This window comes from Corvus moneduloides, chromosome 7 (assembly GCF_009650955.1).
Source record: "Corvus moneduloides isolate bCorMon1 chromosome 7, bCorMon1.pri, whole genome shotgun sequence".
Lineage (NCBI taxonomy): Eukaryota > Metazoa > Chordata > Aves > Passeriformes > Corvidae > Corvus > Corvus moneduloides.
Window position 1 is genome coordinate 34,022,955 of NC_045482.1, and position 60,948 is coordinate 34,083,902.

The 60,948-nt window shown below is 39.6% G+C and overlaps 1 protein-coding gene across 2 annotated transcripts; it reads left to right on the forward strand.

The window, feature by feature from the left end:
- The first annotated feature begins 26,430 nt into the window (after positions 1-26,430).
- SPOPL (speckle type BTB/POZ protein like) lies at positions 26,431-59,848 on the forward strand. Of its 2 annotated transcripts, none has more exons than XR_004241213.1 (11): positions 26,431-26,640; positions 41,502-41,636; positions 41,816-41,937; positions 42,207-42,358; positions 45,945-46,072; positions 50,094-50,271; positions 50,366-50,421; positions 51,956-52,078; positions 53,277-53,419; positions 53,504-53,662; positions 55,603-59,848. XR_004241213.1 is itself a non-coding variant. In XM_032114203.1 (11 exons), exons 2-11 carry the CDS (start codon positions 41,559-41,561, stop codon positions 55,745-55,747), a joined length of 1,179 nt encoding a protein of 392 aa, XP_031970094.1. In that variant the 5' UTR covers positions 26,432-26,640; positions 41,502-41,558; the 3' UTR covers positions 55,748-59,848. The 2 variants fall into 2 exon arrangements, 1 of the variants encoding a protein (XP_031970094.1); XM_032114203.1 differs by having other exon boundaries at positions 26,432-26,640; positions 53,504-53,557.
- Positions 59,849-60,948: the final 1,100 nt, after the last annotated feature.

Sequence of the window (60,948 nt, forward strand, 5' to 3'; positions counted from 1 at the left end):
TGATGAAATAAGAAAGCTTGGTCAACAATAGTATATATTTAGTAAAACCACAACCTGTATATAAGCCACTTTGCAAATCCCATCTCTCAATTTGTTCTCAAATGAAGGCTCACAAATGGAGAGCAGCGCAGATCCACATTCTGTCACAATAATGTTTTTTCCTTCTATTTTCTATTACCACATCTCAAAATCTGTCCTCCCTGCCACTTTCCAAAAATGAAGATTCCTCCTTTTCTCCTGACAGCCTCGGACTTCCTCTTTCCACATAACCCACAGAACTCTCATAGTGAATCAGCAATCCAGTCACGGGAAGCTGGATGTGCCTCACTCTGGAGAGCAGCTGAGATGCAGTGAAATGAGGCATGTTTGCTCCAGCTGAGGATGCCGCCTTATCAGCCCTCACAGCCCCTGCCAGGGGCTGAACTTGGTGATTCATTCCTGTACAGCTGAGCCACCTGCTCTGTTCCCACCTTGTAGTGGTATTTTCTCTCTGGCCTTTGCTGACAAAGGGGCTGCTGGTGCTGGATGTCCAGGGCTGTGGAATCCATGGGAAATCTGCGGAGCAGCCGGTGCTGTCTGAGCGCAGGGAGAGTTTCAACAAGTCCCCACCTGCAAACTCTGCTGAGACACTTACAAGCACAAGGAGGTGAAATGCAACAAGCTGAGGCGTGTGGATGTTGGGGCAAAAGGATGCCCTGACCTGCTGCCCATCCCATTTCAGAGCTGGGGAAGTTGTGCTGTCGGTGGTGCTGGGAAAAGCCTGCCCGTCACATCACCAGATCACACTCACCTCTACTTAAATTCAATTCGCTGCTTCTAGAGCTAAGTAGAAACACAGCCTCCCAGGAATCGCCATTTCTGCTAAAAAGCAAGTCAAAAATCACAAAAGAGTGTAGCTTAGCATACAAAACAAAAAGACAACTGTGCAGACACTGCTTTTTTCTTTTAAAGAGAAACCAATACACAAGTCTAAAAGCAATCACCAAGTTTGTGAAAAAAAGTTTGATGGGGTGCAGAGGACCAAGTGCATTGATGTTAAGGATTTCACAATCCCAGGGAGGCATCCCGCGGAGCACTGTAAATGAACTCCCACTCAATCATTGCAGAGGAGACAACAAAACACTCATTTATAACACTGCACAGCATCTGCAGGTAAAACCAGTCTCTGTGAGGACTCTCAACCAAGAACAGATGAGTTACAGCAGCTCTTTCGAAAGAGCAAGAGTGTTTCTGTTGAAGCCACCCAGTGCAGATGAGGCCCGAGGCAATGGCAGTAACAAAAGAAAAAGTGGTAACCCAAACCAGTCCATAGAAATTGGTCATCTCCAGTGGTTAGTGCCTATTTCAGAGGAAATAGATTGAGAAGCTGATAATTAATATTCACAAACTAAGTGACAAATCATGACTACAGTAATTGCTGCCTTCTGAGTAAAGCTATAGATCTACTAATTTGCCCCTTACACAACAATACATTCCTTTGTTAGAGCCTGCACTGGATGAGTCCTGTCAGGCTTAGTAGAGGACTGCATCACTACTCTAAGAGGGAGACCCATTTGCTTTAAAGTAATCACAATTAACAAACAGTTACTGTGTGCTGAGAACTGATTTCTCACACATCTGCAATGGGAAACAATGAGCCTTCAGCTGCTTCTAGAATCAGAAGGCTAAAACACAGGCAAGCCCGGGATCTGTACCTGGAACAAAAGCTCAAGCAGGGCAAAAGAATTAGAGCAAAGGGAAGTGTGTCATATTCATCAGCTTTACCCTAAATATCTCGTTTTCTCTTAAGGCCTATTCCAGTTCCTAACTTGAGAATTTCATTGACTTCACTTGGGCTGCGTGTCAGTTTTTTTCACTTTTACTGCATGACCCAGATTTTAATTTAACCCATGCTCATTAATCTATTCCAAATACAAGTTAAGCATATGACAAATTATTTCCTCATGTGTATTCTGTTCTAAAGTCGGCCCCAAAACAGCTTAGCAATTCGCATTGTTAGTATGCTTGAAAATTTCTCACTTTTTGTCTTTAGACACTTTTTGCTACTAATAGAATTGTCCCTTCAATAAATACACTTATTTAACTAGAAGAGAGATCACTAATAGAGAAAGAAGTTTTAATCCTACACATATCCACATAACTAAGGAAAAGGAAGTAAGGGCCCAAATATATCAATTTTACTTTGAAGGACTTACTAAAAATCATACACTAAAGAAGCTTATTTTCTTGAAGATGATTTTTTGGTACAGCAATATCTGACATCAGTGTAAGGCCAGCAAAACTTCCTTAGTATGCAGTGAGGTGCCTGGAGTACTGCAGTAATTACACATTTGGCAGGATGCAAACCCCTCTGCATTTGTGAGCAGCCTGTTAGTCAGAGTGCAGAATGTAAGGGGCACAGATCAAAAAGCAGGCTTAAACACCACATGGAAAAAAAAGAAAGCAAGGAAGGAGCGTACATGACTACACCATCAATGGTCGACTGATCCGATCCCTCTGCATGTGGCAGAATAAAATCTGCTGGAGCCAAATCCCTTCCCCAAACTCTCATCATTCTTGAAGCCGTGAATACTCACCAGTGCTAATGTAAATGTTGTCAGGCACCCAACCATCATTTCAAAAAGCACCACTTCTCTCAGAAGTGTGTTCCCCAGGTCTCCCAGCACGCTCTGCACTGTCTGTCTGTTGTTAGACTGCACACTCCTTGGGCCACCAAGTGTCAGTTTTGCTGCCTCTTACAGCACTAAGCACATTACTGAAGCTTAGCATCCATAACTATGAAAAGCAAAGCAAAATCCCACAAGTTAACTTTGATGTGGTTGCAGATCCCAGTCCTGTTCTGACATCAAGAAATTGGACTCAGGAAGGATTTGGGAAGGCTGTTAGAAAACATGGTGAAGACATTTAGAACTCACCTGCTGAGGGACAAATGGGAAACTTGACAAAGTTTACTACAGTTTATTTAACTTTGTGAAACCTCTCCATGGGCACTTATAATCAGTGACTTTAACTTGCCTAGGGAGGGTCTCTCCACATAAATAAGTTGTACACAAACCTGGGCTCCAAGTTTCTGAATTTCTAATGGCTCTACGTCCACTTCCAGGTAATGATGATAGCTGAGTCCACTTTAACATATATACATATACATATATATATATACACACACACAAGCCATGCCCACACAGGGAGTTAGCATGAGGAGAAACAAACAGCATGTCATCAATTCACACTCTGCTGAGCAGCACTCTCAAGTGTCAGATGGCGATGATAACAGTCAGATCTTCAGGGTATGTGTACCTTTGTCATCCAACTTTAATCCAGACATTCTCTGCCACCTCTGAGCCTTCAGATAGCTTTTCTTCCATGTAGCATGGGGAATGTGCAGGCTGGCACAGACTTTTTAATTTCTAGTTTCTATGGGGTGACAGCACTGTACCATCTAAGAAGAGAATTAAAATGCCATCATGCTGGGTGCATGCATAATGCCATAGCAAGAAATTCTGTCTCATCTCCTACCACTGAATATTTATACAGAACAAGTCACTGGATTCCCCAATGAAGTTTGGGGTTCTGTTGTGTTTGTGATTTTTGCATGTCTGTAACAAGTCAATCACAAGCCTAAATTACTTATCTCATTTGGAGATGACAAAACCCCAGGGAACATCTGCTTCTCATGATCCAAAAGCCACATGACAGCACATTTTATCAACACTGGATACGTCTCTTATAAATAGGTTTTAAGGGAAGCCAGGATTTTTGTTTCAAATTTAACTCTTCCTGGAGTATCCTAGTCACACTCCTTCCTGCCTGTATCAATTTCCAGTGCAGTGGGGAATGTTTTTACTACAGTAAAATCTAGGACTTAAAGGAAAACAAACCATACTCTGGAATGTATTGATAGCTGTATGCAAGCAGGAATTAGGACTCTGGAACTGATCACTGGATCAGGAATTCATCCTGGCCTTTCAGAATAGAATGTGATGAACTAGGTCCACCCTGGTTTTGTCACCACTATTTTAAAACAGAAATCACAAAAACACAGAGTATCCAATGCATTCTTAGATAATTCATTCCTTTGGTGGAAGGAAACACCACTGATCTTTTCCTCAGGAGTTATGTTCCCAGTCTTCCTACTAAAAAGCAGAGACCAAGCACTGGTACCAAGTTATATTACATATTCAATCATTCTGTTGGAAGGAGAATGTTTGGATGTACTCTGCCAATTCAATCCAATTCTCAAGCAATACTGTCCTTCCTTGCTATTAAGCATCTCAGCCTCCCAGTTTATAATAAATGGAATTGGAATCCTCTGTCTTTTACCACAGCATTTCCCACTGATTTAATCAGTCTATTCATATTTCTTGCTGACCTGATTTTTCTCCCCTTTCACTTTTAAATCCTCTATTGGCTTGAATTAATCTTGCAGAGGGCTCGTATGACTGGGAACTCATTGAGTTTTGAAAGCAAGCTCTGGAAGCTCACAGAAGGCCTTTTCACACATCTATTATCAAAAAAAAAAAAAAAAAAGGTTAAATGCCAAGTGAGAGAGGTAGTCAGGTGCCATTGAAAAAACCACAGCCCAACACACACAAGTAAGAATGAAAGTGATGGTTAAAGCAAATCTGTTCCTGAGAAACAGCTTCAATTCGGGTTAAAACTCATTTGGCCAAAGGAGTACAACTTTGCACAGGAAAAGTAATGACAGAACTGCTACTAAAATTAAGGCCCAGACAAGTTTCACGTGTACCATACTTAGGTCCTGCAATAAGCTCTCTTACTGCATTCTGTGCCACAGGCAAAATACAGACAATGCACTGCAAATATCAAAATCTGTAACTAGCTACATTCCCTGTGCCTTAAATAACATGATCCATTTAACAGGATCTGATCACAGGCTGATACTTTTGTCCCCATCTTAAAACTGAAGAATATCTACACAACCTGTACATACAAGGACACTTCAGTATGATATAGGCTCATGCTGTGCACCTAATACAACCTCCCTAAATTAAAAATTCTTGGTTAAGGGACTGTGAGCAGAGGCCACTCCAAGCTGCTGCAGTTTCATGTGAAACACACATTTATTTTCTCAGACTAATTGCCTCTTCTTAGCTGCACTAAACTGAGGAGACAAAGAGGCTGCAATATTGTCACATAGACTGAACATTTGTTATATAATAAATAAGCACACAAGGAACATAAATTCAAAAAATATTTTGTAATAATCAGATACAAGCCCATGTATGCCAGGAAAAAAACCATTTTTATGCAGTGGAAAGTGTGGAAACAAATATTCACTGGTGCCTAGAGAAATATGAAATGGCCCTTCACCTTTTTTTTTCCCAGTGTAACACTCATGGCATGGAGTAAAACAGTTCTTCCAAGTACAGTGGTTGTACTTGACATCTCTACTACTATTTTATAGATAAGAAAATTCTCTCAAACTGGGATCAAGAAACAGCATGACACTACAGAGGTGAACAACGGAACACAGCTGTGATAGAGATCCCTACTACTGTTTGCCTTTCATACTGTTCTTTGGTTTTGGATAGTGGTGCCTGAAGTGTGGTCTGTGGATCACTGTTAGCCAGCAAAGTCAAGTCAGGGGATCTGTAGAGCTGCATACTTTGCAGCAAAGAATTTGACAGAAGTGAATGTTTCCCTGAGAAATTTAGACGCCTAATATTGACCCGTAAATACACGCTCAACACTCAACCCCTCCTCTCAGTTATAGGGGAACATTATCAGAAAGCAGCATTCTCCATGTAAAGAACAAGGGTTCAGGTTTCAGCTGAAAATAGAAAGGTTATAAATGGCCACAAGCTAAATTTTCAACCAGGGGAAGATACTCATCTGATTACAAGAAAACTTCTTGTCCCTTCCTGTGATTAAACCATTTGCCTGCACTATTAATACTACCACAGCAGTATTTTTTTATCTAGAGAGGTAAAAGCCAGCACACACATAACGAGCAGCCATTTGGCAAAGGACACAGTGCAAGTTTAAAGGCACAGAAGGAGTCACTTAATAGCAGAAATATTATTAACAGGTTCTTATCCCATGGCTTTTGCTAATTTGTTCTCTTCTTTGTGTTACATTCATGGTTTGTTGTGGTTTTGGGGTTTTTTTAATAGATTGCTAAGAGCTTTGTGAGCTTCTGTCATGAAAAATACTGTGTAACTATTGTGCTAAGACAGAAACAATCAAAAACACATTTTTGCTTAGGTGCTTAGATGTAAGGGAAAAGGTAAAGGAGAAAACCATTTCTACTGGATTGACTATTGCATTTAGCAAGTGTGCATGTAAAGATACTTAGGAAGATGAGTTTCATATTACAATGAAAGGTACAGAATCTTTTTGCCTATGCTGACAATTGTCCTCATTACTACATTATTGCAATAGCTGTTGATAGCAAACTTAGGAAAGTAGGAATCACAGAAACTGGTACATTACATCTCATTTTCCTTCTTTATGCTAGTGCTTTGACCTTTGAAAGTTAGTGTAGATTCTTGGACTGATTATATAGTTGTGAGTTTATGTCCAGTATCCACTGAAAGTATTTGCAAATTTAAAAGAAATAATTTTCACCTTTAATTGCAGTAGCAAAACCATTACCTTATTACTATGCTTACTCACCTTGAAAGTGCCAAAGCTGCTGTGGGCAAAATGCCCTCAATAAAAAAACTGCACATGAAGCTGCTGAAATAGCCATGCAGTACAGTGTGGGCATTTAAAAATGAAGTAAAAATGTTATTTGCAGATTCAGATTATGAGCAATGAAAAAAATGAACTCTCTCCCAGCCAAAACCAGGACAAGCAATAGTGAGCACATATTGGTTTTAAAGGTATTTGGTGAACTAACTCACACAGGTTTTTTTTTTTTCCCACAAAACAATCTCATTGTTTTAAATGTCCTTGAGAGTTCTATGCCATTAGCTATCTGAGAAAATGAGATGCTCTTTTCCATCAATATGTGCATGAAATCCATATCAGATTTTCCTTTGAGAAGCTTATGTCAGTCAATATGGTTTCCATACACCACTGTTTTCTGTACTGTAACAAATTAAAATTAAATATCTGGTGAAGAGGACAAGATCTGTGCACATGCTTTTCTGACAAAGAACTGTTTGCTGTGTATTATCACCATGTCTTCACCAATCTCAGGTCATGGGAGCAAGGGGAACAAGGAGCAGAGGACGACAGAAGTAAGAAGAGGAGAAGGAACACATGTAAAAAAGGATTCAGATAGGCCTGAGAACTCTTTGACACCCATAGCATGGCTTCCACCTCACTGGCAAACTGTCCCTTACAGTCTAAATAAGCTTTCTCCATGTCCAAGGGTTGCTCCCCTGGAGCTTGAAGAAGACAACTGCTTTCCATGAGCCTGAGCAAATGACAGGTCCCCTGCAAATGCTCCCCTCCAGCAGCATCTCTGCATGGCCACAGCTTTGCTAAGTTTTATAGCAAGGCAAACACTGCTGACTGCCCAGCATGACAGCTCCAGTTCCTGGCTGCCACGGTCTGCTTTGCCCTTGAGACAAACACCACAGTCAGGACCATTAGTCACTCTGTTGATCAGAGGAAAAGCCTGGCTGAATTAACACAATGTTAGGATCTAATCCTGCCAGAAGAGTGAAGAGAAATTTCTGGTCAAGCAGATTTGCCACGCTGCATGTCTGTGATTAGCTTCATTTTAGCCTGATATAGTCTAAACAGAAGTGACAGCTAGGAAAGCTGGAAACTGAACCTAAAAGTGAGGGGATGAGCCACCTCTTGAACAGTGATCTTCCCACTATATTAAAGCAATTAATTTAATGTTTGCATAGAATCACAGCAATTACAGTTAACTGAGGGGGAGGATTCCTGTTTTCTGAAGAGCCAAGATATAAATGGTATCCTTCATTCTCCTATGTATTTATTACCTGAGTTGTCAAGAACTCTTGGGTCTATAAAAGAGGTACCATTCCTCCAATTTCTGGTTTTGTTTGAAATGTCTGACTTATTTGGTCCATACTCTATGTCGAAACAGCTCAGTCAAAACAGCTTGAAAAGAATTAGAGATAATAAATTTATGCTAAGCCTTTGGGTGTTAATTCTTATTAATCAATTTGGCCTGTAGGAAAAAAGCCTGTCCTAAGCCTGAGACCATGAAGATCTCAGGTCTCTCAGATTCTCAACCATGATGACAAGTTAATGCAGACTACATCCACAGCACAAGTTAAAAGTCAAATAGTTTAGTTCACTTAAAAGTAGTAGCGAAATAGATACCCGAGGATGCAGTTTCAGTATTACATTTGAGTTGGTGCAGCTAAACTGTAACTTATTTGCAATTTCAAATCATTCAAATCACTTAGGGGCAGTTTGGTACAACACTCAGAGTCTGTACAAGAGTCCTGATCACTGCAGAGATGATACAAGAAAGGAACACTTGCTGCTGTAGTGATCACCTCTGGAGGCCATGCCTTTCAGAACTGTACAGCTCCCATTCGGAACATTTTGCTTGCCACTTGTGTTTCAAAGTGAAAACTGAGCTGCTGGAATGCTGAAAAGAAGTCAGAAAAGAACCTTGGCTATTTCTCAGTTTTAGATCCCTATAAGCATACAGATATAATTCACTTTCATATGTTAAACTGGAAAGGGGAAGACTTGAAGTTTCAAAGGCCTATTTATCTTCCTCCTAATCTGCCCTGCTTGTTCCCCGTGCAGTGAAACTCTTCCTGTTATCTGCTCCTGTCTATTATCACATTCTCCAACTCCTCTTGGTGTTTCTGACCTTCACCTGCACATGCTGCTTCTCTCATCCCAAGCTCCTCCAGGGGATGCCAGCTCTGCACTGAAACATGTAGCTACTTTTTTGTAAACTCTTTTTTTTCTTACAATCCACATCCCCTGCGACACGTGGAAACCATGAGGCGACTGAGGACAGGGCTGCCAAAGGGAATCTGGGAAAGATGTGATAGTAGAAAGAACAACAGTAAAATTTATTCTTCATTGATGAGTTTTTTGGGGCATTTCTGCACTGTAAAATACTACAGCACACAGGATGCCTGAGCTACTGCTGGATGGAGCAGCTCTGAGGGACAGAGCTAATGTGCCTGAGCCCAGTGCTGTGCCAGGAGGGTCACAGAAGGAAGTTAGTGTGTCTTCATCAGAGCATCCATCAGAGTGTAAAATTTCAGCGGCAATTGAGCAAAGGCAATTCCATTAAAGGTAGCAAAACTCACGTGATGCCTTATTTGTAGAGAGTTTTTTTCTTAAGGTCTTAGGTGCAGACAAACAAATGCTTTTTCTAGTAAAAACCCACTAATATTGAACTTCTGTTGGACAATGGGGAAAGGAATTGACATTTCTTGAAACAACTACAATGCAGCAATTATTCTCTTTTTATGGTCTTTTGACAATACAGAAATTTGTATAACTATAAATTTAAGTTTGAGAGGCCTCCCATCAGCGGAACAGAAAACCTCCCAAGCTGAGCTTCTCTGTGCTCCCAGCTATTCCACTGAGCTCTGAAATACTACTTCCCATCTTGGGAGGCAGAGCAGAGACCTCACTGTGCACTTCAAGGCACCAACTCACTCCATGGGAAGTGACCAGGCACAGAACTTTAGGGATAATGATCCGGGTGTGACCGACTGCCAGCCCTGTCCCAGAGGTCACTCCCACAGGCTCCTGTGCGTGGTCAGCTCTGCAGCATCACAGCTATTTTTGAAAATGTAAAACTCCTACTCTAATGGGATTACTTGTAATGCTGTGTAGTGAAATCAAAACATGACTTTTGATTGTCCATGTCCTGAATTTTTTTAGCTAACCAGTGCCATAAACTGCATTTTTATGACATCCTCATCCTTGACATTTTGACTTCTGTTTTTGCCAGGTGGGTTTCTTAATGACCAATTTCCAACATGCTCCCAGTGACTCAGGCATCACTTCTGCACTAGTCTGATCACCCTGTCACAAGTTCTCGCTCACACAGAGATCTCTACACCCACCTTCCATCTCAGATTTGGGGCCATATCTTACTGGCTGAACAGCAGGAAAGCATTAGCAGTAATTATAAAAATGTTTTTCCTCTGCTCTAATTACAGTGACATCAGCATTCTATTAACCTTTAAATTACTGGTATTTTTCCAGAGAGAACTGTAATGAAAAGCAGTTAAGAAAAGGAGTTCCATGATTTCAGAGCAGAGAAAAAAAACCAGAGGTGCTTTATACTGGTGCCAGTGTAAAACCCTCCTGACAGCGCTCTGGTACTGATGGACACCACTGCCTCTCACAGGCCAGAGCTTCAGCTTGTGTATATTGGAACAGCCTCACTGGTTCTGGCAGCGTGGTATCAGTTTTTATTAACAGTCATTAAATAACATAAAAACTGTTATTTAATAACAGTTTTTATTTCTCAGTCTTTAGGTCTCCTGGGCCACCTGGAGCTCAAAGTGCTATTGAAGGTACCTTGCCGCTGGAAACAGTGAGGAGTTACTGTTTTGCTTGTGTTCCTGGACAGACAGAAATAAGAATTTTTTCTGGATTTACTTCAATAACAACATAAATCAAATGCTGAAGAACATGAAAAAGAAATAATTTTCTTTCTTTTGTGATAGTCCAGTTTCATCTGTTATAAAGTTGATTTTGTTCCATTGATGAGATTCCTTATTTTTTTTGCAACTGGTCTCAGAATGGAAATATCTTTACAAGAGAAGCTAAGGGAAGAAGAGGTTGGCAGAAAACCAATTTTTTTGGAGCAAGTCAAATGAAGTAACGTATATTTTTGTGTATTCTGAAAATTATGTTTAACATTTTAGGGATGCTTAGTCAGAGGAAATGATTTTTTGTCCCTTTAGGCTTTCCAAACACTTCATTCTTTTAAAGGAAGTCTATGGAAATACTTCCCATGAGACTATGAATACTCAGGAAAAACAGACACCATTTATGCTGATACATATTTTTTTACTCAGTTGTTTCTGGCAGAGGTGCCTGTTCCCCAAATACACCTAAGCATCCAGACACACAAAGGCAAGCACTTCTACAGTGATGTAACACAAATTTGTGTTCACAGTAGCATGCACAGAGGTTTGGCACATGAAGAACAGAAGAGGATCAGTAAGGAAATAAAATAAACTTTTTATCTCATGCACAGCTAGAAGGAGCCCAATGCAGATGATTCTTTATGGAAACAAAATTGTTCTCATCTTTCAATGACAAGAATTGCTTTTGTAGATGCAGTTCTTACTTCAGTGTAGAACTCTGTGCTTAGTGTTATCACTTCTAAGTTAAAGTTTCACTAGTTTTCACATTGATTTGTGGCTAACATATTAATGCACATATATTGTGAACTTCACACAATCCACTCCTGAAGAATGAGATCTGGATAAAAGAGTTCTGACTCACAGAATTTCTTTTTTTAATTAGAAGGCAAACCTTGTTTCCTTTTTCACAGTGTCTTTCCAAAGAACTGTTCCAGTGCATGTAAATATTAAAAAAAAAAATTGGACCAGGTGAAGTGAGTGCTACGACAAAAGATCTCAACTGAGACTCAAATCCTTGACCTGAATCAGGCAGAGAGGGGACTTAAGCCAGCTTTCTTCTCTTGCTGTGTGACAGAGCCACTATGCCATGGATAATTCTGGGTTGATTCTCTCTCTGGGTTTGAAATTCCAGGCAGAATTTCAGGGAATCCTTCATTGACCAAGAATAACCGAAAGTGGCCTTCTCAAAGGAGAAGTTTCAGCCTTTCCAAAAAACAGTTCTGTCAAATGAACAAAATACCATGACCAGTGGACTTGTACCATTTCCTAAAACAGCCAAGAGGCTTCAGGACCATGATATTTATTTTCAGAACTTTATACTCTTAGAAACCTTAATCTTACTTCATTTCCTTCAGGGTGAGAACAGTCAGCATGAATTTACCACAGGTCAGATGAAGATTAGAGAAAGCCAAAGGCAGAGAGGAGCATGTAACTGCAGTACAACCCTGATGGCTTTAGGAATGTGGTGTTTTCTGAGCCTTGGCAGAGGTGACTGACTCCAATACAGGAGCTCTTAAATCAGCACACACATTTATTGGAAATGCATGTGCAAAGAATTTCCTCCTAATGAAGCAAGTAAAAAGAACTGAAATTGCTTAGTATATACCTTTAGAAAATCTTACTCATCTTAATGTATTGGCACTGCTACAATTAATAACCTGTTTGAATTTACCTTACAGTTTCTATTACAGGAGGCTCATAATTCAGTCACAAAAATCTTACTCTAGGCTGAAACTTGTTATTTAGGGTCTGAGTTTGTTTCATGCAGCTTTTCTGCACAACCCAGCTTACCTCCCACCCCCTAAGAATAACAGAAGGTGCTATGGGGGTTCCTCAACATAATCTGCTGGTAAGGGGTCAGCAAGCTCAGGTGTAAAGTTTGCAAGAGTGCATTTTTAAAAGAAACCGCTGGGTCTCTCCGAGAGCAGATGGGGTAAGAGCTCAGGAAGTCGTTCTTCTATCCAAATCTTTAAACTCAACCAGAGAATGACCCTGTTCAGGGACAGGTCAAAAAAAGTAGCCAGAGAGAGAATGGAAACAGAATCATGTCTGGTTGAGACTTTTACCATGGTAAAAGGAGTGATGACTTTGGGATTCTTTCCAGATTGGTCATTACTGTTCATTCTGGCTCAGGCTGTGACTGCAAATAGCAAAACCAAATCTCTGCAGGATCAAACCACTTTGCAATATAAATCTGTTCCACACCAGCCACAGATGCAAACTGCACTCCTGTTGAATTATCCAGACCAATGAGGATGCTTAGAAAGGTTTTCTACCATGACACGAAGACAGAGCATCTTAACTGGCAAATGCAACCTATGTGAGATGATGGTTTGCAGAGGGAACACAAGACTTTTCTGATGGGGCAACAGGAGTTCAAAATCCTAATTTACTACACCCTCAAATCATTGCCCCAAATGAAAGGTGTTGAGTTACATCCCACTACGCATTTCCTTTTCCTTGAGGCATTACAGGCTTTCTACACTCTCACTTTTACAACAATTTCTTTGAATGCTTTTGCTAATTTCCTGAAATCTACATTCCCACTCCTTGAACTCTCTTAGAATTTTTGAAAATTCTAAAGAGTCAGAATTAAAATCTGGTTTTGGGGTGGTTTTTTCTGTTTTAATTTTCTACAAAACACTGCCAGAGTATCTCCTTCTACTATTTTGCAATAAAATTGCATGAAATTGGTAAAGGTGATTTAATACATCATTTATCATACTATTTGCAAACCCACAAGGATAATGACTTTTAAAAAGCAAATCATGGAAAAATAAGGAGTCATAAGGAATGGTCTCCATCTACTAGAGTGGATCTGGCAGTAAAGATCTCCAGTTTCTATTCCCATCCTTGCCACTTACAGTGTCACAATGAAAGTCACTTTCCTTCTCTGTTCTGCATCTTCCCCATTTGTAAAACATGAATATCGTGACTGACTTCACAGAAAGCCTCAGTGATTCACTTAATCAAAATGCTTAACTGAAAAATATATATGAACCTTCCCTGAGGAAAAGAAAATAAAACCTGCAGTTGACTTAATTCCGAACAAGAAGAATTACAAGAAGAAAATGAGTTGTAAATGATAATTTTTAAGATCTTTACCAAACTGTAAAGGTTATGACCCATGACATCATGCTAGAACAGAGTTCATATGAAAGTATAACTCTACAGATGACCATAGATGAGCACTGAATAGGCAGCCACCAAGGAAGTTGTGTTTACAGGAATCACTTGATCAGAAAACACAGTGTTCTTCAATTTTATGTGCATCATGTCAGACCATGATGAGATTCTACCAATTCTTGTGCACTGATGCAGGTTCCTCGTAAAAAGAAAAATCTCCCAGGATAAATAAATCCACATACTTTAAGTCAGAGATTGCTTGAGTTTTGCATTACCCTTAAAATTAACCTGTTTTGTAGGGTCTTACACAAAATTTCTCTCCTTGCATGAGAGACAATAACTTCTCACTTGTACTGGTTTTTTTTCAGTGAGATCACTGAGCCTGGATTCCAGCTCCCTATGGTATGGATGATCATCTTCAGCCTGGAGCTCCCATTAAAACACACCCTCACTTTGCACTACATTGACCTTTAAATTTTGAAGAAAGAACTAGCATTAAAAATATACTAAAACGTCAACGCTGCAACGCTTGGTTTGGATTGCTACAGTTGTCTGGGTAGTTTGTACCTGTATAAGAGTTAGAAGGTGCATTTCTGATATTCAAAGGGAGAGAAAAAACCCAACTGAACTAGAAAGGTTTATAAATTCTTGGATGAAATGATATATTTTTAATTTGAAGGCATGTCTCTACAGCTCAGAAGCTTTCCTCTACTGTGACAGATTGGAGAACTCCAGTACAATTTGTCTCTTCAATCTGTCCCTGAAAGAAGATTCTGGGGGAAGCTTTTCAAATGAAGAAACATGTGCTGTCTTCTTTGCTTTTAGCTTATATCCAAGCCACTGAACTGAGAACATTTTATGTTCTGTCAGTTTTAATGTTTGTTAGTCCACTTCTGTAATTGTGTCACTTGTGAGATTCTGTTAGAACAAAGACTGGGGTTTGTAAAAATGTCAGGGCGAACGTAACACAGGAATTCACAGAGAGCTTTGTATTCACAAAATTCCCAAACAGAGGACGTTTGGGAAGCCCTCTGGTTCTCCTGGACAGCTTTGGCAACTCAGGCTTTGGCCTGTCTCTCATGTGGAAAGTGGAACCAGTTCCTTATTCCAGAGCAGTGAATTCTGCCTGCTACTCAATATTAAGGCACAATTTTTCATTATTGTGGCACATGTTCCATGATTCCCTTAGCCAAATACTTCTTTATTTTCCAAAACACTGAAGACAACCCAAGTTATTTGTTGTTTTGAGTTACATTTTGTCTAGCTATTAGTCAAAAATATCAGGGAATGAGAGAAGTCAACATGTTTTGTAAGAAATATTCTGTGTCTATGTTACATAATTATTTCATTTTGGTTTTTCATTAGGAAACATTTTAGAAGTCACTTTAAAGCAAATGAAAAAAGCAGAAAAAATTTAACTCAACTTGATTTTAGAAAAAAAGTGGCACATTTCTGTGGTAGATCAAGTTAATGGCTCATCTGAGATTTACTCAGCTGTTCTGGGAAGCAGTTTTCCTGGAAGCTAGGGTATTTCTGTGACAGTTGTCAAAAAGTTCAGGCAACAATACATCATCTTGTGATGAATGTTTTGATGGCCAGTCCATTGATCCTGCAATGCTGAAGTTCTCTTCTGGTGGTCACGTGTCAGTGGCTTATCAGTGTTGTTGGAACAAGATTGCAGCTCTGCTGCTCAGCCAGAACCCAGGTTGTTACTGGTCTTAAAGGAAGTGGAAAAATAACACCCAGGATGTTATTTTCTGGAAAAGAAGTGTCCATTTCGAGAATCTAGTCACGCAACTTGTGTTTCTCGGTAGCCTCTGAGGGTACTTGCACGTCCTTCAGCTTCCATTTTCTTTAGGGAACAAACACTGGGATATTTCCTCTGCCCACACAACACTCAGTAATATTTTGGGCTGAGTGTTTTAGCTCCTGCTTTTTGTGTGTTTTCTCTGCCTTAAGAGCCAGTGTCTGCTCTCTCAGACAGTGCCTGCCTACTCTGCTTCCCTGTTCCCTTACCCTGAACTTTTGTGATTGTTCTGCATTAATGGCTATTAAGGTTTTGATCCTTTTCACTCTGAAGCCTCTTTCTGTCTTAGGTCACAGTTCTCATCAGACACTAAATACTTCTGTATTTCAGGCATTATGCCTAGTAACAGCATCAATCATTTTATGTCCTTGCTTCACAGTGGGAAAGCACAGAAATAAAAGAATAAGAAAAATGAAAAAGAAAAACAATTTTATCTTCATTTGTTTTTCCATCCCCAATTTCTGTAGGTGTTGCAGTTCTGCCTTGTTAATTGTATTTCCTGCCATGTTGTGGATGCCATAAATCTGCTCAGTGACATCAAATTTCATCTTGGGAATGCTGAACAGTAACAGCTCGAGCTTTACAACAGAATTGTTCTTTATCTGCTACTTACAGAAATCCCAGAACTGTGGCAAACGTCTGAGCCGTGCATTTAGATTTGTACTGTCTGGTCTACACTCTTCTGTCTTTCAACTTGTACTCCTCATCTAAGTGCCATCCAATTTACATGAAAGACTCCTTACAGCACAGGAGTCGAAAAAGCTTCAAATGTTGCAGGTTTTCAGCCATAATTGCTGCTCAACTTCAGCCTTTTTTCTTTTTATTATATAAATTATGAGTGGTATTAGTGCTTCATGGGTAGCACTAACACCACTCATAATTTCTTTCTTTCAGGTGAGCATGGTCAGCAATAGTTACAAGCAGGGTTTGCACCTCTAAGGTTGTTTGGGACTCAGAAGAGCTAATTAAGGCTTTTTTAACCAGCATGCCATACTATATAACTGCAAATTTGCTATGAATAAACTGTGTAATGTGAGGAGCACAAGTTCTTCCTTTTTCAGCATTGTCTCTAACCAGCCCCAGGACCCATCCTGGCAGTTCTGTGCTATGAAGCCCTGGGCCCAAGTCCTCAGAGGCTTCCCTTATCTGTATAAATGAGTTTGCACAAACCCTCTCTTTTGCATTGCTCTGAAAGCCGTGTTGTGTGTGTATCTGCACTCTGTTACCCAGTGCACGGGGAGACGAACGAGCAACGTTGACCATTCAATAACTAATTCTCTGATAAAGAGGCCAGCTGAATGGAAAACAGCTTTCCATTTATTTCAAAGAAGAGTATTGATAGACTTATCCTTTTAAATAAGAACAGAAACACAATACTACCATCCACATTTCTCGTAAGTAAATATGTTTGGCACTGATGAGGAGCACTCATGAATCAGTTCTTTAAGCTCCTCTTGTGATTGTTCATTTAGGTAGAAAAGAGCCAAATTCCCAAGCTTTGGTAAAAGCATTTGAGACAAGGTGCCCACAGTTAAGAGATAAGAGCTATCCACCTCCTTGCAAATGAGCAGCCAAAGAACTAGAAACAAGTGTGAGGTGATGTTAACTGAGACCAACAGCTGGAAATTTCCCTCTCTGCTTTGGGTTCTGAGTTAGCTGCAATTCCAAGGAATTAACATTTGTGAAAGGTCTTCCTTGCAGAAATATTTTGAAATAAAAATTAAAAAATCAATCTCCGTAATGGTTGATGAAGCTTTGTCAATGAAGACTGATCAAAGCACTAAACGGAAATCATTTTCTATCCAGATGTTATGGAATTCAGACTCCTTCCTAAAGTGCTGGATGAAAAATTAGAACTGATTTCTAGAACAACACAATACCAAAGCAGCAAATCAAAAGTATTTCAAAGGCACTTTGATTAACTGGACTACAGTCATGTATTGTGCCAATTGATCTCTGCTTCTTTCTTGCCAAGTATTGTTTCTTGTCTCCAGAATAAACTGTCCATTTTCAGGAGTGACCTTAAAATTGCCGTTAGGCAGAGACGACTCAGAGAAAAGCCTCAAGCTTTTCCACGCTCATGAGATCACAGCTCCCCGTGAGTCTCTTCATTTTGAGGAGATGCTGCTGTCATCTTCTCTCAGAACTTGCAGGGCCAAACAGGTGGTTTAGATGACAAATCTGATCCTTGTGTTCTTAGAAGATATTTTTTAGAGTTGCTGCCATGACTGTCAATGACTGTCAATGAGTTTGAGATAACACACTTCAAGTTTGGCTGGCACTTAAAGAGAGTTCAAGCTAGTTATCCAAGATGATCATATTTAACTTCTTCCTTTTTAATTATCTACCTCATAATACCTTGAAATACTAAAACTCAAAGGGCATTCCAGTATTTCATTACTGAACAACTGAAATGCAAGATATCTCTCTGGATTGGTACCTACCTGGTCTTTTTCACCAGGACTCACTAGGGAGCTATTACTTATGTCTTCTGAATTTGAACACAATATCTTGCAATTGTTCCACAGGGAATTCCTGCTTTTTTTGACATGACCATTACTGAGTCACCTTCTATATGAATAATTCTGTTGAATTCAATAGAGAGATGCTCAGGCATAAAACAATCACATTAAAATATCTGATTCTAAACATCAAGTATTTAATTTGAAGTATTCAAAGTATGAAAGAAGAAAGAGTTGAGAGCAATTAGGCACCTGAATTTTGAGTTACAAGAAAGTTTGGCTTTTAATATATGCTTGAGGAAACTATGGCAAATTCTTTTTTAATGAAGAGATGCAAAATGAACCCACATGTAAATACAAAAATATCACATCTTTCCAAATCAACAGTGCCAATAAACTTTTTTTTTTAAAAAAGAAGCCACTTTCACCTTCTGATATAAGTGGGATTTTGACCTAAGCATAATGTGCATGGGAGTTTGCTGTATAATATTCAAATATTCATCACTAATTAGCATTTGTGTTATGTAAATTTGGTAAAGCAGTTGAAAGCTGAAATCTCAAATGAAGTTTGCATCCAATTACAGTATTGCAAAAGGATTCTAACACTGTTTTACCACTACATGATCTGATTCAGAAGACCACTGTCTGCCCTAACCTCCCTCTTCCTGACCAGCAGTTTTAAGCTGCTGAAGAGACTCCAGCAGATCTCCATCAGTGAGTAATACACTTGTCATACTACATTATTCATCTGAGATTTTGCACTAGGAATAGGATACTTCCATGCTGGTCTCTTGAATCCCAGAACAAGGGGAAGCTATTCATCTTATGAATCATAATATGTCTAGAGACACTAAATGCTTGCCAGCAAGGAGAAATGAACTGGATGAAAACACCAACAGTGCAAAATCTGTGCTAAGGAGAACTACAGCACTTACAGCACACACAGATATGTAAAAAGGTGTTAAATCTAAATAGATGCCAAAAGAAATAAAAAATAAATAAGAAAAACCTGTGTTGTCTTAAAATGAAAAAGTTTGCTTCATCAAAATTTCAAATATCTAGCAGAATTCTGTTAGGAATTACCACAGGGCTGTTCTGTGTCCCCAGCTTGGGGTTTAGCATTTGCATTGGGATCCTTCCAATAATCCTGAAAGTTGTTTGGTTTTTTTTCTGGTGTTCAGAATCTGCCATTTGTCCTTACATCTATTCACAAGGAATGGGGAATCTCTTACGCACATCTCCAATATTTCTTAGGGATGAAATTCAGTGAGCCCATATATTTGCACTAAAATTCAGGAATCATTCTGCTTAGGAGATTTTCCTACAGAAACTCAAACTTATTGCACAGGTTATGTTATTTTGACAATTAAAGATATTGTTATACACATATACATCTAATATTGCTTATTATCTAGTGCACATGGTCCAGCACTCTTTAAAATTAACATTTTTTGGAAGATAGTCACAGTCTTACACTTTAACTATTTAACTTTATTAAAACCATATGACCAGATTAATTATAGATAATGGTGATGAATCAAGCTGTATAAATTATGACTTTTGTGGGGATGGTGAAATTGAAAAATTAGAAAAAATAGCCATTAGAATGCTTTCATTTCTCAGAAAATAAACATGAAAAACAATTTATGGTCAAATGAAAATGATACACAGTAAAATCATGTTTCATTAGAGATTAATTAACTTCCTGAAATAACAGAGGCCAAGCCATGTGCAAAATATGAAGGCATGAGCTTTAAATTTAATATTTCTCCCATATGTATGATTTCCTACCCAAAAAATTGTGCAATAAGGACAAAAAGAATAAGAAAATACAGGATGCTTTGGTGGAATAAGAACTGAACAAAATAGGCAATTTAATGTGTAACTCATAAATTCATGGGTAAATTATTGTGCAACAATCAGTAAATATCTAGTTGCCTGTTATGCCTATTTCACAGGTCTAGAAATAGGCATTTACTGAACTGACAATGCTGCTTTATTTTAGTTATTATTAAAAGTTATGTACTTAGTGCTCCATGCTAAAAATGTTTGGTTTGCAAAGCATGGCAGAAGAGCTCAGTCCTATAAAATGCTACATTAGAAGGAATATAGGGTTTTTTACCATGCATAGAGCCAATTAAGCCAAGTCCTGTCATGAAACTCAAGAGAATTTGGGGAATATTAATACTGAAATGTGCTCTTGTGAGCAGCGTAATTAAGGACTTTGTTTATCAGCTGGGAAGCAGGAGGCTGTTTCGAGAGGCAGCACCACAGAATCTCACAACCAAAAAGGGTGATAAAGTTCAAAACAACTTGTCTTCCTGACAGAACTGAACTGAGGTGTGGTTTTTCCTCTAAATGTGCCTTAGCAGCTTGATCTTCATTCAGTGAAGAATCTGTTGATTCTTCTGCGAGTCTGTTCATAGGCTCTCTGAGCCAACTGAATTGTGTTCAGATGCTGGGCATATCTCCATTTATAAATGATGATGTTTGGGGCTTTCATAAAATTCAGAACTTCTTGTTCTTCTCTCTATGAAAGTTACTTTTAAAGCTGTTTTAAAAGCTACTTAGTATTGAAATAAGGAAAAGACTGCATTTGGCTTCATTACCAAATGTATGAGTATAAGCCACAAAGCAAAATTTGCTCTTTATTGTTGCTTTCTGGTACAAAAAGAAGTTTCCCCACTCTCTGAAGTCTGTAGAAGGGAAGACCCTTTGTGTTTCAGCTCTGTTTGGAGAGCAGAAGGAAGTAGAGGAGGACAAATCTGGCATAACATTTAAAACCATGGGGTTTGATTTTACTTTTTTTTTTTTTTGAAAGGAGAGGAATGCTTATTTGCAAAGAATTTTAAAGAGGTTTTCTCATCCTTTAGCAAGACCTAAAAAGAGTCTATTAATTTTACAAAGCAATAAAAAAAAATCATCTTTCCCTGAAGAAACTATATTAAAAAGTGTTACCATGTCCAGTTGTGGCTGTCAGATTTGTGACTTACTGAGCACATCAAATAATACCCCTGGTTTGCCATCTCACTTGTGACCCTCAGTGACCCTGCAATGGCAGTGAAGGGAGAGTAAAGGAGAAAAAACCTGGGACACAGCACATGGTTACACAGCCATCATGGTTGTGGAGTTCTGGCAGATATGAATGAAGAAAAACTAAGTACAAAATAAGAATATTTGTTGGGGTGCATGACTTAAAGGAATATGGGGTTTTTTTTGACAAGAAACTGGTGATAGCACATTAGAAAATACTGAGGAGGAATAAAACAAAGATGGTCAGTGACTTGCAGCTCATCATTCTGCAGAAAAATTATTGTCATGCAGTGCTGCAACCAGTTTCCAGTAAGTTTTCTGCCATTATGAATTAAAGAAATATCCACAGGAAGATAGGATACCTGCTTTGAAGTCCTTATTCTTTATTTTAAGGCATAACAGTGAATAGAGCAAACAGAAAGAGAAACTGAGGGAAAAGAACATGACAACACAAAGCAAATTCTATTTAATAATTCTTTCTTTAACACTAATAACATATAAGCACCTCATGAAATAAAATATTTTGAAAAACTGACTAAAACTATTTGGGAGACATTTTACTGTCTTATGGAAGTTAGAAAACTGAAATGTTTTCATATTTTGCACGAAAATATTTTCAGTGTCTATTTATTTGTTTTTAATGGAAGAAGAAAGGGAAGCTCACATCCAGCAGCTGCTGAGCTCAGGCGAAGTTTGGAAGTCCCAAATTCAAGTCTCTGCTAAAACCAGTGTTTGTTTATACAAAGTATAAACAGAGAAGACTTGGTGGTTACAGTAGCTTGGTGGTTTTTATCTGCGGTCAAAGATAGAAGATCAAAATTCACACTGAATCAGGAAAAACAGAGACTTGCCTGTGACTCATCCCCCACTGCCAGGCTCTGTTCCACTGGCAGGAGCACTTCACTCCTCCAATGCCACCCTCCTCTCTCAGGAGAAACTGCATCTTTGCTAAAACCTTCCTGCTACAACTAGCATATATTTCACAGTGAAGAGTACTGGCTTCAAAACACTGACCTTTTCAAGTGAAGACCTATTCTGTTGAAACATTACTGAATAATTTCAGAGCTGTATCACTACCTTGTAGGAAATCAGTTGTTTGTTGTGGCTTAGCAGTTTTATTCTTTACTTTTCTTTTTCAGAAAGGAAGCCCAGGAAAATATCAAAACAGTTTAAGGTGGAAAAGTCACTCTAAATTAAGTGACATCTTAATGCCCTGGAATTTTAAATTCCAAAAAGCAATTCAAATTCTGAAGCCACTATATTATAAAAAGACTAAACACTTTCCTGCTGAAATTTTTCAGTCTTTTAAAACTGCCCATAAAATTGTGATTTATATCAGCTAGATCTGCCTTTGCATTTACTTAATGCAAAGTCACCCATACATCTTGGCAGTGCATTTGCAGTGTTGTCTGCTGGCTCTGTTAAAAGTAAATAAATAGGGTTGGTTGAAATAAGATGCTATGGATTTATCATGGTTCCTCCAGAAAGTGCTCACATTTGGACAACTGGCTGGAAAAGAAAACAGAAAGCACGTGATATAGCCCTCTCTTGGGTTATTTGCCATTAATTCTTCTAGAATACGCTAATAAAATAATTATACTGATTGAGAAAATAGATTAAATCAATATTCCCGTCTTTAATTTTTTCAAAAATGTTATTTTAGTGACACAATCCTGTTGTGGATCTTAAAAACCTATTGCAGCAATGTGCTTACATGCATGTGTATAAATGGCTCCTTTCACCAGAAATATCTCAAAGAGATTTATAATGAATCTGTAATTAGGATATGTAATTTCACCACTGAAATGTGACTACTTATTGGGTAGAAAATGACTTCCACTCACAACTGCATTTTGCAAATAATTTCAATTCATGTTTACATATGCAAGTACTTCCCTTAAATCTGTGGGAGTAATACTAAAAACAATCTATTTACAGGCCCTGAGAGTTAACATCACCATGTGCAGCAGCTGAATTCAGCTCACCTCGTATCACAAAGCAAGGGTGAAGAAATCTCATCAATAGCCTAGAATAAATTCTCTATTTCACATAGAAGCACAGGAAATATGATGTTTAATATTACAGCAGACAGAATTTGTATTTTGAAGGGTTTATCTAAGGTGAAAGTCCCAACAGCCTGAAACTTGATCACACCCTGTTGCCTGCCCAGACTAGAGCACTTAAAATCTCCAAATACTAATCCTTTTATAGCTGTATGTGAACATGCTTTCTTAATCTTCCTAGGAGAATTCTTAAGTAAAATTATTTTAGAGGTCTTTCACATTAAAAAAACCCTTCCCCACACACAAATATGTGCAATGAGAGTTTTTTTCATAATGAGAAGTGATGGGCAGTCTAAATAGAGGAGTCAGCACTGCTGGCTGTGTGTACAACTAAAAGCAACTACAACAGCCATGGTGCCTTGTTCAGATTTCTTTAGAAATAGTTTCCCAGGCTGTAATTTGGAAACGAAATACATTTAGTGTTAGGTTTTATTTAGGACAATAAACTAACATGGCATTGTTCTATGAAAAGCTTTGGAAAGTATAAATACCACCAAGGTCCTGCCAGAAAATGGTGTATATTGTAAGAATATATTCCTGTGGGTCCTCCTGCCTGGCCTGAGGAAGCATGACCAGGGCATTCACTCTGGACCCAGGAAAGTTTTGTCTTCATTCCAGTCTCTGCCAAAACCTTTTTTCTGGAGGTGTGCTTAATCACATCATCCTGCCTTGTTTTTCTCTACCATTGTCTGTCCTAATTAGATTACAAACTCTGGTTTTGGTAAAATGTCTGGCATGAAAGGTCACTTATCTCAATTGACCCACTAAGTGGTGCCAAAATGCAAATCACACTGATGCCTCCTGATGTGACAGAATTCCACCTTAATGTTACACAAGAGGCCAACGCTACATGTGGCACTTCAATTTAGCACTGAGAGGGTGCAAAAATGGGAATCTGCGGGGGAATAGCAGGGAACAGGACTAAGCAGTGGGTGAAAAGCACAGGAAAATAAGTTAAACTTCTGCTAAATCCAAGTGGATACTCCAGATCTGGAAGGTGGTAGTGGCTCTGCTTGGTCACAATTTACACACCCTGCTGTGGCATGTGCCCACACCCCCACAATATTGTATATCTGAGGGTGAGCAAAAGAACTTTTCAGCCCAAGGGATGCGTGAGATGTAATCTCACCTTTTGACTGCTGGCAAATATGCGTGTTTTCCACAACTTCTGTTAATGATTCATCTTTGCAGACTTTCTCTGGAGTGGGATTTAAGGGAGATGATGGTTACTAGATACAAAGATTCGCTTGACTCACTGTTTTTCTTATGTGCTAAGTTATTCTATTTAAATCCTAAGATTCCCATTGCAGACTCTTCAGTTACAACTAGGAATGCATCCCTGATTTCCAGTAAGTGACTGAATTCTGCCCTGTGAAAGAATGGACATCTTTCACTTCCCAGTTGCAACAGTGTCTCCAATCACTGAACTGTTCAGTTCACAACCCCAAACATCCTGATACTCTGTGTTCTATTTGTGTTTCTCACAAATGACCAGTGCTTACTGTGTTTTCTTCTAAGCAGTGGGCCGCATAAAAGCAGCCAGGTCCCCCTGCAAGAATCCTGCTCACTGAATGGAGTAAGTCCTGACTATGGATGTAAAGCTATTTCCTACAAGGCCTGGTGTGAAAGACTCCAAATAAACAAAAAACGTTGAGACATCTGAAAATACAGTGCAGTGCTGAACAGGTTCCTGAAATGGTTTTGAGAGAACTAGTACTACCAAAGGCAGTATGGCCCTGTCAGTGCAGTTTTTCTCTGCAGGATGAATTATCCAGGGCTCTGAGCCTCACTAATGCAGTTATATCGATTTTGAAACCTCACTGGCCTGGGTATCCTTACACAGCACAATGCTCTGTGTGTGTATTCTTAGTGCTCATTCTCAAGAGAAGCAATTAAGGTGTCACCGGGTCTTAATTGTCTCCGTAGAGGATGTTTTCTTTAAAGCCCTGTTTGTTTGAAAAACAAAGCAAAACATACTGCTTAAGTTTTATTTTCAACCCTCCACAGGGAATTTTGCGGTTCTGTGTATGTAATTTACAAATTATCGCACCATTTATTTTTAGAAGCAACTACTTCAATGATGTAGAGAAATTCACCTGGTTCTAAAGGAAACAGATCTGACCAGCAGCTCTCAGAACTGCTGGGTGGTTGAACATGTGAACATGAATGTGTGGAGGCAACAGAAAAGTCCTGGTCAGGGGCTGTGGACTGAAGGGCTTGAAGCCCATGCCTGTGCCAGCCAGGAACAGATCTGTGGGCAGGGTGAGAAGCTGAGAGCCCAACACCAGCCCTGTACATGGGGAAGCAGTCACTGAGGACTGGCTCTGCTCCAGCTCCAATACTGGGGAGCAGATGGAACTTGTGAGTGTCAATTTCAGGTCAACTTCATCTGAAAAACAAAACAAGAAATAAATAAGTAAATAAGGAGTCCTCAGAGGAGCCTGCTGACCCCTTAGAGCAGAGGTCCAGAGGAGGGCAATGAGGATGATTGGGGGACTGGAGCATTTCTCTTAAAAGGAAAGGCTGAGGGAGCTGGGCCTGTTAAGCTTGAGAAGCGATAGCTGAGAGGGCACCTCATTGATGTGTATAAATACCTAAAGGGGGGTACCAAGAAGGTGATGCCAGGGTCTTCTTGGTAGTGCCAAGCAACAGAAGCATGGAATGGTTTGGGTTGGGAGGTGACCTCGATGATCATCTTGTTCCACCCCCCTGCCATGGGCAGGGACACCTTCCCCTAGACCAAGCTGCTCCAAGTCCTGCCCAACCTGGCCTTGGACACCTGCAGGGATGGGGCAGCCATAGCTTCTCTGGGCAACCTCTGCCAGGGCCTCACCTCCTTAAAAATAAATTTTTTTCCCTAATATCTGGTCTAAACCTACTCTTTCCATCTGAACCCATTCTCCCTCGTCCTGTCACTACCTGCTCTTGTAAATAGTCTTCCTGACTTCCCAGTAAGTTCCCTTCAAGTACTGCAAGGTCACCCCAAAGCTTCTCTCTTCCCGGCTGAACAATCCCTTTGTCTCAGCCCCTCAGGAGAGGTGCTCCATCCTTCTGGACGGGCAAGAGGACACGAGGCCACGAGAAGGCGCAGGAAGCTCCACCTGAGCACGAGGAAGAACACCTTTCTGGAACAGACTGCCCGGAGAGGGCGCGGAGTCTCCCTCAGCGGAGATATTCCGGACCCATCCGGACGCAATCCTGCGCCACGTGCTCTGGGATGGCCCTGAGCGCCGGGATGGCCCTGAGTGCCCCGATGGCCCGCTGCGGTCCCCAGCATCCCGGGAGCGCTCACCCACAGCCCGCGGGCGGCCCGGCCCCCTCCCCGCCCGCTCCCGCCCCGCCCCGCGCGCGTTCCCGGATGGAAGCGGCGCGTCCCGCGGCCGCGTGACCGCTCCCTCCCGGAAGTGCGGCGGGAGCGGGAGCGGAGCCGTGCGGGAGCCGGGAGGTGCCGAGCGCGGGGCGGGCACGGCCGGGAGCAGCGGGACTCGGCGCGGGCAACGATGCGGCTCCGCCGCCGCCCGGGCTCGCCGCCTTCGCCTCCCGCCGGGCGCCGGTGACCGTCACAGCGTCCCCGCCCCGGCGGAATGAGCCCCGCCGCGCCGCCCCGCCAGCACCGCGATCCGGTACGTGCCGGGCCGGGGCTGCGGGGGGAAAAGCTTTTGTCGTGCCCTCGGGCCCGGGGCAGCGCCGGGAGGTGCTGCGGGAGGGCCGGGCTGGGCCGCGGCCGCCGGGGCGGGCGGTGTCGGCTCTGCGGGGTCCGAGGATCCGGTGATCCAGGGATCCGGCGATCGCTGCCTCGGGCTCCTGCAGGCCCGGGGTGAGCGCTGCCCGCCGCTCGGCCGCGGAGAGCCCCGCGGAACAGCGCGGTGTTTTCCGCCCGTGCCCTCATTACCCCCCCGGTGCAGTTTGTTTTGGGAAGTTCGCGTCTCGTAAGAAAGAAAAAAAGGTGTGTGTGTATGGGGGGGCTGGTTGGAAGGTTGTTTGCCGTCTTTGGGCTGCGGCAAAGTTTGAGGGACGCTGTGGCAGGGAGTGAATGGTGTGTGAGCAGAGCTCCCCTCGATTCACCGGGCTGCGCGCACCATCTTAGACGTGGTCAGGAAGTGAAGTTGACTCAGGCTGGGTTTCACCTGATGATGTCGTCTGCTGAAATTCCCGGGAGTCCGGGGGAATTTGCATCACACTGAGGGCTGTTCGAGGGCACGAGTAGGTGAGAAAGACCGTGAAGAATGGAAAGCAGCAAAACAAAGGAAGCAGCATGGGTGATATCGATGAGCTCTCGGTATTTTTTTTAACTGCAAGGTACTGAAATCAGCAATCAATTCTAATACTCTTCAGTTCTTTTCTAAAGAAATGTTAAGAGTTATAAAAATAGTATTTGAACAAAAAGGATTGTTTCGAACCTCCTGCCAGGAAGAACAATCTGTGACAGAGTCAAGCTGGGTCCTTCCTTATTCTTATCAGCTCTGCAGAAAGCATTATTTTGATAGATATCCCATATGGTTACAGGAATTTTTACCACAGTGGTTCTGAGCTAAACCATTTGTATGACTGCCAAGGCATTTTGTTTTAACCACTAGAAAAAAAGGTTTAAAAAAAAGAAAGTCCCTTTTTCTGTTTTTACTAGAAGTTTTATTATTTCTGGAAACAAATATCCCTTTTTAGAAGGGCACTTAGCAGTTACTGTCACTTCTGAAAGTATTTTACCTGGCTTCTCTCTCTGGGCCTTCTGGGATGTGTGGCCAGGACAACCATAAATGTTTGTGAAGGATTTCCAGTGTGTGTCTGTTGCATGGTATTTCCCCCTCACTCTGTAAGGGGATATTTACTCAGGAAAGGGAAAATAATTTTTAAACAATATGCCTTTTGTATATAAAGCTGCAAACTTGTCAGCCTTTGGTACATCAGCAGAAACCGCGTTTAACTCTCTTCTGGAAATCTGAGATTTTAAATATCCAGAAATATCCTTGATGTTATATTCCCTTGAAACAGCTTTCTGCCAAACTTTTAACTTTGGTACTTTGCAGTCTGCTTTTAAACTGTCAGTGAAAATAAAGAATTACATTCTGTACTTGCATAGGCGGCGCAAGCTACTTGTTGCTATTAAAAACTTGTATATGCTATAGACAAATATAAAATGAATTTGAAAAGCCACCAAGTTTTTTTCCTGGCCCTAGTCACTGGTTTCAACTGTCAGTGCATGCTGTTTGCAGTTTTGCATGTTCAACTGAAATCACATATTCTAAAACTACTTTTTTTTCCTCTTTTTTTCTATCGGTTGTGTTTTGCTGTTGATTTTTGTGCCTTTGAAAGCACCTAAACATAAATATACAGGAGAGAATGACACCAGTTGTCATTATCAGCGTAAGTTAGAGTGGAGAAGAAATAGCTGAGGACAGCAATAGGTAACAGTTGACTTGCACTTAGGTCTCACTGACTTTTCTCTTCATTTGTTCCTCCCAGGTTTTCTGTCTGCATTTGTTGTTTTTCCAGCCTTTCATATACAGTCTCTTCGCATCTGGTCACGTTTTTTCTCCTTGCATCTCACGCCCTTGTAGAAGTGGTGGTAATTAGGAATTTGTGCTGTTGAATGTTTCCAGGCCCACAGCGTAGGCTTCTGTGTGTCTTGCCTTACAAAACTACCTCAGCCTGCTTTTTTCTGTTATATTTTCCTGTTGATGACAAGTGGATATTTTTGGTGTTTTTTTCTCACAGTTTTTGTGACAGGTTCATATGCTCCTTATGAGCATTTCTATCTCCTTGTCAAAAGCAGTCTGCTTCCTGTGTATTTAGCAAAACCTGGTTGAGACTATGGAAGTCTAAAGTGAGATTGTTACACTTCCCAGAAGCAGCAACCTGATACTTGTAGTCATAAAATCCTGGGATCTTCAAAATACTGTATCCCCAATCAAAGCATGAAGACCATGCATTTTGTTGTGTATGTCCTGGGCCCTGCATTTTTAGGATGAAATAGAAGACACTTCCCTCAGTGCTTGATTAATGCCTATCTGTGCTCTCCAAGAGGCTCTTGTACCTTGGCTCTTGGCACTGGCACAGGTTGCCCAGAGCAGCTGTGGCTGCCCTATTCCTGGAAGTGTCCAAGGCCATGTTGGATGGGGCTTGGAGGAACCTGGGACAGTGGAAGGTGTCCCTGCCCATGGCAGGGGGGTGTTGGAATGAAATGATCTTCAAGTTTCCTTCAAACCCAAACCGTCCTGTCATTCCACGATTCCCTTTCCCCTCTACAAAATACATGCATATTCACAGGAGACCTTCCTTCCTTTGATTTCTTGAGAAACTTTCCAGTTCATGTTCCTGTGACATTCTGTTGCTTCTTGTCCCACTCACATCAAAAGGCTTCCTATTGGAATTGTCCCTTCAAATGGAAGTAGGAAATCTCTCATTCGGTTTGTGCTCGGTACTTAGAGGAGATTTGTTGCAACTCTGTGAGGTATTTTAGTGGTGGTAATTTAGATGTTCTTAACTGAGAGAAGATGGTTGCTTGCTTTAGTTCAGTGTTTTTCTTAAGAAGTGTGTGTAACTGTGTTACGGAGAGTGCATAAATGTGGGGGTTTGGTAATGTTTTAGCTATTCAACTTGTGTGGTGGAATTTTGGCAGAAGTGTATGTTCAGTGTTGGAAAGAGCTTAACCTAAAATCCCTCAGCTATAAACCTCAACTCTGTTGGTTTTATTTTATCCAAGTTTAATAGCTTTCCAGTGTGGTTTTTGGTAGCCTGGTTTAAAATTATTCTTTATCAGCTACAAGGTTTTTTATGTTTTGTACAAGAAATCACTTTGCAACCATGCATGTATCTGTCAACGTTGTTGTGATGAGTGTTTGCATATAGCGTTTGGGAAATGTAGTGGAAAGTGAGATACTCTTTCAGCTGATTCAGAAAGTCATTGGCATGGAATAACCCAGAGAGCTCACATGTCCAAATTCCCTGAATTAGATTACTTATCCTTGATACTGCCTTGCATCTCCCAGAAACCATTTATCACTTCATTTTTTGGTGAAAAATACTACACATGCTACTTTTAATTGTAACAGTTTGTGTCAGCTCATCCACCGCGGTTCTCATGACATTTGCTCTTTGCACTGTATTGTGACTTGAATTCTTAAGTAGTTCAAAGGTGAAGTATCATTTGATGTGTAATTTACCTGGCTGCTTTATAGGAAGAAAAAGCAATTGTGTGCCAGGAAGAATGCAACAGAGTAGCTCTTGGCGTAGGCAGTGCTGCTGCTGGTGGAGTAAATGTCTCCAGCAGTTGGGAAACTTCCAAAGTTCATGGGGTGGGAACCTCTTACTGTTGTGCAGTGGAAAGGATCACTGGGTGAAACTTGGGAGCCAAGCTTTCTCTTGGCCTCCTTCCTGGTTGTTCCTTTAATGTTTGTCCTCTCCCAAGAGCTCACTTACCAGTTGGTCAAGTCTTTTGCAAAATCGATTCATGAGTAGGGCTGTGAGTGGAGATGAAGGAAATGGGGGGGGGGCTATGACTTGTACTTGATGTCTTTCAAATGCCTTGTTTTCTTGTGTACTGAATGTTCAGCAAATTAATTAGACTTGGGTGTCTCTAAAAGGGTTTGGGGTGATTGCCATCAGTGGTTGCTTCCTGAACAACTGAAATTAGGTGTAGGTGCAGAACTCCTCTGGCCTGAGGAATAGCTGGTGTAACTTTCTCCTCTGGTGTCCTACTTTCTAGCTCTCTGTTCCATGTTGACTTTTTCTTTGGAAAACTTCACAAAAGTTTCATTTTCCTGGCTTTCTTTATTCATATTCAGTTTCTAATTGATGAATCTGGTTTCTCCATTAACATGGCCTGTAGCCTCTGAAGGACAGATGATTTCAATACACAGAGTTTAAGTTAAAAATCACTGGGTTAAGTTGAAATAAAATCTAAACACAAGTAATTTGTTGCTTCAAGCACTTAATATATTAATCTAATTATTCAGATTAGCTAATAATTTCTTTAAATTCTTTAGAGGAGACACATGTTTACTGTCTTCAGCACAGAACACAACAGGGCTCTGAATTACTTCATCTGTAGACATTACCTCAGCAACAAAACCAGCACTCTTTAGTGGCAGTTTTTCTTAAATTTTAAGGCAGATAGATTCCTTGTTAACTGAGTTTAATTTCAGAGTTACTTGTTTGTAATCTAAACTCTTGAAGATAAAACCAGAACAGTTTTGAAACGCATATAGATAACAGGTGGTTAATATAGTTTGCTTCAGCTTCAGGGATGGAGCAATATATAAAGAAAATACTGAACTTTAGCTCCTTTTTGTAAGTATCAGATGTACCAGTGGGCACATTGATATTTGCATATCAAATCAAATAACTGTTGCTGTAACAGGACGAAATAGTAATTTTAACTAACGTGTCTGTGCTGTGTGCAAAGTTAATTGCAGCAAAATTATTTGTGTACATCTGGATTTATTCCTATTTTTAGGTGTTTTTTCATGCATTTGGAAAGTTCCACATAGAGTCTGTATGAGCTTATTTAAAGTCATATTATTTCAGTTCTGAAAATGTTATTCTGGAGACGAAGTTGTCTGAAATCTCTGGCTGATGTGTGTGGTTGCAGGTTAATGTAATGCATTGCTGTCCTGACTGTCCAAGTGGGTGTGATCTCACTCTTGGGTCTGGCACTGCACTTGGCATATGATGGTTTCAGAGGAATAAAATGTATGAAATCTATTTTCAGTGTGTTTTTCTGATCTCTGCAGAGTATGTCAAGGTAGTTTTTTCTGTTTCCTTACGTGCATATAGCAAACAAATTTAAATAAAAAATGGCAGCAGAATAATTGTGTTGCGATGGGTGATATAGCTTCTAAGAAACTGAAACTTCTTATGCTGAAGAAGTTTGCATAAATACATTTTTTGTGAGTTTTGCAAAATCCACTGGGCAGGTGGTTGATCCAGGGGAAAAAATACAGTAAATAGATCCAAAAGATTTGAATTAATACTGTTGCATCTCATGAGAGCCTTGTGATTAGGGGAGTTCCTGTCTTGCTTATGACAAAAAAACCCCTTTTTAGTAACATTCTCCTGAAGTGTTGGTTTTCCCTTTAAAAAAAAAAACAACAGAGGGAGGGAGAAGGAAAGCATGACGGAAGTGAAAGACAGTCTTCCATAGGCAGTAATGCTCAAAATTTGTGTGTGGCAAACTTTATATCCAGAATTAGTTGCTATGATTAGTTATATTAATAAAGATCATCAAGTAAAATCGACCTTTATTCTGTAATCAGGGGTTTTGAATATTGTTTTACAGGCCAGGCGTAATTTTTAATGATTTAAATAGCAGTTGTGTTTGGAAATGTGCCATCCCCTCCAACGAGTGTGAGACTCTGCTCACTGAGTGATGAGGGGAAAGATATATGGCAGTAACATCATCAAGTGTTAGTCTGGGTTACTAATAAATTACAGTGTCTGAGCTTTCAGAGGTTTCCAGAGTCACTTGTAGAGAGAGGCTCGGCACTTGGTGTTGGCTGACTTCTTGATTTCCTGACAGTAAATTGCATTTTTTTCCTTCTGTTTATTTTAGTGCTCTGGGAGAGCACTTTTCTGTGGCGGCACTGCAGGCACTGCTCTGTGTGTGATGAGATGGCCTCGTTGGGATGATTCACAGCAGGGTTGTGTCTTCTGTGGATGGAGGCAAAGAGCAGCAGACTCAGATCTGCTTCTGGTCTGCCTTGTTTGACAGCACTCAAGATGAAACCAAATCTATTTACTCCACAGCCAAGCCACCCCAACAGGCCTGTGCCAGTCTCTTTGCCTTGCTATTTACTTGGGAAATTTTCTTCTGTCTTGAGCAACTAAGACTGTGCTGTAAGTGGGGAAACTTACAGGGAGCTGCCAAGCTTTGAATTGCTTTTGTTGTGGAAAAAGGGATCTTAAACAGATTATATCTGAATGGTTCTTAAATCCTAAAGTATAAGCAAAACAGTGCCTGGGTGTTTTTTGAACAATAGAATGGTAGAAGTTGTACAATGGTGTACTTGTCTTTGAAATTCAGAAGCCAGTTTCTCTTGGACGAATTTGTGAGCTGGACTCGTCCTTCCAACTCAAGATATTCTATGAGCTTTTAGGATTTTCTTTATCTCTGTGGGTCTAAACCAGTTTAGCTGCAGTCCAATTCTGAGAGGTCAGGTTTTGCTTGCATTGATGGCTTTTAGAGATTCCTGCTTCGTATTCACCAAAGCAAGTGTGTGTGCAGCTCTACCTGTTGACCTGCCTGTCTTTCTTAGGATGTGTCTAATCAGCTGTTGTGGATTAGTTCAATTTCAAGACTGTTTGGGCAAATTAGCATCAAATGCAGTTTGGTCCTCTGGCAGAACTGAGTTTTGGGCTTTTTTTTCTCGATTTCCTAGCTTAAAAGTATCAGTTGTTTTTTTCTCAAGGTCTGACACTCAGGCATAGAGCAGACCTGAAATGAGCTGTGACTCTGAGAATCTCCAAGATGCAGCTGTGTGCACAAATGTGACCACTGGTTTGCTGTGAGAGGTAACAGGGCAACAAATGGATGATCAGCCCCCCTCCTGACAACATCTGTGAGTGTGAGCTTTTGCCTGCTGAAAGCAGTTGTAGCAATTCGATGTGAGCTTTGCAGGTGATGCCAGTCTGCAGAGGTTAATGAGGAGAACATCGTGCTGCTCTGTACAGCTCCTTTGCAGCAAATGAAAACACCTGTCTCCAAAGAGTGTAGGGCAGTGCTTCTGGCAAACCTTACAAGTTTTAGAAGTAAAGAAAACCAAAACAACCCAAACCACCCCAGACTAGCTGTGAATCTCCTAGGGAAAGATACTTTCTTATTTGGTTGAAATCAACATTCTGTTGGCTAATACAGACTTCTGTTCCAAGTGCAAAGAAGAAAGTTAAGATTAGCATTTTCAATTTGGTGAACTCTTAATTGTGTGTAACTAAAGCATTTAGGGTAAAAATGTCTTCACTTAATATACTTTCACATGCCAATGATTTGTTGGAGTAAGAGTAATGGAGTGAAACTAAGGAGGGGAAAAGATCAGTTTGGCTGTATACCAGGAAACAAACCCCAGCAGCAATAGATTATTTGAATAGAATAGTTTCCCAAGAGGAATCGTGGTGGAAATACCCCTATTTTGGGTCCAGTAAAACTAGACTGGGCAATGAAAATGAAAAATGCTGTAAGAAATAATCTTGCATTTCTTCTCCAGGGAAATGTATGGATGACTGCTGTAGGGAATGGTCTGGGATATCTAATACAGAGCACAGTGGGTTTCCTGTATTACAGAACAATAATGCAAGGCTAATGCTGGGGGATTTTTATCAGTAGGCTTGGCTGATGTAAACTAGACAGTTATAGCTCCAGCTCTGCTGAGCACTTGGGCTTTCTCTCAGCTGAGGTAAAATTCAACTTTATTTTTCAAAGGCTTAGGGTAGGAAAGAAAATTTAGAGAAAAGCCTGAAAATGGTGTGTACTCAACTTTACAGTTTGTACAACTAATAGGTGCTATCTTGCTAATTTTGAGCTGCTGACTTCAGTGTTGTCAGTCATAGCTACACTACCACCCTCCTGAAAATTTGGGCATTTCCCATGTGCTGGGTTTTGCCTTGCTGGGGCTTTTCTGCTGGAACCACCACGGGGATGTGCTTTTAGATTCCGGAGTCTTAGTTGCAGCTATTTTGAGATGATTGTGACCCCAGCTGCCTGCCCTCTCTTTGCTGGAGTTTACTGTCCCCGGGCAGGGGTGACAGGGTGTATGTGGAGTTTCTCAGCTGTCACAGTCCAGTCCATGGTAGTATTTTTTTCTCACTGGAACAGTGTGGAGAGAGTCATGAACTGGCTCGTGGTGTGGCTGCTGGTTGTGTCTCCTGGCAGAGCACAGGCTTCCAGCAGAGCTGTGGGATGGCAGGGGTGAGATGTTAAGCATGAAGCACACAGGAACAGCCAGAGCTTCTGATTTAAGCCCCAGAGCTTGGGTTTGTGTATACTAGGTTGCTATTGCGTGGTTCCAGAGCAAACATGTACTTAAATAAGCATTTTTTAATATCATGTTCTAAAAAAGCCTCAAACCTTTGTGACTGTTATGGGCTGCCTCTTCAGTAAGTGTCTTAGGGTTCTCCTGTGTGTAGTACAACTGCTGTTCCCATCTTTTGCCCCAAAAAAGGAGAAATTCTTCATGTTAGAAGTACCACAGATAATGTGAAGTGTAGTACATCCTTAACCTATGGGTTTTCTAACTTAGGGATGTATATATGTGATTGCAATTGTGTAAGGATGAGTAATTCTGTTCACTCAAATGATGCAGTGATAGATGGGGATTAAAATCAATAAATGCTAAACACAGTATTTAAATTTTCTTAGGTATATCTTGAGTCTGTTTTCAGAGAAGATAATAACTGAACAAATTGCAAAACTGCCTGAGCTTAATAGACCTTTCAGACATCTGTTACTGTGTTGTGGATCATCCAGCAGGAAACTTAGTTTAATAGTTAGCTGTTTAGGAAATACAACAGCAGTTCTTTCAAAAAGATCAATTGTGAAGGGATACAAATCCTCCTAATTAAAAAAAAATCCTATTTTTTGCAAAGTTCTTTTTTTTTTCTACTACTAGTAAAAATCTTAGGAATTTATGTAAGCATAATTGGCTTATAAGACAAACTTTTAAACAGAAAAAAAATAAATTTCAAGCCACAGGCATTTCATGCCACTGAATAAGTGTGAGCCAGGTAGTGGGTGGCTGTTACACAAATCCTTCTGTGATCAATGAGAAAGGGACATGGCTTTTTTCACTCTTAAATAGTTTGGCCTTCATAAGCTGATGCTACCTTGAACTGTGTCATCCAGCTGGAATATTGCTTCACATGGTAGACTGCAGGGGTAACTTTGTCTTGGGCCTTGGAATGTCCACTTCAGACATAACTATTTTGATTGCCTTTGTTTGTTTCCTTCGTTTTTATATTCATAAATGTACTCTTTCTCAGCCAAGAAGTGATGATGGTGTTTTTCCCAAGAATTTGCCTTCTCTGTAATTTGAAAAACAAAACTGATTCCCTGAACAAATACTTATAGATAGTTTTACATGTAACACTTACATGTTAATTATATAATACTATGTGATACTTTATTTTCTGGTGATCATTTAATGAGAGGAAATAAGTATCTCTGTAACTAGACTAGTATCTCTGTAACTGTTTATTTTGAGTGGGTTTTTGGGAGCTCATTTTACTGAATGAAAGACTGACTTCAGATTTTTTTTTTTCCCCCAAAAAACCAAGCCCTGAAAATTTCACAAACTGTATTTGGTTTCTGAATTATGTATTTACTAGGAATAAAAACTTGGAGGAATGGGGTGTTATTTGTCAGTTCAGCTTCAGAAGGTGATCTTTATTTCAGCCAGTGATAAAATATCAGTATTTCCAGAGAAGGGACAAAAAGTTAATTCATAACAGCTTTGTGTTTTGTGCAATGTTCTGCCCTGCTCAGGAAAAGACTGTCACCATCCAAATGGAATATGCAGTACATGCATGTTTAATTTGTTGGTGTGACCCAGGAGGGAACCACTTTGATCCTGGAGGCTTGAGCCCTGGGAAGAAGGGATGCTGGAAGGAAGAGGCTCAGCAGGAACTGATCACCCAGTTCACAATGTGCTTTTCTTCTCGCTCTTGAGGGAGCAGGACAGGGTCACTGATTTGCTTGGAGAACTATCTGTGAGTTGGGTTCTGGCAGGCTGGATTTGACTTTTGGGGTGTGTTGGGTACTCTGCAGAAGACAGTTTGTTTAGCCATTGCTACCAGCAATTTGCTGGCTGCAATCCCTCACTGAAATACCGAGATAAACCATTGCTATGGTCAGTGGTTAATGTGCAACACCTCGTGTGCACCTGCTCCACTGTGGCTGCCCTGACACAACTCCTGGGATCTGCTTGTTGCACTGAGCTGCTCCTAGTGAGGGAGCTGGCCCAACATCCTCTTAACAGGGCTGTTCTTGAAACAGGTTTATGAAGTGTTTTGTGGGCTTATTATTGGGGGTGTAGAAAATTCTTCTTTGTGTCTTCCTATGTATGTGGTGCTTTCTTAATGAGCTAGTCGCTTTTTTTAGTGAAAAAGTTGAGATAATTCCAGCACAAGATGTAAGAGACTGGGAATGTGCTCTTGTCTAGCTCTGAGAGGTTGAAAAGTAACTTCGTTTAGAATGTTGATAAATACTCAATTTTAGAGAAGGAAACAACATAATGTTTTTGAAAGTCATGTTATTGATGTAGGAAGTCACTTTGAATCTTAAGATCTCATTTTAAAAGTTAGGAAAGTAGAGAGCTGATCCAGCTTGTGATGAAAATCTTTGTAAGTACATTTTTTGGAAGGTAGCCTGTGCTTTCTTTACACTCTGTGTGCAGGTAATTAATTAACAATAATCAATTTGAGATGGCTTTAAATTTAGCACAAGTATTTGTTTGACTAGGAGAGCTCTTCAGCTAATTCCTAAATAAAATGTGCTTTGAGAAATCCCCCTTTTTTATCTTATTTCTGCCTACTGCTCACTGTAGGAGGATCAGCTCCTCAAAGATCCCGAGTTAACAGAATCTGGTCTATTTGCAGAACGATTATCAGGTGAAGCCAGTACCTTCCTTAACAGACCAGTAGAAGAAGTGATAAGCCCATCGTGTTTGGGGTCTGGAAGCACAAGCAAAGAACCTTTGACCTTTTCTCCTTTTTTTTTTTTTTTTAAAGTAGGACAGTGAACACAAACCCTGAATTAAATCATTGCTGACTTCTGTACAACATTCAGTATGAATATATCACTTCATTAGAAAAAACCCAAACAAAGGAACTTGACACCTTTTAAGAATACATCTTATTTTCCTTTTGAAAGCCAGAAACTTCATTTACCCCATCCATTAAAGCTCATTTTCCTGTTCCCAGTGCATGTTTTCCCTGATGGTCAGACATTTCAGCCTGGCAGAATGGCCACACGGACTGGTTTGTTGAGCTCTGTCCAGACAGGCACAGCACTGCCTGAAAACTCTTGGAGCTGTTGTCTGATAATGTTCCATCATTTCTGCTGCTTTGTTCACGATAGCCTGCAGAGTAATAAATGCAGGTTCTAGCATGAAAATTGTCCCTCTAAGTTGTTTCATCCTGCAGATAGCAGACCTGTCTTCCTGCCCTTCACTGATTTAATTCCTCCCAGTCATTCTCCAACTGGTTTTGTGAACTGCAGCTCTCTCTGTTCCCAACCATTTGGTCTAATAGGCTGTGATGAGGGGTTGGTACTTGGAAGAACCATTTTGTCAGGGCTGATGACAGTGGCTAATCAATGATTCATAAACAATGTCTTCAAAGTAGTATTTAGTCTCCTCCCCATGCAGAGCACAGTAGAACAAAGGGTGAGTGTGTATTTGCATCTCTGTTTTCACCTTCAGGGTCTCCTTTGCCCTGGTGACCATTGGTGGCCACTCAGCATGGTCTGACTGTCAGTCTGAGGACTGCAAAAGTCCTTCTCAAAACATCTCTGCACTTCAGGACAGCATCTTTAAACCTTGTGTTCTTTCTCACCTTGAAGTTCTGATAAATGTCCCTATGACCTCACCCAAATCCCAATTAACTGATTAAGTAAAGTGAGGGGCAGATCTGCAGTACTGCTAAACCATTTCCATCCTTCTCCCTGTGTTTTGGTACACGTTAACAGAGCATCAGATGCTCTGTTTATTCCTTCTCCATTATTCAGTTTGTCTTGGTTGGTCCCTTGTTTTTTTTAAGTTGTGTGCCCAGGCGTACTAAAAAATACAGACAGCTCCTCAACACAGACTCCCAGCATCAAGGATTTGAAGTTACTGCTTTCTGCCAGTTTTCTCAGTCTAAAAATGTGATTGGCATAGTAAATCCTTGCAAAAAAAGTGAGGTGGAAATCTGATCCTAAGAGATGTACCAGAAGGTCATGAAAATCAGTTGTCTGGTTCTAGTACTGTAAAGGGGAAGCTTTACAAAAAGCTGAGGCTATTCAAAAGGACCTGGGAAGTGTACTTAGGTAAAATCAGGTCTTCCTTAAATAAAGGCCCTGCAGTAGGTGGAAGCAGCCTCTGAAGTACAGATGCCCTGGGTAGATCAGGTACAGAGACAAGGCAACAGATGGACCTGAAAATAATTGCAAATAACTACCTTTGCTTGGAATTAAATTCTCAGTGAATCAAGATGATTTAGCTGTGAGACAGGAGTGGGCAGATAACTAGTGGTAGCTGGCCCAAGGTCACCAAACACTTTCTTAAAAGAGATTGTGTACAGCAGTTATTTTCAGGCTTTTCCAATTTAGAAACCACTTCAGAGCAAATTTGGCTCAGATCTGCTGTTCCTTCATGGTTACTGGAAGCTGACTGGTCTAATGGACTGAAGAATTGAGGTACAGATGAGAGACGAGACAGTCCTGTGCATCTCATGCAAATGACAGAATAAGGAATGGGCTGTATTTCTTCCTGCTTTTAGCTTTGGAGAATTGAGGAGCAGCAAGCGGGTTCAGTAAGGCTGAGGTAAGCTGTTCTAACCCTTTCAGGATATGGTTTTATGTCAAATCTGTTGCGTTTGGGGAACAGCTTCAGTTGTTACCACTGAGTAGGATGTGCTTCCAGAAATAAGGGTAATAGAAGTGCTAATATTTGCTTTACAAAAGCAGAAGTGGATAGGTATCCTTCCCAGGAATTGTACTCTGGGTGGTTCTGTACAGAGAATCAAAACCAATTGTAAACATGTTAGCAAAAGCTCTGTAAACACAACATGCACAATATATGTGTTTCCTGCTTAAAAAAATATGAGGCAAACAAGCTCAGTTATCTTAAATTTAGGGATGCTGTTTGTTTTTCATTTATGGAAAGTACTAATGAAGTACTGAATGCTGCCACAAATACAAGCCTTATTTGGGGAAAACTCATTTATTAAAGACAGCTGAATTGTATTTATGATTAGTTTTCAATGTCTCAGGGATCCATATCTTGCAGGAGACCTATTCAATATTCTGTTTTCACCCTGTCATAGCAGATCTGTTGGTAGAGATTCGTTAAGGGATATGATTATAAAGCATCTGCTTCCTCATCTGGTGAAAACTGAGAATTAGCTTTCTTTTCAAGGTCTTATACTTACGTGATTCAGAGCAATCCCCTGTCAGCAGGCTTTGATGTGGAAAGGCTACTTCATACTGTGAGTGAGAAGCAGTACCAGAAAAGGCAGGTGGGAAAACATCCAGTGAGGATCATAGCAATTCACACAACAGAATTCTTCCTGTAGGAATAATAAACTTGTTCACATCATGACTGAATTGTATGTGCTCTTGCAGTGTCTTTTTACCAATGTTTGCATAAAACTTTGTTTCTAAGTGTTGCTCTGTCCCTGGAGAGTTCCATCATGATTAGTGATGTGCAATCACATCTTTTGAGGAAGACAATGAATGCTGTTCTGTCACAGCAAAAAAGAGCTATACAGTGAAGCAGTCAAATGTTGCAGAAAGATGGTTGCTTTTAAGTGATAGCAGGGTGTGTTTAAATAAACTTTCTGTACTAAGAGAAAATGTTTTGTGGCAGAAATAATTGACTTTCTTCTGGTTTGATTAGGGTTCATTTCACGTCTTAGCAGTTTAATGGAGCAGCTTAAGTGAGAGGCTGTGCTTGTGACAGGAAGCTGTCTACAGCTGAGAGCAAACCCTCCCTTGAAGGAGAGCCAGCCAGGAAGCCAGAGCTGCCCTCTCATGGGCCCACCTTCTTTCATGAGCCAGGCCCAGTGACTGCTCTGTAGCCAGCTGTGAGGGATCTGGGCAAGTGACTCAGTTCCTGATGGGCAGAAGGAGTTGTACTGCTCTGTTAGGTGGTGGTAGTCCGTAACCAAATCACTTTATTTGTTGTTGGAAAGTTCTGCAGGGCTGGGTAGTTGACTGAAGCTGTTTTCCAGCTTTGTCCTTTGAGAGGGAACGAGCACATGGTTGATTATAGTTCTTCAGCTGTGTCTGTTGGTGTTAAAGATAGAAGGCACCTGTGAAAGAAAATACTACTTGAAGTGCAGGTTTAATTTCTTACCCTCCATTCAGAAATCTCAGGGCTGTGTGAACCTATTCTACTCCCAGGTGGCTGAGTGTTCTTCTGAATTATGTCTGGGTGGAAAACTAAGGCACTGTACTAATAACTGAGTGCTCTGGGTATTCTGCAAATCAAAGGAGAAGAGCCTGAAGAAAGTTATAACACTTCTGGAGTGGGCAAAGTGGTAATTTGCAAAGGGGGTGTCAATAATGTCATTAGTGGTGGTGTGTGATGCAGAGGTGCTTATTTTTATAAATTATTGTGTGAGGGCTCAGCCTGCAGGTTTTGAGCTCCAGTGGTTATTAATGTGTGACACCCAGCAGAGCCATTGTCCTCTTTTCAGGTTTAATTTTCAGATGCATCATTTAGTAAACACAGTAATAGGAGTTTTTGTGTTTCCCACACCTCAAAAAGGATGAACAAAATGTATGAATTACTTTTTTTAGGAGAATTGCTGAAGTTTGGATTGCTCTCTTGATACTATAAACCTGCAATAAGTGGCAATGTCAAGGGTTCCCACCCCACCTCCTCCTGGGGAGATGTCCAGTGGACCTGTGGCTGAAAGCTGGTGTTACACACAGGTAATCTACATAAATTCCAATGGCTTTATTTTCTTTTATTATCATAATAATTGTTAAGAAAAACCAAATTAAAGTTATTGACATATCGAAAAATTATAGCTGACAGCCTAAGTAGTTCTCATAGTTAATGCTTGGTATGCAAGTTAAATTTTCTTAACATTTTCTGATCTTTTGTTCAGGTTAAAGTAGTAAAATTTTCGTACATGTGGACCATTAATAACTTCAGTTTTTGCCGTGAAGAAATGGGTGAAGTTTTAAAGAGTTCTACATTTTCATCAGGGCCAAATGACAAAATGAAGTGGTAAGGTCTTTATTTGAGCAAGTGCTTTGGTTTTTTTCTGGGTTTTTTTTTACTCACAAAAAATGTGAAGTTAAATTACAAATAAATATTAAAACTTGGACACTTCTTGGAGTTTTACTGTAGGTATGGATTGGTTCTAATTTCAAAGTGTTGGCAATCACAAGGGAAATCTTTATTTCAGTAGCATTTATTACTGTGTCTTGTAAAAGTATTTCTGAATTTATTCTGGGTACCATTTAAAAATTACTATTTCTTCTTTTTTTTTTCAGGTGCCTGAGAGTGAATCCAAAGGGATTAGATGATGAAAGCAAAGACTATTTGTCATTGTATTTGCTTTTAGTCAGTTGTCCAAAAAGTGAAGTCAGAGCAAAATTCAAATTTTCCCTGCTGAATGCTAAAAGAGAAGAAACGAAAGCAATGGGTAAGGGGATATTAATGTGGTTTTGTAAGAGCATCTTGAAGAACATCAGCAATGTAATTTTTTTTCAGTTGAGAGCAGAATTTAATACTGAGATAAAATTTAAAAATACCTTTTTAAATTTCCTTTTAGAAACTTAATTATAAAATCCTGTTCATGTTTCACATGTTTCTGATCACTGAGCTGTGTTAATTCTATCCTGAGCAGTATAAATTACAGCACGTTGCCAACTGCTGTTATTCCAGGTCCTTGTCACTTAGTTTTTCCAGCAGATTATTCTTGCTTCCTGTTAGTAGAGGTGTATTTGCTTGTTCGTAGCTCCAGTGGAAGTGTTTGATTTCTATAGTTCATTAGGATAAGCATACGTGGCTGTTTTTTTTAGACATCCTTTACAATATTTTGGTCTATTTCAGCTGATTTGCACTGTAATCAGTTTAAAAACATGAGCCGTGTACCCAAGGAATTAGAAGACTTTGAAATAACTGGTGATTTGATTTAATTGTTGTGTTGATATGAAAAATGTATGGAAAGCTCTTAGTTTCAAACTTGTGAGCACAACCTTCATTGGAAATGCTTTTTGGGAAAGCTGGGATTCTTGTGAAAATGAATAATTTGATGCTGATCTGCACTGAATTTGTGCTGCTTCAACTCCTGTCTGTGAAGAATATCTCTTCTTTTCTTCCCTTCTACTCCAGGACTTAAGAGATGTTTCAGGCCCTGTTTTGTTGCAAGTTCTGCATTTCTTACGAAAAGTCTATAGTTCTGCAGTGTTTATAGCCAAAGTTCATGCTATTTCTCCTTATGTAACTAGGCCCACTTGTAACCTCTAAATTAAATCCATAGAACTGAGTTCAAATGTTAAAATTAAATTATTGGACTCTTTGGAAGGAAGGTAAATATATATGTTTCACATGCATGTTTCACTCTATTAATCCTCTTACACTGATGGAGGTGTTTTCTTCAGTCCCTGCAAGCTTCCTGCTTCTGGAGCAAAGCTACACTTGTGTACATTTGGAGAATCATTTGGAGAATGTATACATTTGGACTTGACACAGTCCAGGAGTGGATTGGTGTTTGTAATAAAATGTGAAACTGCATCAAAAACTATTTGGAGATAATGACAGAAGTGCAGAATTGTTGAGTTTGCACAGGAGCTCTGGAGGCTGGCTGGCCCCAAACCCCTGCTGAAAGCAGGGTCAGCCTGAGCAGTTTGCTTGGACCTGTGGTGCTTTGAGAGCTCCAAGGATGGAGACTCCACAGCTTATCTGGGCAGCCTGTTTTAGTCTTTAGCTGTGTCCTGCTTGTCCTTTTTTGCCTTATGGGGTTCGTTGTGGGTTCTTGTTGATTTGTTGTACCCAGGACCCCCATCTCCAGTGACCTGATTGTTCCTGACAGTAGGGCTGCAGCAAACACCCAAATCCTGGCCCATCAGCTCTCTGTTGGTTCATCATCCCCTGCAGTGCTAAAAATCCTATGAGTGGGTGTGTCTTCAGCTTCTGCAATAGTATCTGTGCTGTGTTTGGCACCACAGGAGTTATAAATATCTTTTCACTTTGGGAAATTACCAACAGAAGTCTTATTTCTTGGACTCTCCAGCCATTTGCCATCTGCTGCTGTAGATGCTGTGTATTTACTGAGATAGGAAAATGATGCCCCACTTCCAATGTCCCTTGTAAATTGGTAATTCATGCATAGGCTGCTGCTTCAAGGGGTGAAGCTGTGTATGAAACAGAGAGCAAGGTAACATTTTTACTTTATTAGAAGAAAAATACATTTGCACTTTTATGCTGCTCTATTTTTGCTCTTAATTTTGGGGGTTAACACTGGTTGTTGCTGCTAAGAGTGAAATCTAAGTCTGCAGAATAAAGAACTGGGCTGAATCTAAAAAAGAAATTTTTGAATCCTTTTGGAACGTGATTTTCTGAATCTTTTTCACTCAGTTTAATGAGGTTAAAAGTTGGTGAAAATGTGAAAACACTAATCCAGATGCCAAAAAAAGCCTAGACAATATTTTTTTAAAATATGATTTTCTTCTTTGGTATACAGATTTTCAGATGTGAACAGTGTTGTGTGTTTGTTGTGTCACCCTCAAAGCCCACACTGCACTTCAGTAAGTGCATTTTCCTCTGCTTCTGTGCTCTGTGTGAGCAGGGGGGTTGTTGAACTGGGAGTGTGATGAAGTGGCAGTGGTAGAGACCTCACACCTCCTGCAGTGTCAGCTCCCAGGTGGTTCTTCGGTGTATTCTGAAAATACAGTGAAAATCTCGATAGGATATTTTGCTTGATACAATCCTAGTGAAGAGCTGTTGTGAATGTAATTTTTCCAGCTCTTGGTGGTGAGGGCAGTGTGTGACACGTGTGTGTTTTCTGTGGTACGTGGTCAAGTGTGTTCCAGTGATGCTGCCAAGGTCAATAGTACAGGGAAGTCTGGCTTTGCTGATGGCTTCATTTTGGAGGTTGTAGAAGGAATGATATTTTAACAGATTCTGTCATGAAAAACATGTTGGTTTTATTACAAACTTCTGACTTAAACTTTTAAATTGCTTTTTGGAAGGCTGAAGCATCTCTGCATACAGCAAATGAGATGGTGACGTGTTTTTTGCCCAGCTTTCTTGGAATCAAAGGAAAGTTCTTTCTTAAAGAACTCGTCATGAGATCCCTCCCCACTTCCCCCTATGGTCTTATTTCAGAAGTATTTTTTGCTGTCTTAATTTTGAACAATCTTTCTAAATATAATTCAGAATGTGCTTTATTCTACTTAGATTGTCAAAGCCATTTCCAAATAACCTCTTTCTCCTATTTGAGTTAAAGTATATGGTGCTCTTTCCTTTGGCTAATTTGCGGATCAAGTGGCCACTTTTCAGTGAACCAGCCATGTAAAATGTGCGATCTTACTGAATTTACATGTGTTTGCACTGAGATGACTGTGGGAATTCTTTTTTGGCTGTGAACATTAGAACTGGGAAAAAAAAAAGTTGTGTGGTCACAGCAAATCTGATGGATTAAAAAAAAATTCTCGTAACTAGGGCTAAAAGGTAAATACAAGTAATATCTTTCAATGACAAAAAAGAGTTTACTGCTTGAAATCTTTTATTTCTGTTTTGCTATTTTAATGCTTTTACTGTATTTTAAACTAATTTCAACCTGTGAAACAAGGTTTTCCATTTCAGGAAGAAGTCAAACCACATTGTTATGACAACTGCAGAGCGTTGTCAGGATGGGTTTGTGGTGACAAATTCATTGTAATGGTGCTTCCCTCCAAACAATTCCTGTTTTGACACATTGGCTTTCTTAAACACTCACTGAAAAAACCCCTTGTGCTGGATGGTGCCAGAGAGATCTAAGGAGATGATATGGTTTGAATTGCAAATTGTGCTCTACTAAGTTCTATCAAGTGTTTTATAAAATAACACTATTACAATATTAAAAAGGTTTTAATCCGTTCTGTGTTTTCTAGAAACGTGACATGTGATCCAAATGTGTGAAATTGATTCATTTTTTTATTAACACTTAGCCTTGATGTGGAATGAGGTGTTATTTGTTAATATTTTCCTTTAACTTGCTGTATTTGTACACAATTTTTTATCAGAAAGCCAAAGAGCGTATCGATTTGTGCAAGGCAAGGACTGGGGGTTTAAGAAATTTATCCGAAGAGATTTTTTACTAGATGAAGCTAATGGTCTTCTACCAGATGACAAGCTTACATTATTTTGTGAGGTGGGTATTCATTTTTAAGTAATAAAATTTTAAATAAAATGTTTTCTGCTCGAATAAGTAGAGATTTATGTTTATTTAAGCAGTAACATGCTCTAAAATTGTCTTCTGAAATCTAGAAGCTTGGTAAAATATACATTGCTTTGTCTGCATTGCATTTTTTTCTGTTTTGGTGCTTGTACACTGAGGTGTAGAATGTTGAATTGATCACTTGTAAACTGCTGGACTTCTCCATGAACTTGTCACAGTTACATCAGAATCGACTGTAGAATTATTTATGCCAAAGGTGGCTGGTGTGTGCTGTCTACAGAAATGCTGTTTTACTGAGGTCACTTTTATTTAAAGAAGTTGTGTTTGGAATTAGAGGATTGGTTTTCACTGGATAAGCAGAAGGAAATGTTCACATACTGGTTCACATTATAAAAGAAAACCCTACTAATGGTCAGAATCTATATTCCTGTAATATCCTAATTGATGGCTTTAACCAATGAACAGGCCTTTCCAGTAAATTAAACACTTTATTTTTGGGCTAATTGTTATATTTTGTTTTCTGAGCAAATGCAAGTATCTTCTAGAAGGTGTGTTCGATACTGAAAATTAATATTGAGAGCTGTGGTATGAATTTAACTTCACGGTGTATTGTGGGTCCGTTCTTCTATAATATCATTTATGTTCATAACCTAAATTTTCATATTAAATTTAAGTAAAAAGCTTAGTGTTAAAAATGGAAAGTAGAGAAAGTAGCAGTGTAAGTGGACTGTATGTTGAATATACATTGGCTGGTTATCTGGGCTGCCATAAAGTGATTAGTGACTTAGGAGGATGATAGATGCTCTAACTGCTAATAAGTTTACTTTGATCTGTGTATTTACAGGAAATGTGTAAAATTGTCTTGGCAAGATTACAATTTAATTATATGTCATTATGCTGGGTAGGAAGAATAATTGAAATGTGGCCCTTGAGACTAGATATTGCAAATATAGTGCATCTTATTTTCACTTAGACAAGTTAAATTAGCTGCATGATAAATTAGTTTTGAATACAATTATTTGGGTGATAAAAGCAGATATAACAAGTGTTTTATGGTTCTGTAAAGATACTTTTGAGTATTTTCTCTTCTTAAGTTGTCCTCTTAATGAACACTTTGATGTAAATGAGCAGCTCTTAAAAGTAGCATTTGGTTTTGGAATAGATCACTCTAATTTTAGAGATTAAGTTTGTTTAAGAAATGTAAGTAGAAGAAATACTGAATTTTCCACAGAGAGCACTGTTACTTAAATTCTGATGCTAATCACTGACAAAATGTCTTGATGTTTTAATGTGAGTGGTTTTTGTGAAATGTTGGACCTACTGTGATTATAAATGTGGAATGAAGTAAAACATTTAGTTGTTCACAGCAAGTGTGTTAAAATAACTTCTGGCTTGTTTCAAGGTGAAGGAAAAACTTGGAAATCCAAATATTTTAAGAATTTCTTTCTTTGGATGTGTGATACCAGCTCTTCAGCTGTCCTTAGAAATGACAGGTGTTGTTTGAAGGACCTGTTTCTATAGACAAGCCTGAAGTTTTTGTCCTTTCACAACTTAACTGTTAAATTCCAATTTCCATGTTTGCCTTCCTACTTGTTTCCTGTTTGGAAAACTGGCTTACCACTTCTTAAGCCTATATTGCACTTGGCTTGATGAAACTTGTCAGATGTAGCAGGTATTCAGTGAAGGTAACTGATCACTGACTGTGTTGGTTGGCCCTTCTTCCTGATGGGTTGGAGGAAGATTATTTGGTTGTCTTTGGCAGCAAAGATACTCATTCTGTGTTGCCAGAGGTTTTCAAGATCATCTGGATATGCCCTTGGATTGGAACCTGAAGGGTTGATAAGTTTAATACTTTGTGAAGTCTGGTGCTGCCACCAACAAGTGACCTAGTGATTAAATACAACCTCAGTGTTTTAGACACACTCTTCTCTGTTTGACTGAATTCTCCCTTCCCATATAATCCAAAAGTACTGAAGCCTTGCAGATGTTCCATTTGCTAATGGAATAGCATATTCTCTGCTATCACAGATCTCTTACCTGGCTTAGTAGTCCCAGGAATCACTTATATCACCCTTACTATTGGATTACCACAGATTCAAAATCAAGAAAATCACGGACATTATCCTTGTTAACTGCCATCACACAGAACTTGTTTGAGTTGACAAGTTTTCGGTAGTTATATGGGATTAACTTAGTTGGATTTCAGCTTTATTTAAATTAATTATAAATAGTAAGATTAATCTTTAAAAGACAATACATGCCAGGCCACTTGGATGGGAGAGACTTGAATTAAAACCTTGCTTGGGTTATATATCTTAAGAAGATGATTTGTAATAAATGCTTGTGTTGCACATCTCTCAATAAATACTAGAAACTATTCTAAACCAGAAGTTTGGAAGGTCAGAAATCAGTTTAAGTGCACTTAGAGTGTGTAGGTGACTTTCCCTAGACACTGTCTGTAGCTAACAAAATGATGCTGTGTGGACAGCTGGGATCATGAACTTTGAGTCAAGGCTCTGGAAAAGCATAACTCTCCTCTGGCAACAGAAGATGAGCTTGGCTAAGCTAAAACTTCTTTTGTGTGTATGAATATCTCCTGAAATCACTGTGTATGGAAACTGGGAAATAGCTCTATAGATTTTTTGCTGTTATAAATGTACAGTCTTACTGTGAAAGGGAAATTTTGCTGTGCTTTGGGTTTCTTCTGTTTTTTTTTTTTTTTAAGGTGGAAGAATGTAAAGGAATTTCTTGTATTCACAAGGGGGTATGAGACGATACAGGGAATTAGGCAGTGATTCATATCCCCAAGCCGCTGTCATAATTGGATCATCCTCCTCCTCTTCTGATCTGGAGTTTGGTTTGCAGTGCTCAAACTTTCTGTGAAGCTTAGCTGGGCTGTTTTTGCTTTATCCCAGATTTATTCCAGATGCCTTTGGAAATCAACCAAAGCCCTGATCCTAGCAGTATCAGCATTTTCTCTTAATATGTAATCCTAATTTTCTGTATTTGAGAGATGAAGTGATCAAGATGTTGTAGTATGGCTCTTTACAAAGGTTTTATTCTCAGGTTGTGCTCTCAGACAAGAGAAGCAAAACCTGCTTAGCTCTTCTGTTTCCCCAGCACACTGATTAAAAGGACTTAGTATGTGAATACAACTGAAAAAGCAGCAGGGAGTGCTGCTGTCCTGTTTACTTCCTATATGAAAGACTTAAACATGGGGAATAATGGCAGAATATTCACTTCAAAAGCACGTATTTCAGTTTTCTGAACTGGTTCTGTACAGAAGCTACATCCTGTGAGGATGCATTTCATTATTGAAGTTACCTACTACATCTTGTATTTTGAAAGTAACAGCTTTTAATCTTGTTTGGAAAACAATTACTTGTGATTCAGGCCTCACCTGGACTAAGTAAAATGAAAAAATGAAGGAGCTGTTACTTGCACTTGGTTTGCATTATCACACTGCAGGTTATACATAAACGTAACTGTCAGTACAATAGGGATATTGTACTGACTAATATTAAAAAATCTGTGGGTTGTTCCTATGAAACTATTCCGTGACCATGTGATCCTGATGGTCTGTATAAAAATTTATATTGTGTATATTTTGCTCGGATGTGTGTGAAGTGTTGAACTGTTAACTTAACTCTGAAATAGCATTAACTTTTTTTTGTTCCCACTGGTTTTCTAAGAACCCTATCTGTCCTTACTTACTTTGGCATTTCTGTCAGGTGGTATGTGGTATTGTGCTCTTTCTTTTTGTTTTGGTTGGATAAGTACACAATATTAGAGTCTCTAAGTGAAGCCCTGTTTGTTTAAATGTTACTTAAAAGTAAACTGTAAAGCATTAGCTTATGGTTCTGGCCTAATGCCAGAAGCTTCTCTGTTTTTTGCTTTGCTTTGGAATTGTTGGAATTCTAGCAATAGGTACTGTGATTTAATTATTGTTGGCATTCAGTTATGAAGGAGTTGTCTTGCTGTGATTTTCTGTTAGGTAAGCGTGGTCCAAGACTCAGTAAATATATCAGGACAGTCTAATACAAACACTTTGAAGGTACCTGAATGTCGACTAGCAGAAGATTTAGGGAATCTCTGGGAAACAACAAGATTTACAGATTGCAGTTTTTATGTAGGAGGACAAGAATTCAAAGCTCATAAGTCTGTCCTTGCAGGTACTTTCTACTTTTGTATTGCTATTATTTTGTAATTTCAATTGCTGTAAGTTTAACATTTGATTATATTTAATAGTCACTTTTCTTGCTGCAGCACGATCTCCAGTTTTTAATGCAATGTTTGAACATGAAATGGAGGAAAGCAAAAAGGTAAGCATTACTGAAAATGTTACCTGTAAATATTTGTACCTTGTGGAAGTGGAAAACGTTGCAGAAAACTTGAGGTAGTTCAGATTGAGGAGGATGAGGGCAGGAGGGACAACTCCTGAACCTCTCCTGATGAGTTCTGAGGGAATTTGTGTAGAAAGAGTGGAGAGGTGCTGGAGGATTTGGATTTTTTCAGGTGCTTGTGTCTGCCCTAGATAATGTTTTTAAACATTAGCTACTGGTGCAATTGACCGGATAATCTCTGCCCCCTTTTTGCCTCAGCTGATTGACTTGACTAAGGTTTTGCTGTAGAGTATTAAAGTGTTTTTTATGGTAACCAAGAAACAAGGGGTGAATTATGACTGGAATTAAACCCTGAAGCAGTGGAACACTTCTTTTCATTCGCAGCTTCTGCAGGCACTTGACCTGTGTAAGTGTTTTGGATGGGTAGTTACCTAATCAGCAGAGCGCTGCCTCTGCTTTTATGCACTTGATGTCTCCCACAGCGAGGAGCTGTTTGTGTCTTTCTTGAAGAAGCATTATCAAAGATGGGTTGGTTATAGGCAGAATCCATGAAAAGGGGAGGAACTGATCACCTCACTGAAGGGTTATGATAGGTGATCATTATTTGGTCTTGAAAGCTGCAAGATGCCACTTGTGTGCACAAGTACATCAGGTGAATGTGGTGCTGTGGTACAGCTGAGGGTCACTTCTCTTCACTGAACCTCTCCAATTTGGAAACTTTCACAGCTGGAATTGGAGCATTTTATTGAGGGTCCTGGACTGAAAGAAATCCAAGCATGTCACAGCTTGAATAATGTGCCATGCCAGGCCCTTGCCTTCATGTTAGCACTGGATCTCCAGTGCAGCCCTACACCTGCATACTGATAGGAAACCAGACCATGTACATGCCCTGTGCCTGGGATTTTTATACTCTGGCTCTTGCTTCTACATCTTTGACATCATTTCCTACTTCATTAGTTGCTTATAGGGGATACTGTTACAGCATAGGTCAAGCCTGCAGTGCCACTGTTAGGGCAATCTTCAGCTGTGTGGTGGCTGTTCAATGTGCTGCTTTGTTTGCTCTTTGGATTCTCAGAACAAAACCTGGGCTGTGTTGACTCAGTTTAAGTCTAGCCAAGAATGGCTCAATTTGTTCTGTCTGCTGCTCTGACCTCAGATATTCCAAATACATTGTTGTTTGGTTGGAAACTCAGAAGCGTTTTTAAATATTCCTGAAAGTGTGTCTTGATCTTTATGTACAGTCTGTGTGATAGACTCCAGAGTTATGCATTTCTAGGAAAAAAATTGCAATTACTTTGAATTGCTGAAGCTTTTCCAGCTGGTTTCTACCTAACTTTTAAGAGCTTTTTTGATTGCTTTCGGCTTAACATTGTTGAATGTTACCTTAAATTAGTAAGGATTTTGTATGGATGGTGAATGAAGACTTGCAGTGTGCATGCAGATGATACTTGATATTCACTTGGAAATTGTAGCTAAATTCCAAAGACTTTTATTGATTCTTTTTCTTTACCAGAATCGTGTAGAAATAAATGATGTAGACCCTGAAGTTTTTAAAGAAATGATGAGATTCATTTACACAGGAAAAGCACCAAACCTTGAAAAAATGGCTGACAATTTGTTGGCAGCTGCAGACAAAGTAAGTAATTGACTCCAAAGTTCCCATACCTGGTGTTTGCTTGGGGAATGTTGATCTTAAAAAAAAAAAAAAATAAATCTTATTTTCAGATTGTTTGATACATATTTTGCTTTTTTAAAACATGAGAAGCAGTTCTCATCAGAAATGAAGGAAGATGGTAAAGAACAGACTTTTTTTAGCAGTAGCAGGCTGATAAATCTTTTTTTTAAAGAGAAGTGTTTCAGATATTTATTTAGTATCATATTTTTTTATAAATTGGAGACCATTAATATGATTTGGAAAATTGGTTTTTGAATAAAAAGTATATTAGTTTTTTGTATTCTTTAAGAAGTTTTATTCAAGTTCTTGAATTAACTGTGCTTCCCTAAAGTACTGCTACTTTAGAACTTTCATCTTTTTGTCTTCCCTACAAATGTTATAGTTCTAATCTTTCATCTCTTCTGTGTTGGGATCTTGTCTACTCTTAAAATTGTTGCTCTTTGAAATACTTTTTCTGCTGTGCTTTTTGAGATGAAGGGATTTACAGCAGCTCAGCAATTAAGGTTATTTTTTGAATGCTGGCCTTGATTTAGGGCGTAACTGATAAATGTAGAGACTATTATAAGGTAGAGTTATATGATTGTCTGCAATATCAGAAAATAAAAATGAAACCTCTTCAGACTGTGACATCCTTCAAAAAAGAAGCACAGTTTATTTGTGCAAAACATAATGTGGGAATGCAGTTATTTTACATCAGATTTCTTGTAGGCTATATCAAAGGTATGAGGGAAATCAAGAAATTCAGAGATGAGTTGGGACTAAAATTTGTTTTAAACAATGTAGTTTGATGAAACTCCATTGTATCATTTCTTTCTCCTCACTTAGAGATGTGAACCTGCTCAGTGCTGATTTGGTTCCTTGCTCCTCCTCCCTTACCAAGCAGACGTGAAACAAAACCTTGCAAATGAGTTATTTTTGTTCTTTTAATACAAATTTTGTCAGCAAGGTCTTTAATTAGTTTGTGTCAAGCCTAATGCTTGTGTTACACCTGGGGACTCTTCAGTGCAGCACAGTGTGCTTTGCAGTACCTGTGGGGAAGTGATTTGATGTTAAGCTTGGGAGGCACCAAGCCTGGCTGGAACTGTCTTAGGAACTGTAGGGATGAGGACAGAAGGAACGAGTTTGAGGAATGATTAGTGCAGTTTTTCTCTCTCTCCAGTATGCACTGGAACGGCTGAAGGTGATGTGTGAGGAAGCACTCTGTAGTAACCTCTCGGTAGAAAATGTTGCTGACATTCTTATCCTCGCAGATTTGCACAGCGCTGAACAGCTAAAAGCACAAGCAATAGACTTTATTAACAGGCAAGTAATGCTTATGAGTCTCTAAATATATTTATGTTCATGCTTGGTGTACTTTTTCAATATTAGCACAATTCTCTCTTGCAGGTGCAGTGTTCTTAGACAACTTGGGTGTAAAGATGGGAAAAACTGGAATAGCAAGTAAGTTTCCCTGCCCCACGATGTTCTGTACAAACACTGCTAAGTAGACTGCAGATCTTAAGAACTGTTGCTTCATTTCCACACTGCTGAGGCCTGTCACTGACTGTAAGTAAAGTAGGATTCAGCAGATGCTACCCCAGTTATGATTGTGACTCCCCTTTTAAATGATAGGGAATGTTAACTGCCCTCCAGTGTGAGATCCTAACAATAGCTGGTTTTCATTCCCTCTCCTAGGGGCATAGTGCTGTGAGAAGATGGAAGCAGCCTTTATAGAGAAAACCATTCTCTTGAGTACCCAGGTTTGTGCCTGGAGGAGTGATAACCCCAGTGTGGTTTTGAGACTTGCTTGGGTCAGTCTGAGCCTGTAGTATTTCCACAGAAAGGAGGGCAGTTGCTCTCTTTGCCTTCGGGGACGTGTTTGTGCACCTTCCCACATGCCAGCACAAGTGCTTTGGAGGCCACACAACTCGTCAGTCAGGTCCCTCTGATTCTAAGGGCTCCTGCCTACACTGGAAATAGGTTGAGACTGTGTGGCTCAGGCTCTGGCACTGATTGCAGCAGCTCCAGTGAATCACAGAGTGGAAGACAGCCAGCTTCAGGATAGCCGGTAGTAGGTTCAAACAGTCTAAGGGCAGTGGAGCACTTATTTCTTACCATCAGAGAGTCTCCAGAGAACTTAAAGGCTGTATTGTACCACTTCGTTGAAATTATTGTTTCTCCTTGAAATAAAAAAGGCTTCACAGGCATAATGATTGATCATGATGTGGAAAAGAAGTGGGGGTGAAAGGTAAATAGTAAAATACCAGTAATAGAGATAAGTCAGGATGATAACTATGTAACTACTTGATGTATTTCTTCTCAAGTGATTTGGAAGTTCCTGAGCTGACTTCTGTCTTGAATGTTTGCTAGTTAACATGCTGGTCATCTTTGCTTCAGCTGAAACATCTGCAGTAATTCAGGGAAATAATATGAGAGGGCCTGGCTTAATTTACTGACTCTGGGCACCAGGGAGTCTGAACTTTGGTATTGTTTCTCAAGGCCCTTACCTTCACTGACTTGCAGTAGCAGATTAAAGGCTTGCATTAGAAATCTGCCAAAGGTGTTTTAGAGATCATGTGGTGTAGAGGTCAGCTGATAACTTTATGCTTGATAATGTTCCTGAAACAGCATGGGGGTGCTCATGAAAGGCTTTTGAAAATGCAGAGCAATAAGAACTTGGGATTGATGCATAAGATATTAGTTCCAAATTACAAATTTATCCTGTGTCAGTGTGGCATGCATTCCAACCAATGTATTATTTTTCATGTGCAAAGTGAATTTTTTGCCTTTTTTCTATATTATTTCACCAAAAAGTAAATAACACTGAGTAAATACATATTTTTTAATCTCCTGGGTGTCAGTGTGATACTTGCTGAAATCTGTTGTTGCTTTTGTGTTAGTTAAAAATCAAGTGGCCATTGAAAGCCATTTTGTTGAATGTGGCCCATCATCTGCACTGAAAAAAGAGTGAATATTCTCAGTGTGCTCCACTGGTACTGAGCGTGCAGGCTCCCGGTGAAGGGGTCTGGAGCCAGCCAGCTAATCTGCCTTCATGGCTCTTTCTAGGAGATGAACTACATCCTTTTTGCTGCAGTTACAGCTGATTCAACTTGTCATCCTTCTCTCTCCCCAAATTGAGCATGCCCTTTTATGTAATGAGATTATCGTGTCTTCCCTTGTTTTTTGTCTCTGCACTAGACCTCATTTTCTTCCAGTTTTCCTCTTTGTTTTTCCTGAGCAATTTCAAGGTGGTTATTCTGACACAGTTCTCTAGCTGAGCTCTGGCTGGTACTGAGTAGAGCAGAACCTTTTGTCCCATGTCTGATTATATTTCTATACCCAAATTGCAAACGGCTGCTTCTCTCTGTTGGCATCCTCACTAGCACCCACAGCGTGTTCCGCAATGTTTGACTGCCCTTCTGCAGCACTTCTGCCTTGCCTGCTCTTCTCCACTGTGCATTTGGTTTGTAAAATTGTGTGACTGTTGTTAATGCTTCTGTTTTCAGCCAAGCAACAGACATAATGGAAACAGCAGGCTGGAAGTCCATGATCCACTCCCACCCTCACTTAGTAGCCGAGGCCTTTCGCGCTCTGGCGTCTGCACAGTGTCCACAGTTTGGCATTCCACGCAAACGGCTAAAACAGTCCTGAAATCTTCCATGAACTCTAGAGAAATTGGACTGACTCCACTCCTCCTTGTCCAGAGGTGTTTTCACAAACCATAACAAGAGTTTTTGTTATCCGTGTCCACAGAACAGGAGCTGAAAAAGCCTATTGTTTGCTTTTCAGATGGATAATTTATGGTTTAATCCTCAGCTTTAAATTAGACTGATTACTCTAATTCACTGAAAGGCCTTAAATTATCTTCAATGACTCTCTAGTCCATATAGTCTAATGTATCTTGATTTTTTTATTATTATTTTTTAATGTGCCTTGTCTTTTTGACTAGGCTCTGCAGGATTGCACTAGCTCCATAATGCAGTAAAGTTGATAACTGAAGATTAATTTTTGAAAGGGATCTTCCATTATTTTCAGAAGAAGAAAAAAAAAAAGATTATAGTTTGGTCCTGTGCTAACTGGAAGGTTTTGACTGGCCTCTCGTTAAAAGCACTTGAACCAGAGGCACATCATGTACCCTAGGCCAAGTGCTAAATATAGGGAGAGCCTGTTTACCTTCAGCAAATGCCTACAGGCTATTTATGGCAATATACTGCTTTGAACATAATTTATTTTTCATTGTGGGGGCAAATATGCAATGGTTTGGCCCAAAAATGTATTTTCATTACAGTTTGTAATGCTTATTGTGTGTGTGTCAAAGCTGTCCCAGCGGTGAAAAGAAACACAGAATAAACCTCTTGCTTGTGTTTCTTTCCGGTCCATCATTAGTTTACATTTAATGCAGAACTGAACGAGAGGTAAAAGAGTTCAATGTGAAAAGGAATAGTGGTGTTGTATATGGAATAAATATATCCCAGTGTGTGGTTGCATAGAAAAGTCAAGGATGCGTAGAATGACCAAATGTAAATTGAGGAAATGGGCCAAATGGATTCTGAATATGCACTTTTAATGTGTAACTTTTGTATGTTGTGTGGTACATATATATTTTGCTTTTGATGAATTAATGAGGTACAGGTAATTGTGGCTTAACTTTTTAGATACATTTTAAGATGCCCACAGCCACATGGGATTTAGTTTTGTTAGAAAAGAAAGGCTTGTCTTTTTAAGACTCAATTGAAGGTGGCTATTGCAAGCTTTCATATTTAAGTAACAGAATATTTTTGCTTATTTGAAAAAGGCATGTGAATGGTGAAAACTTTGAAGGGATTTTTCCCATCTTGACGTATGTGCACAGCATCCACGAACACCTGGGGAGGCTGTGCACACATCGAGGAGTATTTCCCTGAAATGTCAGATGGTATCTGCAAGCAGAGACTTGCTCAGTCTTGCATTTCAGTTATTGTACTAGCATTGTGGATGGTATTGAAATTCTGCATAATGTGAAAAAGATGAAACATTTGTAAACTGCTTGTCATGGGCCAGTTCTTTATTATATGAACCTTAGCTTTAATATCAACATCCTCAGTGTTTGATAGCTTTGTTTACAATTGGGAGGAAAAGTCTGCAGTAGTGCACACTCTAAATGTTCCCTGAGTTCTTGCATTGAGTTTACTGTAATAGTGATAATATGCTGTATTTCTTTTTTTTTGGGGGGGGAAGACTTGGGTTTTGCAGTGGGGAATGGGAGATCTCACCTAGCTTATAAACCTCTTTGCATAAGGGTTTGAGTTTGCCTATTAAAAAAAGTCATGCAGGGAGGAGAGAGGAAGAATTTCAGATTGTTTCTCCATCCTCATTTCATTGAGATTCATCTGACTTGCCCTGAATTAAATTTATAGAGGAAAGAATATATAATTTTATACTTTGGCATCTAGTAAACCACTTATAAAGGTAAATTGGAAAAAAAAAATGCCCAGTCCCATTTTGAAGACTAAAACCTCTAAATATGAATTTTTTTCTTACCCTCTAACTAAATCTTTATGATGGCTAAAGTGTAAAATCGGAAATTTTAATCATACACAAGGCATCACATTATATATTTAGAGAGATTTATCAATTTTTAAATACTTATCTAAGATAAAGTCTCATAAGCATTCTCCACAACAGGAGGTGAAGGTGTTTATTCCAAAATTACGATGTTTTTGCTGCACTGTATAATGTGTTGGGACTACAGCTCCTCATCCTCATCACTGTAAAACTCACAGCTCTCACGTGCAAAGTGACTTGAATATTTAATGCTGTAATGATTGCCCAGGTCAGCCTGTTCTAAAGTAACAACTTACAGTAATCAGATGGAAAGCTTAAGGATTTCTAGAAATTATTTTTGTTTAAAGCCTAATAGCACACTTTGTACCAAAAAAATGTCAGACACTGTGCTGTGATATCATCTGCATCAGAGAGTGTCCCCTCCTCAAGCCAGGCAGTGTGAACCATGTGTTACCCTAACAGGAAAGAGCCCTCTGCTGATCCATCTGTTTAGATTGGACTTTATTTATTTATGTTTTCAAGTTCTGTCCGATCTTGAGAAAAAGGTAAAGCAGTTGCTGTATTCTTAAGTGAGTGCACTAATTATTCACCTCTTTAATTACCCACATGCAGTGTTCTCACTGGAACGGGACATTGGTCATTACAACCTTCCCCTTCGGATTCAGTAGCTCGGTTTCCTTCCCCACACCTCAAGAACTTGCCCTTACAGCCTCACTTGGAAGTGCAGCAGATCAGGAACAATCTGATAATCAATGGTCAGGTTTTTCCAGGCTGAAGTCTTGGGGGTTTTTCCTAGTTTTCCCTCCAGGTTAGGAATATGCTGTATGAAGGTGCCATGTTTTGGCTTGCCAACACTACTCTCTCAGATAGATGTGAACCACCACTTCCATGCTTTTCTGGGGAGAACCCTGCATGTGTCCTGTGCGTGTGTGTGTGACTGTGTGTGTGTGTGTGACTGTGTGGTGTTTTTTGTCAAGGGTGACTTTCTAAAAATAAGGACTCAATTTGCTGTTAAAATGCTATTATGTATTATATATATATATTTTTTTTTTTTCTCCATTCAAACCTCTCCTAAGGAGATGCTTTGGGTGGAAGTTGCTTCAATAAATAATCCTTATTTCCTAGTCCATTTACTGCATGCAGAAGTATGAACACATTGTGCCTTTTTAGGAAACTGTGGCAATGAAGGGAAGATTTAACAGGGTGCAAGGTCTTTGTAAAACATATTTTTAAAGGTGAAGAAGAATGCTCTTTGGTACACAATTGAGATGGAAAAGTTACAAGTTGCATTTGACCTCCGTTGCATGTTGATTCTTGCTTCCTAAATTCAATTTCACCGAGGTACAAACTACACAAACAAGTGGAATAAGTATTACAGATACAAGTTGAGTAATGGTATATTTTTGTGAAATTGTGGTAATTGCTGTTACAAGATAAGTGTATGTCAAAACGTGATAATCATGGATACAAAGTTACTCTAGTTCTGATGTTTTTCTAAACACTGAGTATTTAGTATAAAATTCACCTTTGCACAGGAGATCAGTAGAAGACCTACATGGAGATTGTATTCCTTTTAAATCCTCATGGCAAGGCTTTTCCCTTGGGAGAATAAAAGCCATGTGCAGTATTTGAAACTGTGTTTCATAGAAGGCAGTGAATTGCAAATGTGAGGTACTGCTACCTGAAATGTTGTCAAATTTTGTCGAATTTTACAGTTGGTTAAAATTCCTAAGCTTAATTGATTTTTTTTTTTTTTTTTTTTTTTTTTTTTGGTAATTGACAAATGGAATGTTACCTGTCCTCTTTGTCTGGTGTCGATAGCATATTTAGTGCAGAGCTCAGCTCCTTAGCTAAGCCAGGACACTTAGTCTCGTATCTTGGCTTCTGCTTACAGTAAATGGACTATGTTTGTAAAGGGAATTCACTATTTCAAGTGTTTTGCAAGGAACTTCACTGTATTTGTAACCTGGTTTTTGAAGGCTTAAGATCAATGAGTCCTATTTTAGAAGTTAAACCAGTGAAATGACTTGGACCTGTTTTGGGGTGGAAATGATAAAGAGAATTCAGATATGTAAACAGTTGTATCAAACCATCCAGCCTTTTTTTATCAGCTGATGTTAATGGTGAAATACTTTTTGTACCTTGTTGCTGAAAATATTTTTGCGTTTCAGCACATCAAGTTACAATAAAGTTGTTACTTATACAGAATGTGTCTGTCTTTATTTGTTGTGTGTATCTGCATTTGTTCCCAATGGCTGCCTTTGCTTTGAGAAAGGGATTTTACCTGCACTGTCAGTCTAGTGTAAAATATGCCGCTGTGCTTTTGGAAGCCTCTTTTGGGGAGGATCATCTTGCAGCCTTGCTCTGATCTCCATTAACTTGGTTATTTTTCTGTTTTGACACCTTAAAGCTCTGAACATCTTAACTTGCCTACCTGAGAAGTGTCTCCCTTTACACAGACTCTGACAGGACTGGTGGGAAGAAGAGTTGCTGCTGTGGTGATGAAGATGGGCTTGGTGGGTTTGAAATCTGCTTTCTTCTTCCACCTACCGTCAAAACCCGTCATCCTTTGTCCTGCCAAAGAGCACAGGCTGCTGATGAGCACATCCAGCAGGAATGCTGCTGGCATTTGTTACAGGAGGAGTGGTATGTAAGAGTAATCTGTATGGGGAGCTCAGGGGTTTGATATGGTTATAAATACCTTGCAGTGGTATGTGGGACTATTGATAGGCTGCTCTGTGGATGTGACTGTGGACACGCTGAACTCCTGAAAATGCTCATGTCAAGGTAAGTTATTTCATTAAAAGTGTGTGGCTGGGTAGGTCCATGCAAAATTCTCCAGGTGTGCTTAAAACATGCATCACTTAATTGACTTAAATGATCCAGTCTAAGATTCCTCCTGGGGTTTATATCAACAGTGGCATAACTCACACCCACAGGCAGCTCAGTAACCTCTGAGGGGAACAGGACTGGCTACCACTGTGAGTGGTATCAGAATTATTTATGTAATCCAAATGTTTGATCTGAGCTTCAAATTCCAGGTAAAAAAAGAATATTAAACTTCATTATTTTTCTTTTTAGAAGGCTATATTTTTATCCTTTCTGAAGATGATTTTCTTCAGAGTTGTTTATCTTGCATCATACAAAAGTTTTCTTTGTTATTCAGCAAAATTGATTCAATGAGCATTGATTTAAAAAAAACACCTGTTTTCTTTCTATAGTGAATTCCAGTTTTTTGTGTGGAAACTGAGCACATATAAAAAGCTTTTTCTCCTTTTAGTTGAATATTGTTGAAAGTATTTTACAGT

Excerpts from the sequence above, each read along its gene's own strand:
- SPOPL (XM_032114203.1), top strand. The coding sequence starts at position 41,559 with ATGTCAAGGGTTCCCACCCCACCTCCTCCTGGGGAGATGTCCAGTGGA. Across the intron at positions 41,938-42,206 it reads CCAAATGACAAAATGAAGTG|GTGCCTGAGAGTGAATCCAA; the intron begins GTAAGGTCTTTA and ends TTTTTTTTTCAG. Across the intron at positions 42,359-45,944 it reads AGAAGAAACGAAAGCAATGG|AAAGCCAAAGAGCGTATCGA; the intron begins GTAAGGGGATAT and ends ATTTTTTATCAG.